The following is a 60,948-nucleotide window of genomic DNA, read 5'->3' as shown; positions in this document are numbered from 1 at the left end:
TTTCAGCGCCGGCTTGTATAAATTTCTAGTTCCGCCACTGCTAGTATCCGTATACTTTGAGATTTAATTTTTTAAATCTTGTTTCGTTTGAAATGTATTTTGGTGGTTTAAATATGTTATTCGAATTAGGTTGTCAAGTTTTAACCTTTAATTCGTCATGGGTTGTTAGAATATTTTTGGTTAATGATCCTTGTACTTCAACATCATCATTTGGTATTTGTTTTTGTTCTGAGTGATTTTGAAAAAGAAAATAATATGTGTCCATAGTGACGTCACATATTGATTCTTAGGTTATCTACGCCGGTAGCCGGACGGTGGAAACACAATGATTTTCCGGTGAGGTGGGGGAAAAGAATCCTTGTGTATTTATGTAGAAAACATCTTTTACTACTAGTAGTATTTTTGTTTTACAAACATGCTTAGTCAACTCGTAGTGTTGTGTATTTATCCAAAAGTAGACAGATGTCAATCACCTTGTGCATGTAGATGTTACTCCCTCCGTCCACGATTAAGAATCTTATTTCTAAATGGCGCGAGTTTTAAGAAATGTTAAGAAAAATGGATGTAAGAAAATTAATGGAATATGGATCCCACTTGTATATACATTTAAATGATATGTGTGTGGAATGAGTTAGTTGAATGTGAGGTCTCTTTATCATTTATGATAATTATAAACCGGAACTCTTATTCATAGACAGATAAAAATAAAAAGACTCTTATTCGTGGACGGAGGGAGTAACAATTTGAAGGGAGAGAATACGTGATCTTGATTTTTGTTAATCGTGGACGGAGGGAGGGAGTAGTATTTTTGTTTTACAAACATGCTTAGTCAACTCGTAGTGTTGTGTATTTATCCAAAAGTAGACGGATGTCAATCACCTTGTGCATGTAGATGTTACTCCCTCCGTCCATGATTAAGAGCCTCATTTCTAAATGACGTGGGTTTTAAAAAATGTTTAGAAAAGTGGGTGTAAGAAAATTAGTGGAATAGGGGTCCCATTTGTATATACATTTAAATGATATGTGAGTGGAATGAATTAGTTGAATGTGAAGTCTCTTTATCATTTATGATAATTGTAAACCGGAACTCTTATTCGTGGACATATAAAAATAAAAAAATGAGACTCTTATTCATAGACGGAGGGAGTAACAATTTGAAGGGAGAGAATACGTGATCCTATTTTTTCGGGGACGTTAATAGTAATCTTTATCTTTCATACTATGTTGTTAAAAGTGGTCGGTCATACATTGATACATATATATCCAATATTCTTCTCACTCCATCTATATCCAATATTTTACTCATTCTCCGTGAAATATTGTTCACATTTAACTCACGCAAAATTTAAGAATTTAAAAAGTTAATGGAATGTGAATTCCACATTTATATATCAGTTTAAAATTTGAGTATAAGTTAGTGGAAAGTAAGTTTTATTTACTAAAAATTAAAAAAAAAGTGAAAAATATTGTGCAGATGGATCGAAATAGCAAAAGCATACAACATTTTATAGACAAAGGCAGTATAATTTTTAATATTCTTTCCGTTTCTTAAAAGAGAAACTTTAAAAATTGCACGAGTTTAAATTAACGTAAAATTGGTAAAATAAAAAAAGTCAGAGAAAAAAATAAGTAAAGTAAAAGAAATTAATAAAAAAAGTAGTGGATTTATGTTAGTGAATTGTATGGCTCATTTTAAGTGGAAAGTTTATATTTTTGAAAAACAGACTAAAATAGGATCGAAAGTATTTTTAGTTTTAGAAAACGAAAGAAATTTAAAATAATACATTGATTTTTAATTCATAATCATTATTTGGGAGAGGTGACCAAGTTGTTCAGGACACAAAATTGGTTACAACCCCTTTCTTTTCTGCACATTCTCTCTTAATACAGTCATTTTATTGAAAATATAGAGCAATAGCAATGCAAACCTTTATTTCACCACTTAAATTTTCATTGACATATATTTTCTATTCCCAATAGCAATGAATAGGAAAAAGACCGGAAATGAAAGTAGCCCCCACAAACTATGAGCTCTTTACAATAAATAATTGCTTCTGCGAAAGAATGATCCATAACTTATATCCAAGCAGCATATATACCTGTAGACGTATATCGATCCTGCCCATGCTACTACATTAGAACATTTAGATGCTACTTTTATACTATCAACATGATTAATGATCAAAGGGATATATCCCACCGTTAAATTCTTCAAATCATTGTCCCACATCGGCTTGATGATGATCCTAGCTTTTCTATATAAGTGTGGATAACCCTCCCCTTATGAAGCCTTTTAAGGGGTGAGTGGCTCATTTCTAATATGGTATCAGAGCTGGACCCAAGTCGATGATGGTTTATCTCTTTATCTCTTCTCTTGCCTACCCACGTGATGGAAGTCCGATGTGTCATTCCGGCCCACACGTGAGGGGGTGTGTTAAATTCTTCAAATCATTGTTCCACATCGGTTTGGTGATGATCCTAGCTTCTCTATATAAGTTTGGATAATCATCCCCCTTATGAGCCCTTTTAAGAGGTGAGTGGCTCATTTCTAATACCCACATTTAATCCTTCCTTACTAAGTTTAAATATATATTTTAGCAATTCATAACAAGACCCCAATTATTAATTAATCTTCCACATTTCTCATACTAAATTAATTTCAATGCTACTTAAAATATTTAATTAATTCTCAATTTTGTTAATTTTTGAATTGTTTATGATTTCTGCATCTCGAGGGCCTTCCATATTTTTATACTCCTACTAGAGTATGTTCAATTACATCATATTTTTGAGTTGAAACTTGAAGTAAATATTTGTTTTTGAGTTGTGAGTTGTAATATAAGAGGTACTAAAATCATTTCAACTTGTTTCAAATATCAGTAGAGGAATTAATGATTCCATTGCAACAAAATTTGGCAACACTAATAATACCACTATAAGCATGATGAAATCCAAGAGAAAAAACTTTGGTGATAGAGGGAAACTTATCCTCATCACAACAATTAAATTATTTCAAACTACCTAACCAATTTTGGAAACTGAGATAGATTAGCATGCCGACGAAATTATTACGCTCGTGCAAGGCAACATAACGAGGTCAAGCGACAGACGCCATGTGTCGGATCAAGTCCACAACGCGGTTGCTGCATATCCAACGCAACGTTACTAATTTACACTCCCAATTTATGATCAAGGTGAAGTTGAAGTTGTTTGTTTACCTGTAGCCCCATTCGTTGTCGTACCAAGAGACAACCTTAACGAAGTTCCCATTCAGCGCAATTCCAGCCTTGGCATCGAAGATGCTAGACCTGTTCAACACCAAGCAAATGTATGAGCAATGCAAGGAAACCAACATTATCATCATGTATAGTTATTTGTGTAGAGAACTCTGACTTACCTGCTGTCACTAATGAAGTCGGTTGAAACGACATCGTCTTCTGTGTATCCCAAAATCCCCTTCATTTTACCCTCAGATTCTTGCCTGCATAAAATGGTTGAGAAATGGCAAGGTAAAGAGTATTGAGAGAGAGGAGTGACATGTAGTATACTTGATAACAGCCTTGATCTCATCATACGAGGCTGCCTTTTCGAGCCTAGCAGTGAGATCAACGACTGAGACATCAACGGTTGGGACACGGAAAGCCATTCCAGTAAGCTTTCCATTTAGTGCAGGAAGTACTTTCCCAACAGCCTGTGAATTCATTCATTACACATTCATTTTCACAATGCATTTACTTACTTGAACAAACATGTTTTTAAAAGCTACCTTAGCAGCTCCAGTGCTGCTAGGAATGATGTTAAACGAAGCCGCTCTTCCACCTCTCCAATCCTTCATTGAAGGACCATCCACCGTCTTCTGTGTCGCTGAACAAAACAACGACACACGCTTAATTTATCGACCAAAATCACGAGATAATTGTAATTAGACATACCGGTCATGGAGTGCACAGTCGTCATCAGCCCCTCAACAATACCAAACTTGTCATTAATAACCTAAAACAACACAACTAAAAATCAGTAAATCGCGATTCGCTTCCTTGAAATGAAACAGTAACAGAGAGGGAAGAACGAACCTTGGCCAACGGGGCTAGACAGTTGGTAGTGCAACTAGCATTCGAAACGATATTGATGTCCTTCTTATATTCCTTCTCATTCACACCAACAACAAACATGGGGGCATCCGCGCTCGGGGCAGAGATTATAACCTTTTTCGCACCTCCCTAAATCATCACGAAGCCAACCCTCTCTCAAACTTACGCTAAACAACACGAACAAGCGAATAAAAATCATACTAGTATGCACACACCTTGAGATGTGCTGATGCCTTGTTTGTGTCAGTGAAAACTCCAGTCGACTCGACCACATAATCAGCTCCGGCCTGGCCCCATGGGATTTCCTCGGGGTTCCTATTCATACACCATCAACCAACTGAATTGTATGTAACTAGACGAGCTAGCAACGATGTGGATAAACGAATACCTCATGCCAAATACAGTCACCGGCCTGTCTCCAAAGAGCAAGGTCGTGGAATCCTTAACCTTCAGGTCGTGCTTCTTCCACGGACCGTGAACACTGTCGTATTTGAACATATACGTCTGTCACATTACATACATCAATTTCTTAGTTACAGCAACAGAGGATGATCAGCTCAATAAAATTAAAAAAAAATGACAATTATTCGATTCGAGCAAAAACAATGCAGAGAATTAAAACTACCATGTAATCAGTAGTGATGAATGGATCATTAACAGCAACAAGCTCAACATCATCACTCAACAGGGCAACTCTGGCGACCAGACGCCCGATTCTTCCGAATCCTACGCTCAATCATTTTTCGGTAAATTCATATAATTATGCATAATATCATCAAAATACATAGGGAAAAAAAGCAAAAAAAATGAAGGAACAATTACCATTAATCCCGATCTTGATCTTCGCCATGATGAAGAAAAACAGAGAGAAAAAGAGATTGGAATAGAGATTGTGTAGCAGAGTTTGAGTAGTGTGTGTATATATAGGAGTAGAAGAAATGTGGATTCAATGTGGAGCTTAGACATTAAACACGTGCTAATTATTTACTTGGATAACCGTTTTTCGCGGCAACTTTGTGATTTTAGTTTTACACGGTCTTAACCAATAATTAATGAATCACATATCATTTAATACTATGTGTTACAGATAATAAAAACTGTAGTTTTGTATTTTGTATGAATAATTCGAGAATGATGTGTTACCGATAATAAAAATAATTTCAATTTACGTATATAGGATAGGAGGAGAGTGTTATATTGCTAACTCAATACCTAATTGCTAACTACAACTAAATAATAGCCATTAGATATTCAAATTAAGGGCCTAGATCATCAACCAAGAAATATCAATACGATCAACAAAAAACGTCAATAAAGCCATATGATTAATTCCATAAAATATCAATAGGGGTATTAATGTCAATTAACTACATGTTTAGTTATAACTAATTTTTTAAAGAAATCCCAAAACTTTAAATTCATATAACATATATCAAATTAAAGATAATTTTATAAGGATTCCAACGATATCATATATGCATATGTTCCGACGTCAAAATTTGAAAAAAAAATCGAAATTTTTTCAATTTTTTCGTAAAGCAGAAATGTCAACATACTATATAAAATATATCAATATAATACATGTAGAATGTCAATATAAGCAATGGGTTAACATTCTTAAAGCATCGTGTTGACATTCTTAAAGCATTGTGTTGATATTTCCGAAACACTATATTGACATTTTCATCTAAAATCCTAATTTGACGTTTTTTATTATCTTTTTTGATTTTATTAATAAAAATGAAAATTACACGTGGCAAATTGTAGACCACACGTTTTCTAAAATCCTATGGTCTTAAATTAGTTGTAGTTAGCAATTAAATGATGAGTTAACAATTGATCACTCCTCTAGGATAGGATTTGTAAAAAAAAATTATCTAACGCCTAAATATAGCTCATGATATATACACAATTGAAAACCTATATCTGCATGTAGGAATATATTATGTCAAAAATAATTTCTCCGTTAAAATTCATCAGTTTTTCTAATTGTTGTTATATACGTATATGTGTGTGAAATAAGAAAGATTCCATTTAAGTATTACTTATCATTTCTATAATATATATAGCTAAATTAATATATGGTAAATATCCCTAAAATTCGCCGTCAAAATAAGCTGCCAAGATTACAATTTTATATGTAATCTTTTTATTTCCTAATCTCATTGGCTATATCAAATTTCAAATACAAGAAATACTATAAGCATCCTGCCTCTCTCTTCTCTTTATATTTTCTATTTTCTCGTCTCATTAACCAAAGGATGCAGATCATTGATAAGGTGCCAAATATATGTATATGATTATGATTGTAATCAATTAACCAAATTAATAATTTTTGTCTATTGCATTTTATCCTATGCATAAATTAGTTATTTATAACCTCCCAAAACTCACCTTTTAGGTCATCCGCAACGCTGTCTCTTATCCGTCTGTTAACCGTTTCATCTCTTCACTATTCATGAGCCCCACTGTACTTTTCAGCTCATCTCTTAACTAAGAGACAACACCCGCATCCCTCCATCTCTTAACCATCTCTTAACTATTCATTCAATTTCATTTTTTATTTTTAATTTCAACAAATTCAATTAATAAAAAACACGCTTCATTATAAATAAAATAAAATTACAATTTAAATACTTAAAAAAATAAAAAAGACATAATTAAAAAACTAGAAATTACAAATTGCACACTTAAACTCAAATAAAAAAAATGGAGGCAAAGAAGCAGAAGAAGGAGTTCTCTAGTGACGATCATCTAACGGTTGCCAAATTTTGCCCAAATGTGCTCCATTAGATCCTCCTGGAGTTGGGCGTGGGCGATAGAATCACGTGTCCTTGCCCGAATAGACAACCGCTCTTGCAAAGACGGATGCACTCCCGTTCGAGGCGGACTACTTGCGGTTGAGCTTCCCGGGGTTTCAGGGTCGAACCAATTTCCCGCCTCAAGTCCTTCGTCGGCGACAATCATGTTGTGCAAGATTATGCACGTATACATGAAGTCGACCATATTCTCATAAACCGCTGTCGAGCCGGGGCTTTGATAATGTTCCATCGAGCTTGGAGAACCCCGAACGCTCTCTCCACATCCTTGCGAGCAGACTCTTGCTTCTGCGTAAAAAGCGACTGCTTTTCGTCCACAGGCCTGTTGAACGTTTTCACGAAGGTTGGCCACTTCGGATAGATGCCGTCGACAAGATAGTACCCCATTTTATACTGGCGTTTGTTAGCGACGAAGTTGATGGCCGGCGCTTTACCATTCAGAACTTCAGCGAAGAGGTCGGAGTTGTTGAGCACGTTGACGTCGTTGTTCGAGCCGGGGACCCCGAAATACGCATGCCAAATCCATAGCCGGTAGTCGGCGACGGCCTCGAGTATAACGGAGGGGGTGGGTGCCTTTATGGCCGCTCGTGTATGACCCCCTCAACGCCACAGGGCAATTCTTCCATTGCCAATGCATGCAATCGACACTCTCGAGCATCCCGGGGAATCCGTGCACTTGTTCGTGAAGACGGAGCAGAAACTGACAATCTGCGGGGTTGGCTTCTTCAGAAATTCGGCGGTGAAGGCTGCCCGGACACTTTTGCAGAAATTCAACAAATAAAGTCGCCCAGTGGATTCTCCGACGTGCAGGTATTCGTCGAACGCATCCACCGTTTGTCCAGTAGCAAGCTGACGGATCGCCGCAGTACATTTCTGGAGCGTCGTGTGGCTAGGACGGCCAACAGCGTCGAACCCTTCTCTGAAGAACTCTTCCCGTGCCGCCAATGTACTCGCGATATGCAAAAATAGCGGGCGTGACATACGGAAACGGCGACGGAAGTAGATATCTCCCACACCGGGTTCGGACTGAAGTAATCACGTTCCAACCTTGCGGCGGCTTCCTCCCGGTTACGGTGGATGTATGTCCGGCGTCGCCTAGGAGGAGCGGCGCGGCGGCTTCCTCCTCCCTACGTCGATCTTCTTCTAGCGATTCTTCCATTATTCGACGCATTTGCTCAAATGGATCCATAATTGATTAAATTTGGGAGAAGAAAAAAATAAATGAATGATTTTATAGAAGTGATTGGAGAGGAAAGAAAGAGAGATGAGAGAATAGATGTGTGTTTGTGTGTAAAATGTAGAATGGAGAAGAGTATATATAGAATTAAAAAAAAAAAAAAAAGTTAAAACTATGACCGTTCAACGGTCATATTACCCCTTTTTTTATTTTTTATTTTTTTCGAAAAATCTGATTTTTTTTTTAAAAAAATTGAATTTTGACGTCATAAATCCGACGCCCACTCGCGGGTCGGCGAGTGGGCGTCACGCCAGCCGCCCGCGCGCGCCACGTGGCGTCGGGCGCGTGTCTCGCCAGCTCGAGGCTGGCCTCGCCGGGACGCGTCGGGTGTCGAGACATCTCGTCTCGTCGAAACGAGACGGGAGCCGCAACGCTGTCTCGATGCCGTCTCGTCTCGTCGAGACGAGACTGAGACTGCAACGCGGCAGCGTTGCGGATGCTCTTATATATGTATAGATAGATAGATAGATATATTTGCACGATCCATAATATAGATGGACAATAGTCACAATATATAACGCATGCGAAAGTCCATCTTTTTATAATTTTGAATTTAATTGGTACTACACATATACGCATATAGTTACATGTTCATGTTCGTAGTAATTTTAATTGTTTTTTATAATATTAAATATAATGACTATTTCCTGCAGCAATCATAGTATTATATTTTTTATGAGGTTTTGACATGATACAATGAATATTATTATTAGGAGTATTTTTATATTTTAACATAACAATTATTCATTTATGTAGTTAATGTGCAATACTAAAATTAAAAAAGAATTACATTATATAATTATTTATATAGACGATTTAATTTTTATCACTCAATGCTAATAAAGTTTAGTTATTATTTTTTATTTGGTGTAGAGTTATGTATATACTAACCCAAAATAATTCCATCTAAATCTTAAATGGGGTGCAATATTATTTTTAAATTTTAACACTAGCTTCTACTCTTCCACTCCTTCAAAACCAACTGACGCCATTCTCCTCTTCCACTCCTCTCTCTCTCTTTCAGCTCAATCAGCGGTTTTTTGCAGAAAAAACATTCTCCATCTAACAGCAGGTTCTGCCATTGATTAAATTTTGTTTTTTTTTTTGTTCTTTATATATCTATTCTATTTTATTCTTTATATATCCATCCTATTTTACAGAAGCTTCTAGCTTCTTAGCATATTTTAATCTCCTTTGTTGAATCTTTTAGTGTAGGTCCTTGCATGTACAAGATCTAGTTTGATTTATCCATTTCTCTCTCTTGTAATTTATAGGATTGAAGAAAATGGAGGAGATGTCAAAATTTCAGGAATCATGCAACACAAATACTACTTATACTCACAGTAATTGCTTACAATTTTCATTCAACCTGCCCTTTTGCATTTGTTGTCAAATTAGCAAAGGAATTATCAATGGAGATGCTATTTGCTTTTACAATTCTACCTTTTGCGTTTGTAGCTTATACAAGGCATCATTGGCGATGCAAGACAGAAACTCAAAATACAAATGGTAACTAACGCAAATTAATAATCTCCCATCTCTTCTATTTTGTTGCTAAAAAATTTTCCTTGTCTTGCTGATTATTTCTCACTTCAAAACGTATTACTTTACTTCTAATAAATGTCCCAATTTTTATGTTTTTAAGAAATTGTTTGACGTTACAAAAGAAAATGAGAAAAAAGTCTACTTTTAGATATTGGTTTTATAGTAACAAAATGTGAGTGAAATGAGTTAGTGGAATGTGCGATTCATTTACCTAAAAGTGAAATGGGACATTTATTAGCAAACAGATGAAAAAGGAAAAATGAGATATTTAATGTCGGATGGATGGAGTACTATCTTTAGGTTTCTGATGGTGTTGAAAAGTATTATAGTATTAGTTTCGTTATTTTTGTTGTTTTATCAGAACATGGAGGAGATGAAAAAGGCGAACCCGAGGATATGAGAGTTGTTATTGGCAGCTCGATTTTTGCAATTGGTCCGGTCTCGCTTAAACCAAACATCTTTAGGCCTGTTCCTGCACCTGCAACACCAGACATCGTTGCTAGATATGACAAAGCTTCTGCTACGGATGCTAATGAGTGCTCACATTTGAAAAAAAGAGCATGCCGCAGATCATTAAATCTTGGTACGAGTGAGAACGGGAACGAGGCTAAGGATATTGCGCGCCCTCAGAATAACATATTGATCAGTAGTATATACTAACTTTTTTACTCATTTTCCTTATAAAGTCAAACAATTTCTTTAAAACTCATGCCGAGTCAAACTGTGTCTTTAATTGGCAAACAGAGGGAGTCTTAGTTTTGTTGTTTTTATTGTTTTTTCAGAACATGGAGATGAAAAAGGCGAAGCTGAGGATGTACAAGTTGTTATTGCCAGCTCGATTTCTGCACTTGGTCCAGTCTCATTATCCACGACTCCTGGACCAAGCTACGGTGTTCCTGCACCCGCAACACCAGACAACGTTGCTAGACATGGAAAAGCTTCTGCGACGGATGTTAACGAGTGCTCACATTCGGAAAACAGAACATGCTACATATCTTTAAATCTTGATACGAGTAAAAATGAGTACAAGGCTAAGGATATTGGGCGTCCCCAGATTCTTCTCGCGTATAGGAGAAGACATGCAAAGGTTCAGGCCACTCAGAAGGAATCATTCGATAGACAAATTAAGTTGTTTATGTCACGCATGAATGATATCCAAGGTAACGGTTATCATATTTTTATATCTGGCTTCAGCTGATTTTTGTGTAATGAAAAAAACATTTCTTGATTTGCCTACAAATCTTCTAGGTGAAAGAAAATTTTCCGAGTGGAAAGGTTCGGTCATGGACTCTATAGTTGGAGCATATCTTGCACAAAACGTGAATGATGCGATTTCAAGGTCGACTACTACTCATTCCTTTTGTTTCATTTCATCGTTAAGTTTTTTTTTTCATGCCTCTTCTAAAAGTTGTATACTTTTTTGCAGCCCGGCCTTCATGTTGCTAGCTGCTAAATTTCCTACAAATGCATCTAGTGATGTGCATAAGGGGAAATGGGTTAAAAATGATAAACCTTTGAGGATGAGAACCAAAACAAAACATAACCCTGCACTTTTGAATGATATGAAAGATTGTCACTCCAAATATCAGAACAAGAAGAAGATGTACGAGGCATCAGACGCTGTAGACTGGGATTCGGTTAGAAGGGCCGGAGTCGGAGAGATATCTAAGGCCATTAAGATAAGAGGACAGAACAACAACTTGGCTGGAAGGATAAAGGTTTGTTGGGAGCTAAAAATCAAAATTCTCCTATCACAAGTGATGCTAAAATTAAAATACTCTACATGTAATTAAGAATTTACGTTTCTTGTGCAGGATTGCCTTGATAAGTTAGTTGATAACTTCGGGAGCACGAACATGGAGTGGATAAGAGACGCTCCGCCTCTAAAAGCAAAGTAAGTTTTGTAACAAAAGTATTAGAATTGCACAAATGTTAGGTGCATGGTCATTTTAATGGAAGCATTTCATCTTATAGTTTGAGTCTTCCGTTGTAGGGAATACTTGATGAACATATATGGGCTGGGATTGAAAAGTGTGGAGTGCATACGCTTGTTAACACTACGACATAAAGCATTCCCGGTAAGGTTCTATTTAAAGTATCATTTGCATGCCTTTCGCCATATATTATCATACAAAGAAAAACTACTTCTTTCTCGATTAGATTGACAGGAACGCTGGACGAGTGGTCTTACGCCTCGGATGGTTTCACCTGCTGAATGAGTATGAGATATTTAACTAACTAATTTTGAATATGTTCCCATTGTTTCTTTCATTCAATGTTGATTAGTTTTATTATTATTATTATCATTGTTTTGGTATCCGAAATTGGTTCCTCAAAGCAAAGGAAAAGAGAATCCGGAGATGAACGCGATACAGATGCATCTTTGGCCGCATCTATCTCATCTTGAGTGGTCGACACTGTACGTTCTTACAATCCGCTCGATAAGTCGACCCTAAAATGTTCTTTATTTCTAAGGAGCTCTTGTACCTCAACTGCAGGTATGAACTACACTGCCAGCTCATCACTTTTGGCAAGGTAGGACACAATATGTTTGTTTAGAATGAAAGTTTAGCAATTTGATTTTTTTAAAAATTGATCACTTTATTGCAAAACATTATTAGGTATTCTGTACAGGAACGAACCCTAATTGCTCCGAGTGCCCAATGCGAGAAGAATGCACGTACTTCGCATCCGTTCAAGCGAGGTTTCCTTATATATATACTTTATATCATGAAAATAAACAATCATTTGGTCTAAATGAACTGATCTCACTTGATTAAAGTGCATGTAGTGCTGAAGTAAAATCGAAAGGAAGCATAGAAATGGACATAGAAGATTATGGTCTCATGAGGCCTCAAACTAGGCTTCATGCCTCAGAAATGGAATCTATCCGAGTGGTCAAGAAAAGGAAGAACTCTTCGAGAACAGAGCATACATCAATCCAAGTGGTGAAGAAAAGGAAGAACTCTTTGAGAACAGAGCATCAAGTGTAAGTTTGATAAGTCATCTCATACCGAATTTCAATATGTCAATTTTTTTATGAATACGAGCTATTGTTACAAGTTTTTTGATTATCTCTCTTCAATCCGACTAGTATAAATTTTTTATTTCATGACTATTGATTACAGATATGTGCTTCCAAGTGGTCACTCTCTTTTGGCTGAGGTGAGTTCCTCTGAAATGTGGATGTTAACTTGAGTATATGCCATGACCAAAAATCCAAAGAGAGCTGTTCAGTTTTAGTTAATAGGAACCAATATTTACCCATTTCCATCTGCGTCCGGTCCCTCTGATTGGCACCAAACTGTAACGATGGTAAATTTAGTACTAGTATTTATTTATTCTAAACCACGAAAAGTCCTAAAGGATTATATATTCATTATATTTATATACTCCATATCTTTGATTGATCATGAATTTATCATGGTTTTATTCTTTTCTTGGATATTTTGGATAATATTTTTTATACACTTAGATAATATAGTTGGGTTAACCACGAAGTTTGTTTTGGTTTGAAAAAGACTTCGGTCGTTTTGGTTGAAAATTTTGAAAACTTTGGTTAGTCCGGTTTTAGGACTGGGGTTAGGTTGAAAACATACCAAAGGTGTTCACCTTATCGGTATTTAGAAAGACTGCTAACCACAATTTTTTGTTGTGCAGCTAGAGTCGATACAGCTTGGCCTTGGTGACGATCCATGTCTACTTGCCGTATGGACTCGAGGTAGATGGTTATAATCATAACTTATAATTTAGGTACCATTTTATCATAACTTAATTTATTCTCTGTGTCAGAAAATCTTGAAAAGGATGGGTGTATACCCGAGGAAGATGCAGTTTACGGGACACTTCTGGTTAGAGATATCGAAAAATTTTCAATTTTCAACAACTGCTCTACCATGAATTCTGTAGATGTATAATTTAATCGTGCAATGCAAACATGTACCTTCAGATACCTGCCCGGGCTGCAACTGGAGGAGCATTTCCACTTAATGGGACATTTTTCCAATCTAACGAGGTGATTTTGCTGTTCTTATTCATCGTAATCGAGCATACCTTCAACCTAGTCATTAGTGTCTTTTACCTAGTTGTTTTCTTCGCGAGCAGGTTTTTGCTGATGACGAAACTAGTGCAGTCCCAATTAAAGTTCCAAGGGCGTTGCTGTCGGATCTTTCAACCACGACGTTATACTGTGGAACCAATACATCATCGATATGCAAAGGTTAGAATACCTAATGTGTTGAAAGTGTATGTAGTATATGTAGGAAAGGTGTTTTGAATTTGTATTTTTACCTTATTTCTTGTGATGTTGTATTAAATGCAGGAATGAAATGTGATGAAGTACGCAAATGCTACAAAAGTGGTAAGAAATACTACTAACAAAATATAAGTCATTTGGAAGATAGTAAGGATAAAACACTAATTATAAATGATACCCTCTCCGTTCGCTAATAGTAGTCTCTTTTTGCCATTTTGGTCCATTTGCGAAAGAAGTCTCATTTTTATTCTATGAAATGATATGCTATTATAGTATTCCCTCTGTCCTCAAATAATAATTTTCTTTTTCTATTTTAGTCCGTTTTACAAAATTAGTCCATTTTCATTTTTGATATGCTTTTATCTCTTATGCAATGTCTTATTTGTTACTAATTGATGATACTCCAATCACTTTTTCTCTTTATCTTTCTCTTATTTTATCAACTTCACAATAAAACTCATGATGACCATTTGGATATATTAACTTCACTCAGGTTTTGTATGCTTTCGCGGGATCGATTTGAAAACGAGGGAACCGAAACCTCTCCCGCCAAAATTCCATAATCAAGCTCCTTCGAAGGCCGCGAAAACCGCGAAGCGTAGTAGCACAAATTAGACTTGGAATGGTAATAAATAACGTCTACTTATATTTCGTACTTATTTTGAACAAATTTAATTAGTACTCCTAGTAGTAAGTGATTTCTTTGCTTACTTGCTTTTGTGCTATTATATTAAAGCAATGACAAAGTATATAAATTGTGGACTCTTCTTAATCATAGAAAAGAGAAAGAAGTGGCATCTTTGCTCGGGAGAAGAAATGGCATCTTTGCTCGGGACATGGTTCCAGTCCAAGAGGTCATCAGAGGCATATGAATGGTTCCGGCCTAAGGGAGAGCTTAAATTTTGGCCAAAACATGTGTAGAAGGGGTACATTCCGCCTAAGTACTCCTTCACAACCTGGCAAGCCATCAATGGAAGACTATGGACACGAGATAGATTCACATGACTGGCGGATGTAGGTGGGGTCACGTGGGGTCGGCCGACCCCACCGCCGGCCCCAGCGACCCGCCGTAAAATACCCTCCAGCAGCCTCCGACCCCACGGCATCCAAACCCCTGCCCCGTCGGCCTACTCGCTGGTTCTTCTGATTTTCGCCGCTACTATTTCTTTGATTTAGAAATGGGCCTTTTTATTTGACTTAAAATACTTTTGGTTTTACAGTCCATAGATATACAAAAAGTAAATGTATGTCAGCATTTGTTCCATTATTTCAGTTCCAAACTAAGTTAATGCAATTACGCAAAATCAAATTTTAAGTGTAACGGAAGCCACTGTTTTAGGTTATAAGAAATCAAAGAATTGTGATATATGCATAACAATTATTATTATTTATTTTCTCTTACTTTATAGTAAGGTTCAAATTTAAAAATTCGTAATTTTGTAACTACTATATGTCATAATTTAAATAGATATGATAATTGTCTTTGATTTTTTTTCATTATAGATTAAAGTGATTTGTTTTAAAAAATTTAATGTATTAATTATGTTATTTCACTTATAGGTTGATGGAAAAAAAATCCAAAAAAATCTTGAGTTTCTACTAGTTCTTTTAATGTTGAATAAGAACTACAATAATTAGAAAATCATGTGGCAGTTGATAACAATCCAACAACATTGAAACCGATGTAAGAGAAATTAAGGTCGATCATGAATTATGAAAGTCTATTAATAATTTTGATGTGAACATTTGAGATCGTATTTGTAGAATATATGTATTACGAAATAATTTTGAGTTGTTTTCAAAATATGAATACTCGTAGAAGCCAAGTATCTCACACAACATAAAAATATTGATATTTATATTTTATGTAATTTTGTTAAACAAATAATTATTTAAAATCTAGACATTCTAGAGTTGGAGAACACCATGGAGTTCACGATTCACAGTTCTTTTGGTGTAATTCATTTTAGTATGTTTGGCTAGATCTCCTTCGTTGCTCCAAATATGTTGTAGGGTGACATGTTGGATACTTTGATGATTTTATGGTTTAATTTACGTGTGATTCTTGTTTATGAATTGTCTAATTATTCTACTAGTCTTGAGACGTCTAGATAGGTTGAATTTTGTAGCCATTATTCTATTGCCTCTTTAGCATAGATTTTGGTCATTACTTATATGCAAGGAACTCGAGATTTGATACTTGTTCTGAGAGAAATTCTCGAGTGGATCGATAGTTTTTATCTATTAAAATTGGTTTTGGTGTCCGTTGCGCTTCTGCATGGGCATTAAGTTAATATATGATTTAATTATCGTGTTTGACAATTGAAGAAACTAATCTAAAGCTTGCTACAAGAGCTAGTAGTGGTGGTAGGTTAGTGAGTAGAACTTGGGAGACAATACGTGTTTAGCTTATCCAAGATATACAATTCCCTTGATGTGTTCAAGGGATAGGGAGCGTAAAACAAACTTAATCCTCTTAAGCATAGTCTTGATCGTAGTATTCCATCGAAGTATCCCAACTCATATGCCCAAGACATATAGGAGCAATGCTTTCTTCTTATCCTATTTTCTAAAGTTTGTGTTTATCTTTGTGTGTTTCATCACCTCTTTTTCAAATTTTATTTTATCAATCTCAAATTAAATAACCTACACATCTATGTGGTTCGACACTGTTTACTACAACTACATCTGTGCTCTTGCAGAAAGATTGTAATTTTAGAGCTATTTGATATACTTGTGTGTTATTAGTTCATTGATATAAAAGCTCGAAAAATACACATCGTTGATTATGAACAACCACAAAACATTCCTTGCGTGGGTTGCTTTAAACTTCGTTATTCAAATATTGTCAGGATTGATCCTGATTCGAAATTCGGAAGGAATGCGAAGAGAGAATAAAATAGGAGAAAGATTAAAAATGTGTTACTTTTGCTAAAAATGTAGAGTCAATAATTTGTAATGGAACAACAAAAAAGGCAAATAAATCACTTGTAGTGGACTAGAGAGAGTACTAAATTATGATTATATGTGCTCTTCATAATTTTTATCTTAATTGGTGTCTGGTGTATTGAGGGGAAGGAGTGTGCTCAGTGGCATAAATATGTTGATCGTTCTTTACAAGTCATTTTTACCTTCATTAATTCTTGATATGATTTATGACCTTACATTTAAGAAACAACAAATTTTAGAAGTGTGCATGACATGTGTGTTTGGTTTCTTATTACCACTTTTCTAGCTAGTGCCTTTTCTCTGTAAGAGAAATTGACTTATTAAAATTGAATGTCGTTAGAGAAAGATGGATTACTGTCTCAAATCTTTTGTATTTCTGTGCATGTTAGATATGGATTACGTAAAAGTCCGACATTTCTAGGGTATAATAAATACAGCGACTGTTAACTTGGCGAACTTAAAGCGACAAGAATGTAGACTAGGGTTTCATTTAAAGAGATTTGACCAAGTGTTTAATGAACTGTCAAGGCAATAAGTCAACGGCTCAATCACGAAAACAAGATTTAATAGAATCATAGGCTAAGCTCAAAAGTCAAGAGTTTATTGTAATTTCAACAAAACGCAATAATTCAGCATATTCCAATTCAAAGAAATAAGTTTGAATCAACCAAAGATAAATAAGTTTCAAAATATTCAGCGGAAACAATCCAAGAGAAAGCGGAGCCATGTATGAAGACACGACTACACTTAAAGTACCAAACATCCATTTTATTCGATTCGACTGTCTCAACACCACCGACCGCCCGTCGCCACTCAACCTGCACATAGGGAAAACACATGCAGGGCTGAGTATTTTAAACATACCTAGTGGACTCATGCCAAAACATTTTATAGTTATGCCACCCTTACCATAGTGAACTCGAGGTTTAGCATTTAATTTAAAAGATAGAATCAAGTATCACAAAATATTTCATGGACTGGCCAGTCAAACAATACCTCTCATTTTCTCATCAATCAATAATATCATGGTGCAACGAAGTGTGGCCACACTTTCGCCCACGAGACCGGCCGACTAGCAAGGACGGCTCCCGATCTCCCGTGTACACTAGCCTGATAGGGTTTGCGGCCCTACTCAGACTCAAATTCGTTTATATAGCCCTATAGCCTAATGGAGCACACTCGCAAACTAGGCATCAGGCACACACAATATCCAAAATAATCATAGGCATGACATAACAGTTTAATCCACCCTTATTGCTCCACTTTCATAAATTTGCAACATAAGAGAGAGTTTAGAATAAAGCCCACCTCGATTTCCTTCGATTTCAAGTTCGTACTTCTTCTTGTTATCACACCGAGAACGCGAGCTATCACCTTTAGTTCATGTATTTCAAATAAGTCTCAATCATGGATCAAAATCATGCATGTTCTCACGTTTCCCTTTTTCCCGTCGATTATTTTCAATATTTCATTCAAAATCAAAGTACGATTATCATATCGTTTTTATTCACACAACAACTCTAGATTTATCATCAAATCGTGTCACGCATGAGTGTTTCCCACACACAACACACGTGTGCACGCATACCGAGGCGTGCACACACACACGGTCACACACACACATACACGGTCACACACACACACATGCATCCAAAATCATCGATTAATTTTCCCCTTCACTCGATCTAAATGCATGTGGACTCAAGAACACCGATTGATCGGTAGAAGAAGAGAAGATCAAAATAAAAAATACCTTTTCAATAGAATAATCGGTAGGAAACAAGTAGGATCTTGATTCTTCAACAAATTCTCGAATTTCAGCTTCAATTCTTTACACAAGATGAAGAAATAATGGAGAAAGTAGAAGAAAAATTTGAGAGAGAGAGTGGGAGAGAGATCGGCGAGAGAGAGGGAGAGAGAGGGCGATTTCTGTGATGCTAAGGTTTTGACTCTCCCTATTATATTTATAGAGTGCAAGATATAATCCAATAATTAAATAAATCAAGATTTGGAGGAGATTTGATGGGTGATTGGCGTTATTTCTAGTGAGAAATAAGGGGGAATTCGAATTTCATGCTATCTAATTAGCATGTAATTTTATTTGGATATTTTACGGAGCAGAATAAAATATCACGGAGCAAGAATAAAAATAATAATTCTCCCCAATTAAATAGGAATAGGCGTGATTTTCAATTCCTACTCCAAGGAATTAATTAAAATCCTAATTTAAATAGGATATGACAAGATCTTCTTAGATTTGGCAAGATATGCTAGAATATTTGAATTTATTTATAGAAGAGAATAAACAAGGTATCAAATAATATAACAATAAAATCCCTTCTCCCATAAAATTAGGAGATTTCGAAAATCTCCATATTATGATAGGGGTTTCAAAAATCTCATCAAATAATTAAGGAATAATCGGACTTTGGATTTAATTTGGATAATTATCCCAAGCAATAATTAAATCCAAGAAAAATAGGATTTCCTTCCAATAAATAGGGGTGGTCGAAAATTCCACATAATTAAATAATGCTCATATTAAATTCTCACTCATCCCTTAGGAAAATAATTCGCCACAATATTATTTCACCCCACATCAAAATATTCACAAATTCGAATTTCACCTCCACTTCACATTTCCCAACGACTTTGACCATTCCATGGTCACGTCATAATTTCCACGATATTGACTATTCAATAGCCACGTCACATATTCAACAAGTTTGACTATTCAACTCAAACTCAACTCAATATCGCAATTAGGTCACAAAGAATATTGCAATAAATCACTCATCATTTAATTACACATATATCATAGCATTAAAAACATTTAATGCAAAAATTTTCACATCTCAAAAATTAGGGTTCGAAAAAAGTGGGACGTTACATATTACTTAGTACTTACTTTACTTTTAAATCTACTAATGTGGATTTCTTGCTGTAGTTTGATGATTTGGTATTAAGAAAAATCATTTAAGTGGATGATTATACTTATGTACTTATTGTGCAAGAATTGATCAATTCTTTCTAGTTTTTGTGGGTTGGTAGTTCCAACAGGATTTATTTCAATGTGATTCTATGATCCATGTTTTTGGATTTTGTGTGGAACAGGTAAACTTTCTTGATAATTTTAATTGATGATAGGTTTTTCATACTAGTGATTTGGTTCAATTCATGTGTAATGGGTTGGTTAGGGGTGGTTCTCAATTGTTAATAGAGATAATAACTACTCCATTCGTTTCTTAAAAATAGAGACATTTGAAATGACATGGATTTAATGCAAAATTTGGCAAAGTAAGAGAGAGGGAGAGGAAAATTAGTAAAGTAAGAGAGAGAGAAAAAATTAATGGAACTAATGTTAGTGGATTATGAGGCCCACTTTATTAGGGAGGTGTATAAGGGTGTAAAGATTTCCAAAAAAAGAAAGTTTGAAAGTTGCTATTTTTAAGTAACGGACTAAAAAGGAAAGAATTGTTATTTTTAAGAAACGGTGGGAGTATTTAAATTATAAAGTTTGGTCAAATTCTTGTTCGTTCTATAAAGTTTGAAATTGGAATGTTAAATCACGAAGTTTCAATTTTCCTCAATTGTCTCATCTAGGCACAAATCAACATCATTTAGTGATATTAAAAACAACAATAGAAATAAGAAAATAAAGGATTATAAAAGAGAAAATATTTATTTTAATGAAACGCATCGTTTTGAATGAGACATTTGGAAAAAGACGACATTTTTTGTGCATGAATGGGACATTTGGAAAAAATTGAAACTTCGTGATTTAATATTTCAAATTCAAACTTTATGGAACAGATCAAAATTTGACCAAATTTTATGATTTAAATGGCTATTAACTTTTGTTAATAATATAGCTATTTATTTTCACTTGTACCATAAATCACAATTTCAAATTATTCTTCTAAAGTTGATTTTTTAGCTTGGCTTGCAAATGCAAAAATATGATAAGTAGAAACCAAGGTTTTGACTTTCTCAAATTGACTAAAGATTAATAATGCAGTCATCACATATCCCATATTCTTGATTTATCCAACTTAGCTACATTTCCAAGTCTAATCATTTTATCTCGTTATAACTTATAGGTCTCATGATTTATACTATTTGAATTATCAAGCAACTGAATTTATAAAATTTAAATTAAAATATGTGCTCCAAATATCTTGATTTGAAAATTGACAAATGACAACCATCTACGATGATGCCAAATAATTTATTTTAAATATAGCTTAAAAATTCATCTATTTATATTCTAATGTAGAAGTGTGCGGTTTTATTCCGACCGGCATTCTGGGCCATGTTATCGAGTTATCCAATCTGGTTGGTCCAGATTTTTGTTGAACCAAATCGGTAATTAATTGTCGGTCTGAAACTGGCGGAAATGCTTAGATCTGAAATGAGGATTGACTACTGCTAACAATATTCTAAAATTAAGTTATACTGTAATAGTTTGTGTAATTGCGATGTAAAGTTCACTTAGATATTTAGGTTTGCAAAATGACACGATGTTCTTAGAGTTGTTTGCTTCAAATTTTTCTAGGACGTTGTACATGTTTTCACAATGGTGATGTGTCATTCTTGTTTGGATCAGCCGCAATCAATTTCGCACACCGATTACATTTGACTTTTGTTGTTCTTCTGGGGCGTTCCCTCTTTAAAGATGATTAAGGGTTTTGGGTTTAAGGTATTTTGTCCACACGTTAGATTTCATTCTGATATTTTCTGTTTTCTTGGTATTTTTTTCTTTATGTTTATGTAGGTTATACTTCCTCCGTTCCAACTGAGTAAGTCATATTCCTTTTTAAGATGTCCCAACTAAGTTGAGTCATTTCCTCTTTTGACAAAAAAAAAACATCAATTCAGTTTTACTTTATCCATCATCTACTTTACTCTCTCTTTACCATTCCTACTTTATTCCCCTCTCCTACTCTTCAACACAATTTCTTAATCTCTGTGCGCAAAAGTTTTGACTCAACTTAGTTGGGACGAAGAGAGTAATTCTTTATATTTACTGTCTTTAACATATTTTCATCTTGATCAAATTCTAAAATATTGCTAGCGTGTGTTTCATTACGAGATTCAAATATCTTACACAATTTATACAAAAAAGGTTAATACTAGTTACACATACACACTATACTCAAACAACACCATATAAATACAAACACACAATAACACACATACACACAACAACAATAACACACACGACATCACACATACACACACAACACACCTATACGCACACACCCAGTGGCGTATCCAGGATTTTGGATTCGGGGGTACGAAAAAATATCTGAACAATCTTTTTCATTGTCTTAAATACAAATGTCTTGTATAGACGCGAATATAACGACTAAACAAGAAATATTATATAGTTTAGAAATAAATTTTTTGGACATAAAATATTTGAGTAACGTTTTAATCACTTTTTATAAGATAATAGTACTAATTTTTAGAAGTGAACCTTGTGAAAATAAATAATTTAAGCAAAATATCTATATTTTTTATTTTGTAGATATTTTATTAGTTATAAATGTTTCATATAGATATGAATATAATTGCTACACCATTGTTAAAATAGTTTATAAGTAATTTTTTTATTAGTTGAGAATTTAATAAAGAAGTATATAAACTTATTATTTCTATTGTTTTAGCAAAAAAAATTACATCTATTCTTTCAATTGTTTGAAAAAAACTAAACAAAAAAAAGAAGTAAATCCATTATTTTAAAGAAGTAAAAGGCTATAGAACTTTTAATTATTTGTATAAAATAAAACATGACAAAAGTAAACAAATTGTATTAACGAAACAAAACAGAAAAAAATTTGAAATAAGTAAAATGATATAGAAACTTTAATTGTTAGAATAAAAGAATTGAGAAGAAAATGGTATAAAATCAAAACATAAAAGAATTGAGAAAAAAAAAAGGTATACAAATCAAAGAATGAAGAATCAAAACATAAAAAAAAGATGAGTTCAGCAGCTAAGAGGATTCGACCTCAGACCCTAAGCTTTGAAAATGGAGAGCACAACCACTTGGCCTAAGAAATATTTTGATGAAAGTATCTCAATACATGGTATTAGTATTCTAATTTGGGGGTACAGTTGTACCCCTTTTTCCAAGGTGGATACGCCACTGCACACACCCCTCTACACACACAACACACTTAGGGGGTGTTCGGTTGCCAAGATTAAATCTCATAATTAAATATGTATTATGTTTGGTTCATAAGATTGAACCATACAACTTAATCCTAGATGGATAGTCTCATGATAATTAATCATAGCTTCCCTCTCCAACTAAAATAATCCCACAACTTAATCCTAGATGGATAGTCTCATGATTATTGTCATGAAAACTGAACGCCACCTTAATACACACACAAGGCATGCCTATGCAAACACTATGGGTGTAATACTCCGAACCTTATAAGTCTAGAAATTAGGGATTAGATAGTTAATTAGTGGTTTTATATATTTGCATATGCTTTTATTAGTTTTATGCTATAGAGATATAGGAAATGGAAATATGAAAAATTAGAATTAAGAAAAAGAATGAGATAAAGATGGAAATTAGAATTAGAAAATAAAGAAGAGAGAAAGAAAAAGAATATAATTTGGTGAGTAAGTAGGCACATGAGACGTGTCTTGTTTAGGAAAATAGAGGGAAAAGAAAAAAAAAAGAATTAAGAATTAGAAAATAGATCAAAAATCCATCCTTCTTCTTCTCTCTCTCGACGCATGCTCCCTCCTTCACTGTAAAATTTCAACAGCTCTCTACTCTCTCCGATCAGCCACCGTTATATCTCCAATCACTCCACCGGGAAGCATGTAGTACCCACCACCAGTCCAAGCTCTCAATTCCCCCTAGTTTTTCTTAATTTTGGAGCTCAAGTTGAAAATCCACCTCCACTTAGCTTTGCAAATTAGTTGAAATTAGAGGTTAGACTCCTCCATAAACTCCTTAATCTTGTTTCTAAGCATAGTAGTGATGTTAATTTGATTTGATTCTTGTTGTGGGAGTCGAAATTAGGGTTCTTGAGTTTGGGGGTTTTGGTGCTTTGATGCTTTTGTGTAAATTGACTATGGAATTATGCAATTGGAAGTATGCTATGATATTTAAACATGAAAGTGATAGAAAAAGCTAAGTTTGAGGATGATTTGTGACCATATACTGTTTCCATGGGTTTTAAAGCCACCTTCTTGATGGTTTGATATTATATAATGTTGGGGCTGATCTTGTTGTGAAGTTTGATGTGGGTTATTGATACTTAAGTAAGCTGGAAATTATCAAAAAGGATTGGGTGAAAGGGGTTTAGATATTGGTTGTTATCAAAAGGTTTAGAATTGAAGTTTTAGCTTCAAGATGTCAAAATTTTGAGTTTAATTTCAAGTTAAAGTTGCTGTTCCATATTTTTAAAATTAATTAAGTTTGTTTTATGGAGAAAAAATGGAATGATGAGGCTTATATTTTTGGGGCAGCTGGGTATAGCTTTCATTTTCCGAAACTATTGAATAGCATTATTGAATTACTTTGCTTCTTTTTGCTATGAATGAAGTTAGAAATCTTTTAACTTGCATACATATTATATTTGGCTTATTTTGTGATAAAGGGAAGAGTATGGAAAGTGAAATAGATAGATGTGATGATTTGGCTTTATTTGTGTTTATTTATAAACTGTGTATGTGATTGTTTGAAAAATTAGGTGAACCGAGTGCAAGCACAAGCGATAGGGGAAAGGGGCACATCCATGGTTGACTAAACAAGTAATAGAGTTTTTGTTGACGTGTACAGGTAGTGTACGCGTGTTCTAGAATTTAATTTCTTTAACTTTGATAAATATTACTACTTGTTTGTGTGGATTGTATACTTCAAGGTAAAGTGACAGAAACAGTGATATTGAAAGATGAGATACTAAAATTGTGGTTTGATATTTCTTATGAGATGCAAGGTGATTTATATAGTTATATGTGTTGAATAATGTGAAAGTTGTTATGAAATAGTTGTGTTAAGCCCCATTGCTTGAGTGAATCACAGGGTATAGTTGGCATGCCATAGGACAGCAGTACTGCACACATGTTTGATCATTCGTCTTCTGGATAACCGAAGCGATGGTCTATATGATATGTTGATAGTTGACATGTACCCTATATGGGTAATATATGACAGTTGCCTTACGATAGGCCATATGGGAGATTACAGTGTCCGCTACGAACCTACATGATAGACGCCCTCATCGGGCTACTTATAGTGTCCGTGCACCCGTGTCCATCACAAAGCAAAACTTGGGGGCTGAATGTGATATCCGTTTTAGAACTAATTTTTGGTGCTTTAAATTCTTTAAATAATTATGCTTCTTACCGTATAAGTATGTTGATTAAAGAAGTGGCTGTTGTAGAGGTGTGGTTTAATCGCAAGCGCTGTGTGTGATTCTTTTAAATGATTCAAACTGTTATGAATGGTTATATTTGATGATATTTATTTTGAACTTGTATATTGATGCCGGTATAAATCGATTATGTGTTGTACGACATTACTGGTAATAAAATGTTTACATTGAGATAGCAATATAAATTGAAGTTTTAGAGGTTTTATTCTGGAATGCGATTACACTACGAGCTTGTCGAAGCTCAGTGTTCGGTTTGCAAGATTGTATCCGAGATTAAATTTGTAGTGTGTTTGGTTCATGAGATTCAACCCCACAACTCAATCCTAGATGGATAATCATGGGATAATTAGTCATAGCTAACCCCATATGACTAAAATAATCTCACAACTCAATCCTAGATTGTATCTTGATATTATTTTATCTTGGAAACCGAACACCACCTGAAATATTGTGTTAGGTGAGTTAAGTAAAGGAAGAATAAAGTGGAAAATGAAAAAGGTGGAGAGATGAAGAGAAAAAAAAGTAAGAGAGAGTAAAGTAGGTGTGGGAAAATGTGTTGACTTTTACTAAAAAGAGAAATGACTCTATTACTATGGAACGTACCAAAATGGCAAAATGACTCTATTACTATGGAACGGAGGGAGTACCTAATTAAAACCGGTCCATTTGCCAATTAACCGAGAACCGAATAACCAAATTAAGCAACCCTATTTTAATGTCATTTTTCATTTTTCTCCCTTCCATCTCATTCTTTTTATGAACTCTAATTCTACAAATGAAAATATTTAATTTGGTATAATACGATGTTGTTTGGTAGCCTAAAATATGACTTCGTCTTACCCCACGTCTGATAATGTCGTGTAAGTTACTCATCAAGTTATATATACTTTAGAATTTTGATCAGTTGCAAGATTAGAATAAATTAATGGCTCAATAATTTACATGAAGATTTTAAAGTTCATAAACAATAAAACCTTGGCACATTTTTTTATTTTAATACTCGCTCCGTCCCATAAAAATATAGACATTTGAGACCACACAAGAATTAATACAGAATTGGTAAAGAAAGAAATAAATAAAAAGAAAAAATAATTATAGAATTATAACTAGAGAATAGAGCCCACCTTATTTAATAAAAAATTACCAAAAGTAAAAAGAAATATTTTGTGGGACATTTCAAAATAATTTTTTCTTATTTTTATAGAATAGAGAGAGTATATTTATTAAAATTGATCTCTATCTATTTATAACGAAAATATCTCCTTCATGAAATTTATTTTCTTTTGCGAAATCACTTTTTATTTATTTATTCTTACTTTATAGTATTAAAATTGATTTTGTTAATAAAGTTGTATTGGTATAGAGGAGACAGAATACATATGAGAAAAGCAGAGAGAGAAAATCAAAATAGAAGAAACAATAATTCACCAAAACCACATCATCAAGAACAACCACCAGAGATAGATTCTTTCATTTCCCCTTTAAGCCCTTCTCTCTGCTCTTCTCTCTCGGGCCCAATTTTCAGGTTTCAATCACTGCTTCCAACTCACATCAAAATCAACCAGCTATCTGTGCATCAATTCTCGCACCCTAATCCCCCTTTGCACATGAATACTTTCTGTTCAAAATATAGCTACACGCACTGACTCTTTCTGTACTTTTTCTTCATTGTGATTCCCAATAAAGGAATCGTTGCTGGGTTTTCTAGATCGTGCGCAGATCTTTGTGTTTGTTGATCTGGAGTTTGTCTTCCTAGAATTGACATGAAGTTGAATTTGAGGTGAGAATCTTGCTTCAATTTCTTGTTTCCACGCTTGTGAAATTTGGGGGTTTCTGTTAAAGCTGATATCTTGTTATTTAGTTTTGTGCAAATTTTGACTTGTTTTTTTGCAATTAGGAGTTTTTATAAACTGTTTGATAGTGATATGCTGATTATATTTGGAGGTTTTACAGTTTGGTATTGTTTGTGTTATTCCGTTTTCCCAATTGTTTTTGCCCTAATTTTTGCTGCAGATAGGATTTGTACATCAAAGTATTACTCTTTGTGGGAAGAAGATTGCAAGTGTAAAGGGGACTGTATTCTGAACTCACAGTTGTCGATTTCGATATATGATCAGTAGTTGAGTGTGTGCCTTGTGCATTCTAGCAGTTGATTGGTAGCTGCTGGCTGCTTTCGAGTTTGCTTGGACAAGGTTTTTTGGTGACTTTAAGTGATGATTAAAAATTTCCTTAACAAGCTTCCAAAGAAACAGGTAAAATCAGCAGAGAGTCGTGATGGAGGGTCTTCGACTCTCTCTTCAAATGCTTCGACTACTTCCAGAATCAATTCTGCTTCAAGTGCCCGGTCAGGCATTGTAAACTCCTTGGAGAATAATTCGACACAGAACTCTGGTGGTAATCATGGGAACAAACTTCATGATCCGTTACACAGCAAAGCAAACGGGAGTAGTCCACCAGTGCCATATGAGGCTCTACCTGGTTTTAGAGATGTCCCGAGTGCGGAGAAGCAGAACTTGTTTATAAGGAAACTGAGCATGTGCTGTGTAGTATTTGACTTCACTGACCCCACGAAGCATTTGAAAGAGAAGGATGTCAAACGGCAGACTTTGGTGGAGCTTGTCGACTATGTCTCTTCAGCGAATGGGAAATTCAGTGATGTGGTCCTGCAAGAGATCGTGCGAGTGGTGTCTACAAATTTGTTCCGTACTCTCTCTACTCAGCCTCGTGAAAACAAAGTCTTGGAAGGTCTTGACGTGGAAGAAGAGGAGCCCCTAATGGATCCTGCGTGGCCCCATCTGCAAATCGTCTATGAGTTTCTCCTCAGGTTTGTTACATCCCCGGAGACTGATGCAAAGCTGGCAAAGCGCTATGTTGACCATTCTTTTATTCTGAGGCTATTGGATCTGTTTGATTCGGAAGATCCAAGAGAAAGGGAGTACTTAAAGACAGTACTGCATCGCATATATGGGAAGTTCATGGTGCATCGCCCGTTCATTAGGAAAACCATAAACAATATATTTTACCGATTTATCTTTGAAACAGAGAAGCATAATGGGATTGCAGAGCTGTTAGAAATTTTGGGAAGTATTATAAATGGATTTGCGTTGCCATTGAAAGAAGAGCACAAACTTTTTCTTGTCCGGGCACTCATTCCACTTCACAAACCAAAGTGCATACCGATGTATCACCAACAGCTAACTTATTCCATCACACAATTTGTAGAGAAAGACTGTAAGCTTGCAGATACTGTTATCCGAGGCTTGCTTAAATATTGGCCCATAACAAACAGTTCAAAGGAGGTCATGTTTTTGGGTGAGCTCGAGGAAGTGCTGGAAGCAACTCAGCCACCAGAGTTCCAGCGCTGTATGGTTCCTTTATTCCGCCAAATTGGTCGCTGCATGAGCAGTTCACATTTTCAGGTTGGTTATGTTATGAATTGCTTATGTGTTTTGTCTTTCATAAATTAACGAGAAACTGTCCTCCCCCCCCCATTTTTTTGCTCCATGCCTCCATCTAAACCGTGTTTTTTGCTTATGTAGTTGAATCCTGCCTGCTTTTCATTAACATCAACAATGTTAACATAGAATGAGTTGATTTGTGTTTTATTTTTTTGTTACATTACAGAAGCATCTTCATTGGTTTAGTTTCATTTAATACCTGAAATAAATACCGGCAAATGGTGATTTTGGAACTTAGTTAAAGTATGTTGGTAATGTTACACTGCGATATATGATAATACTCCCTCCGCCCCAAGGTAGTTGGGGCATTTCTCTTGGGCACGGGATTTAAGAAATTGACGTGTTAAAGGTTAAAGTAGAGATAATAAAGTATGAGAGAGAGAAAGAGTGAGAAAGAAGTGTATGCCAAAAAAGGAAATGACTCAACTACCTTAGGACAACCTAAAAAGGAATACGACTCAACTACCTTAGGACGGAGGGAGTATGATGTACTCCCATTGCTCATGAAATCATGTAGCAATTGGTTAAAATACTTGTATTATAAAACCGCCAATCCTTTGTTTAGTTTTTCTCTTCATCTGGTGATGGTCTGCTGCATGATATCATATTTATCACTGCCTTCATTATATACATACTTTATGTGATATGTAATTATTGTTATGGTGATTAAAAAGGCTTAAAACCACAAGGTTTAGATTTCCAAATAAGATGTTCTATCTACAATCAATATCTCTCTCTCTGGTGAAAGAATGCTTTCATTAAATTTTGTTGGACAACAAACATGGGTCTTGACAGCCAGCAAAAAGATTGGAAAGCCAGATAAATTTAAGATGTGGCAAAGTTGAAGACCCCGTTTTTATTCAGTCATTCTTTGTGATGATTTACTTGACCTTTGCACCATTTTTGGATCTTGATGTCTACTATAACACCATCTAGATTAATCTCAACTTTGTACTTGCTTAGATGTCGATGAATGAGCCATATCTAACTTTACATATGAAGTGATTTCTTGATTGATACAATGATTGCAAAAAATAAAAATAAAAAATCAATTTCTTCATCCTATTTGGTTTTTATCATCTTTTGATGTCCGTATTATGCTTGGTTAAGTCGGTTATCGATACTTAGTTTGCCCTGATTTCATTTGTGCTATTTACTGCATTGACTCATCCACTTAACCCCTTCTTGCTCATGTAGGTTGCAGAACGGGCTCTCTTTTTATGGAACAATGATCATATCGAGTACCTGATCAAGCAAAATCGCAGAGTTATACTGCCGATCATCTTCCCTGCATTGGAGAAGAATGCAAGGAATCACTGGAATCAGGCTGCGCACAGCTTGACATTAAACGTCAGAAAAATATTCTCTGACGTGGACCCTGAACTATTTGAGGAGTGCCTGCTAAAATTCCAGGAAGATGAAGGCCGGGACGAAGAAGCCAAGGTGAAGCGTGAAGCAACCTGGAAACGCCTGGAGGAGATTGCAATCTCTAAGGGCGCAAGCAATGAAACAGTGCCCATCCCTCACAAGGCCGTGCTCACCACCCGGCCGTCCAGCTAAGTAGCACAATGTTGTCACTGGTGATGATGCATTATGTTGTTGGAGGCGGAAACATGAAATTAAACTCTGCATATTTCTTGATTGCTTAATCTTTTGAAGAAGCTCTGCTGCTGGGTCGCATGGGACGAAAGCACGATATCATCGGCGGTTCCATGACCTCATCATTTCGATACGGGATCAGAGGGGACTGTACATACGTAAAATGGATGGCCAACTGCGGGTGGTTATAGGTGCTTTTGCCGCATGCGATGTGCAGGTACCTTATTTTCAGTGATAGAAGAAAGGTTTTTCCATCTCTTGCTCTTAGAAATGATGTTGAGATCAAAATCCAGACTTGTATTTTTATGTTGATGTGAACTATTCATTGTAAAAGTTATTAACAGTTGAAATAGTCTAGGATTTCTTTTTCTTGAGTGGCTTACTATTTTTACAATTCTTACTAAGACGTGTTGAAATTATTATATAGATATTTTGCTGCATTTGGAATCAACTATTCGACTTTTTGTAATTTATTGCATATTCTTGAAGTTAGATACCTACATAAAGTCAGAGCTCAAACCCTACAGTGATACATACAGATTCATACACAAGTTTGATTCTAAGCATCATCTAAATCTTCATCCATAAAGCCCACCTTTACCTTATAAAATGGAAGACAAACTTAGCTAGTACAATAATCTTAGAGCATCCATAATAAGGGACGTCCGCACGCCCTAGCCACCGGCTAGCGGGAAGGGCGTGGCAGACGCCTGCTATTGGGTGCGGTGAACGAGACGGACGTCCGGAAGACGGACGAGCATCCGCGGACACAATAGGCATTAGCCGATCGCTCTCAGATCGCTAGTCGCTTATTGTGCGGCGAGCGATCGGCGGCTAACGCCTTGCATTTATTTTATTTCAATTCAATATATATGGCTCGTTGCACTTCATTTCATTCACATCACTTGTTTTAATGAGTATCCAATTTTAATTCTGTATTTGTGAATTTATTTGCTTAACTAGGGCGTTGGCTAGCCTTATTACTGGGCTGTTGTTTGGTTAGCATATGGCTAGGCTATGGAAATAACATGATGATGTGGCAGAAGGAGTCTTTGGCTAGTCTATGGCTAGTCCGTGGCTTATTGTGGATGCTCTTATATTTGAGATTATTTGGATGCTTTTAAAGTGTTAAAGCATCTCAAAACTGTAAGATTTGACCAAAACAAGAATAGTCTTTCATTTGTTTCTCCATAAATGAGAAAGAGAAAGAGAGAGAAGAGAGAACTCATAATAAAGTAGAGTAGAGAGAAATTATAATAATTTGATAAATCATATTGAAGTGAGAGTAGGGATCAATAAATAATTTAGATGTACTAAAATACTAACACTTAGGCCATCCACAATGCTGGCATTGTAATAGTTCATTTCCTTCATTATTCATGGTCTTGTACCATTATTTTACTATATCTTAACTATTCATGTATATCTTAATTATTCATGAGTTCCACATTTTTATTTTCTACTCCTCATGTCCCAGCCTAAGTAAGACGTATTCTTTTTGGGATATGTCTCAAGCTAAGTGAGGTTTTTATTACAATAATCGACTCTCTTCTCTATCTTACTTACTTTCTCTTATATCTTCTCTATCTTACTTACTTCCTCTTATATCTTCTATTTTATTATCTCTTTTTTCTACTTTAATATTACTCTCACGTTTCTAAAAAATAGACAATATTTAAAACGACACGAGTTTTAATACACAATTGGTAAAGTAAGAGAAAAATAGAAAACAAAAGTGATTGGAGTATTGTTAGTGGACAATAGGACCCACCTCATTAAAGAAAAAAAAATTCTTCAAATAGAATTGGTCTATTTTTAAGGGACATCCCAAAATGACAAATGTGGTCTATATTTAAAGAACGGAGGGTATACAATTTAAATAATTACACACCACTATCTAAATTCTTGTGGCTAAATAGAAATACTCCACTTAAGCGGGGATGGAGGGAGCATTTATTTCACAACCCATTATACATTCACTTAACTATTTATGAGTACTATACTTTTATTTTCTATTCATTTCTTGTTTAAATTTATTTATTATGTATTTTAAGTAAATTGCAAAGTATTCAATTCAAATTATTTTTCAATTTAATTAAATACAAAATTCATATAAAACTAAAAAAATTAAAAAAGAAGAAATATATGCAACAAATGAAAGAAAACCTTTAGGTTTTAAAAATACAACATTTATTATTAAATTAAACATTGATTTTGTGTACTAAATCTAACAAATTTAAATAGAAAGTAATAAAGACTACTCTTTCTGTCCCTCTATAGTAGATGCATTTTATTTAGGCATAAGATTTAAAAAAATTGTGTTAAGTGAGTTCAGTGAAGAATGATTAAAGTGGAAAAAAATAAAATAGAGTGATGAAAATAGATTTTTTAATAATAAAAAAGTCTCGAACCTCTATGGTGGTGAGTAAAAATCCACAAGGCAACAACCCCATAACAAGATCCCAAAAACAACAAAAACAAATAATTAAAAACAAAGCAACTGCAAAAACCCAAGAGAAAAGGAGTTGCGCATCACTTCAGAAGATAACAAACAAATCCAATCAAACAAGTACCTTACTCTCGGGTTCAACTTCTGAGGTCGCTCAAGTCGTCGGTAAAGGTCTTCGTTGGGATGATTAAACTCTGACACCAACTTTTAATCCATGATCTAAGGCGCAAGATAAGTCTTTTTTTTTCGAGCTCCCAGTTCGGTTACAATCCTTGAAATTTGAAAAATGACCTTATTGCGAATATTCCAAATTGACAACGCAATGGCATAAAACATAAAGCTCTAAATTTTAATTGTAAAACTTGAGTAGAATAGTGTTCATCCAAGCGATGAAGCACACCATTGGTTCCTTGAGAATGTAAATAGAGATATTTCATCGTTTCAAACAACAATACCAAAGGCCACTAGAGACTCTACAACTAAAAATGATATGCTCCGGGGTCTCGGGCTCTTCTTTACATAAAACACTTATCATCTTCAATTCCTGGAGTATCAAATCTGTGAGGTCTAATCTTGGTGTTGAGTCTTCCATAAAGAACGGATCACAATTATACATGTAAGACTGCTCGTGGTGGGGAAACATTTTTCCAACTAGGGTACCCTTGTTTCGCCGTTGTGCTCACGTTGTCAAGATAGTCGAGGAACCTGCAAAACAAAGTTAGACGAAGAGAAAAAAGTTGATTTATTGACCAACCACACTCTTTTATCACTTTTGTTTTCTCTCAAAACTAAGCGATTCACAACTAGAAAAACATTCCCAACAAGACTCTCCTCCAAGTAAAATGATTTCTCCTCCTGTTCAAGATCCATCTCTAGTTTTCATTCTCCTATCTATTTAATGAGGTTGTTCTTCAGGGTTGACAATATGAAGAGTCTTGGAAAAAAAGTTTCAAGGCTCTCTTGCCCCGTTCATTATTATTTTTTTAAATAAACTTCGATATAAAGGGGGAAATTACAAATGATGTTAAGAGGGCTCGAACTCGGCACCTCATACAATAATGTCTACACTCCTTGCCGCTAGGACAAATGATCTTCCCCCGTTTATTTGTCATACCTGTTTGTGCCCTATTTTCCACTACTCTTATGAATTCATATTTTGGCCACCCTTTGGATTTCCTTGTTGAATCTCTTGAAATTTGCAATTTATCCCCAAATGCTTGTTTAGACTTTCTTGTTTATAATTAGAGGATCTCCTATATTAGATCCTATCCATTAAACTTATAATATTTCTTTGTAAAAAGGTCTCTAATTGTCTGTTCATCACCACCATTTAAATAGCAAAGACATTCTTTATGGAGATGTCCTCGTCCCCCATCCTCATTGTTCCTTTTGTTTTTGGATGATATCCTAAAATATGTGATGCGCATTTTAGAGATACAACAAATTAAGCACTGGTACTTCTCTAAAGTAAGAGAGATGAGAAACACGACCTAACTATAGTGGAACGAAGAGATATAAAAGACCCTCTGAAGCTATGGGAAATTCACTTCTCTAAAACCACAAAACATAATCTTTCATTGATTTACGGAACTGACTTTAGTACGAGTCATTGTGAAATCTAGTAGTATTAATTTATTTTCAAAATTAGTTTTTACTACAAGTATATATATAGCGTAGAAATAAAATTTGATTTTTATAATTAAAATATATGTATGTATTTAAAATTTTGAAAATGGCCAAAAACTTGATGCACTACAAGTATATTGTGTAGAAATAGTATAGCTCTTTTAATACTAGTATATCGAACATGAGGAATAAGATGCAAATTGTCTATTATATACTCCCTCCGTCTCACAATAGGAGTCACTGTTATTGTGCGCACGAGTTTTAAGAAATGTGAAGAAGAATGAGTTGAAAAAGTTAATGGAATATGAGATCCATTTTTTTATATTGATTTTATAATAAAATGTAGTGAAGTAAATTAGTGGAATGTAAGACAAAGTGTGACTCTTATTATAGGACGAAGGGAGTAGTAAGTATCATATACTATCAGAATATACATGTTTTTGGTTTATTAAATGAGATGTATACAATTTAAAATTAGAAAATAAAGAAAAGAAAATAATATTGATCAGACGAAGAATGGAATTCCAAGGATATTGATTTTACAATTTACGTTATCAATTACTCCCTCCGTTCCTAATAACTTGTTACCATTTAACTCGGCTCGTGTTTAAGAAATGTAATAGAAAGTGAGTTGAAAAAGTTACTGGCAATGTGGGTTCTGATTTTATATAGTACTTCATCTGTCCGCGAATAGGAGTCCCATTTTTTCATTTAAGTCTGTCCACGAATAGGAGTCCAGGTTCACTTTTACCATAAATAGTAATAAGGTCCCACTTTCCATTAACTCATTTCACTCACATTTCATTTAAAACTAATACTCCCTTCGTCCCATTAAATATGCAACATTTGGGAATCGGTCCTGGTTTTTATATAGTGTTGTTTTGTGAGTTAATGAAGAGAGAGTAAAGTAAGAGAGATGAAAAAGAGAGATATAGATGTTTCCATTTTAGGAAACGTTTCATTTTTAATGGGACAATCCAAAAAAGGAAAACGTTTCATTTTTATTGAGACAGAGAGTATATACAAGTGAGATTCATATTCCAATTTTTCCACTCACTTTTCTTTACATTTCTTAAAACTCGTGCCGTCAAGAAATGAGATCCTAATGGCGGACAGAGGGTGTATTAGTTTTACTCCATTCGTCTCTAAAGAGTATGCACTATTTCCTTTTTCGTTCGTCCCCAAAGAGTATGAACTTTCAATTTTGGAAACTATCTTCTCTCTAACGAGGTGAGACTCATTCTCCACTAACAATACTTAAAAAACTTTCTCTATCTATCTCTCTCTTACTTTACCATAATGCATTAAAAGTTGTGCCGAACCCAAAGTTCATACTCTTTTGGGATGGATGGAGTATAATAAAAAGTGAGTGAGAATGTGTTAGTAGAACTGTTGAAAACGTGTGATAAATAAGATGCTTTTGGCCTTTCATGTGGCTAAGTCCTTTGGCCTTTCATGTTCTTGTAACCTCCATTTGGTTTATGATGTCCCTTATTGCTAAGACCTTTGAGATGACCTTCCCTATCCTATAAATAGGTGGAGTTTGGAAGAGGGAAGGCACACCAACAAAAGCATTACATCTTCTCTCAAGTTCTACATCATAGTGTGCATCTTAGGAGCATTGCAATACGTCATTCCGTGAGCACTAGCCGGGGCGTAATTTGTCTTGCGGAAAAAGGGCTTCCCTCAACTCGACTTATAGTTGGTTTGTTTATTATTTCCGCTGTAATTTCCATTCCAGTTATATTTGTTATTTTTCTTTCGGTTGTAATAGTTAGAGTACCGCCTGTACACGGCTTGGGAATTTTCATTCCTTATTTTTAACAGTCGCAAGACAAATTAGTGTACTCTTCTAAGACAGGATTATGCCAATCGAAGTTGGAGGAATCATGAAATTTAAAGCTGGAATGAAGCAACGAACAATCGCAATGTTGATGTGCAATGAAATGGTTAATTCCTTGAGATCTATTCTCTTGAGAATTGTGTTTATCGTTTGTCATTTGACAAGCAAGGCCAATTTAGACTTGGTAGTAATAATTGGGATGCATGTGGTGTTGAATATACCAATGAACATATGGTTCAATATAATTGTGTATTTATTATTGGAGACAATATTGTGCAAATTATTTTGAACGTGTTGTTATAAACAACAAAGATCACGAGGTGATCACAATGGTCTCCAACGTGGACCATGGTAATAATCCAAATGAATGGTTTGTTGATACGGGTGCCACATGTCATGTGTGCTCCGAGAGAAGTGTATTTTCTACTTACAAATCTGTTGGATGTAGAAAAGTACGCATTGGAAACCAAGCCTCTTCTAAGGTGGTTGATGTGGGTAATGTGTTCCTAAAACTAGGATCTGGAAAGGTTCTTACCCTTAAGGATGTGCTGCATGTCCCAGACATCCGAAATAATTTGGTGTCAGACTCACTTCTAGTAAATCATGGATTTTCACTAGAATTTGAGTATGAAAAGGTTATATTGACTAAGCATGGAAATTTCATAGGTGAAGGCCACCTAGTGAATGGGCTTTTTGATCTGAATGTTACAGTCATTCACTGTGGAAAAGGAATAAACAATAAGGAAGATGACACATCCTCTTATTTTCTTGAGAGCTCTGATTTATGGTATAATAGATTGAGACATGTAAATCTAAATGCTATAAAAAGATTAGTCTTAATTTACTAAAAGTTGATAAGTTTAACTCACAAGAAAGATATGAAGTGTGTGTTGAAGCTAAAATGGCTAAGTTGTCGTTCCATTCAGTAGAGCGGAGCACAAAACCTCTTGAGTTGATCCATACAGACGTATGTGATTTGAAATTTGTGCAAACAGGAGGTGGTAACAAGTATTTCATCACGTTTATAGATGATTGCACAAGGTATTGTTACATTTACTTATTAAGAAGTAAAGATAAGACAATTGAAGCGTTTAAAGACTTCAAAAATGAAGCCGAAAATCAACTTAATTGTCGAATTAAGTGTGTTCGAAGTGATAGAGGTGGTGAATATGTGGCGTCGTTTGCAGAATTATGTCGTGCAAGTGGTATAATTCACCAAACCACGGCTCCATATTCCCCTCAGTCGAATGGTGTTGCTGAATGCAAAAAATCGAACACTTAAAGAAATGATGAATGCTCTGTTGATTAATTCAGGTTTACCCGAGGACATGTGGGGGGAGGCTGTGTTAACGGCAAATTATATCCTGAACAAGATTCCACTAAAAAATAGGGATGTGACTCCCTATGAGTTGTGGAAAGGTAAGAAACCTTCGTATTCATACCTCAAAGTGTGGGGGTGCTTAGCGAAGGTAGAAATGCCGCCTCCGAAGCAAGTTGCAATATGCCCTAAAACAGTTGATTGTATTTTTATTGGCCATGCACTTAATAGTAGTGCCTATCGTTTCCTAGTCCATAGGTCAGTTGTGTCTGGCGTGGCTGAAGGAACAACAATTGAGTCAAGGAATGCTATATTCTTTGAGAATGTTTACCCTTGCAAGAGGCAGGAGGATCGTTCTAGTGAAATAATGATGGATGAATCCACTAGTTCTAATCCTCCAAAAAGGACGAGGTCAAGTCCTGAGGATGTAGAACCAAGACGTGGTGACTATGTGAGGTCAGTGGATAACTTAGCGGATCCGTTAACGAAAAGTTTAAACCGATCAAATGCATAAATTGCTAAAAGAAATGGGACTGAAAACCACATTTTAAAAGATGATTATAGTGGTAACCCAACCATACGATTGGAGATCCCATGGGCTTGGTTCAATGGGAAAACGAAGCTATATGACTCTAGCTGTAACACTCGGAAGATTTATAATCTTCGCCCATTCTTTAGAAAGCATCGAGTGTTGTAACCTGCATGTGGTAAGAGGTTAAGTTTTGACTTTTAATGATTCTTGGAAACCTCGAGGAGGTGGGTATTGCAGGATACCTGGAAAAGAATCACCTATCTAAGTGAAGAAGTGTGGGCCGCTTCAACATGTGAATCACTTATGAATCCAAAGTGGTGTTCCATGGCCAGTAAAGGACACAAACGTGAGAACTGATGAGTTTGTAAATAGTATTGTGTCAATATTATTGTCTCGGTATACACCAAGGAGGAATGGTTCAAGGCATCACGTCCACCAGGCCGCCGGTATGCCCGATAGTGTTGACTATGGAAAGTTCAAAGCCCCAAGCTACTATTCCAAATGCAATATTGTTTCTCGAGAATTGAGCGAAGAGTCTGCATGCATGCATACACGTCTTGTGTTGGTTTGAGCTAGCAGTGCTCTAACCAATGTGGGGGATTGTTGAAAACGTGTGATAAATAAGAGGCTTTTGGCCTTTCATGTGGCTAAGTCCTTTGGCCTTTCATGTTCTTGTAACCTCCATTTGGTTTATGATGTCCCTTAATGCTAAGACCTTTGAGGTGGCCTCCCTTATCCTATAAATAGGTGGAGTTTGGAAGAGGGAAGATACACCAACAAAAACATTACATCTTCTCTCAAGCTCTACATCATAGTGTGCATCTTAGGAGCATTGCATAGCTCGATTCTCGGAACTCCATCAAGTTTGCCGGTGCCTAGCGGGTTTGAGGTGCTTCTACACGCTAGGAGGAAGTCGTTTTATCTTTGGGGGCAATACGCCATTCCGTGAGCACTAGCCGGGGCGTAATTTGTCTTGCGGAAAGAGGGCTTCCCTCGACTCGACTTATAGTTGGTTTGTTTATTATTTTCGTTGTAATTTCCATTCCAGTTATAGTTGTTATTTTCCTTTCGGTTGTAATAGTTAGAGTACCGCCTGTACACGGCTTGGGAATTTTCATCCCTTATTGCTAACAAGAATGTGGGTCTATTACCAAAAATAGTAAAAGTGAAAGGTGACAAATTTTTTTGGACATACGAAAATAGAAATAAGTGAAAAATTTTCAGGACGGAGGGAGTAACAGTTAGCATCATCTCAAGAAAACATGGGCACTGGGTGGTGAATGACACAATTATTCCCGTATCTTCAAAGCTCCCATAGAGAATGGATGAAGTTGTGTGTGGATTGTGAAACAAATTGGAAACTCGGAGATCTATAGAGAATGTACTTAGCTTAAGGTCGTCAATCAAAAGCAAGTAACTCCAAAGACCCGACGATGGCTTGTGCTTTTTCATGTGGATAAAAACTTTCGTCGAACAAAATTCAATTCCAATCAGCAAACTTCAAAGCTAGTTTTGACCCTTCAAACGATTACCTTTGTTTTTGGAGCCTCTAATACGATCTCTTCAACTTGAAGAAAGCATTGCGTGAAGATCTTACGCGTCTCAATAAATACTAAGGGTGTGAAATGATGGAAAATAGAATGATGTTAATTAAGATTTAAAACACGATTTGTCAGTAATTATCAACACACGTAGTCTGTTGGTAATAGTAAAAATTAAAATATTAAATTAACTCCAAAATTAAAAACATTGACACACGTACTTGTCTGTTGGTGATTTCACATTCGTTGTTAAACTCCACCTTTTGTAGTGCTTATGGAATTCTCCTTCATTATTCTGCATTTAAACTATTATAGCATCAAATCAACCTCAAATTCTGAAAATTGTGTTTTTATTCTTATTTCTAAGTACATAAACCAACCACATTCCAAATTTACAAAAGAACATAATTTCAAACTACGAAAGATGTTAAAAAAATGAGATTGTTTAGCTTCGTATCAATTATTTCAATCTTTTAAATTCCAAATAATGGAGTAATTTTTTAAAATTCAAAATAAAAGATAATCTATCTTTCACATCCCCTAATTTAATGGCAACCTAATCCTAAATCTTGAATCGAACATATAGTCGACAATGTACACACACACACATGTATATTTATTTGATATGTTGTTTGGTGTTGTAGTCGTGCTTAGAGTAAATGATGAGGGAATATAAAGTAAGTAATTGAAAGCATGTAATTTAAATGCATGAACCAAATTGTTGCACATCTCATCATTGTTCTACATCCAATGTTCCAACCATTTCTCTTCTCTAAATTAAAATTTTGTTTTAGATATGTAGCTAATATAACTCAGACAACATCAAACCTGATTCTATACGATGTTTCTTGATGTATTATCTATTATTCACGCTTCCGGCATACCATATTTACTACTCCAACCATCCCACCATAAGCGAGGTGCTTTATTTTTACACCCGTTTTGGAAAAATTATATAAAATAGTTAAAGTGTAGACACTACAAAAAAATATCTTTTAGAGATAAAAAAAATTAAGACACAATTACTAGCTAGCGTTTTGAAATTTAAAAAATAACAATAAATTAGGACGCAAAAGAAAACGTTTGAGGGTAAATTATCTTAATGTTTTACTTTTTAGGACGATTCTATTTGTGTCCCCTAATTTTAATTGAGACACTAACAATAATGACACTTTATGAAGCGTTGGTGGTATAATTAGACAAACAAACTAGCATCCTTGATAACATTAAAAAATGTCCATATCCGGTTTCTTTGTTGTAGTGAGATAATGTAAAGTATGGGAGAGAATATTGCATAGAATAGTCTTATTTACATTATGCTATCTCTTATAACTATACATTCTCTTCACTCTAACTATTTTATATCATTTTTTTTAATATGAGTGCAAAAATGTAGTTGCTCACTTATGGTAGGACGGATGGAGTACTATTTCTGTCCAACAAAATAAGTGTTAAATGACATAATTAGTAAAGTAAGAGAGAGAATGAGAAAAGATGGTTGAAGTAGTGTTAATGGATTGCATGGTATTAGTAATATTATTTAAATAATTTAAACATATTCAGTAATTGATCTCATTTTAGTGGAAGACCCAAAATAGTAAAATTAGTCAATTTTTTGGACAGAAATAGTATTTAATACTTATGCATTGATAAAATGAAATATGAGACGATAATGTACAACATTAAAGTGTAGCATTAATTTCGAACCTATGTTACATAAAAAAAATAAAAAAATAAAAACTTGCGATTGAGACAAGAGTATCCATTGCAAATATTCGAACTAGTATTAGATTTTGGAAGTAATTAAGAGTAGTCACCCATAACGACAAAACTCGCCAGCATTGATAGCACCAAAGGGAAAGAATCATTTAATTTATTTTTTCGCCCTAGTTTAAAAAAATAAAACACCTCTAAAAGTATACTTTTTGCTGCATAATGAGGATTTTGTCAAACCAAAGAATAATCTATTTATCCCCACTCTCAATCCTTTATCATTACAAAACAAAATGATGTATAATGATGATGCAATAAAGTATGAGATTGAAACACGACCGGAAGCAAGGTCATACATTATTGCGAAAATTATATGTGCACAAATGATTGTGCAATTTATAATATTCTCACACATCCCATGCTTTTTAGGCCTTCGCCGTTTTTATGTTTCTTTTAATTCAATCATGTACCTTAACACCTCCCCTTTAGACATCACTATTCATTATTTATGTCATGAAACCCTCCATGATCTGTCAGAAAGAATCTTGTTTCTAATATAAGCTCCCTTTGAGCAAACCTCTCATCATCTTCAATCTTTAGGTCCATATAAAGGTCCCTTTTCCCACTTCATTTTCGGTACTTTTGTAACTTTACTTGATATTTTCGGCGATCCCAAAATGGGAAGACAACCTTGTTGTGACAAGATCGGCCTCAAGAGAGGTCCGTGGACGATCGAGGAAGACCACAAGCTCATGACTTTCATTCTCAATAACGGCATTCAATGTTGGAGAACGGTGCCCAAGTTTGCAGGTTTGTTCGTTTTGATTCCATTATTACATTACCTCTGTTCATAAAAAATAGACAAAGGTGAAAATACCACAAATTTTAATGTGCAGTTCGTAAAATAAAAAAAAAACGAGGGAATGAAAAGGTAGTGGAAGTAAGGTAGTGGAAGTAGTGTTAGTGGATATGAGGTCCTCATTTAGAATGATGTGCAGGGTTCGTATTTGTTTATAGCTTTTCACATAATTTGTTGGACTCAAAATGGTAAATTAGTCTATATTATGGACGAAGGTAGTACAGTGTTATGATTCCTATGTAGTATACCAAATTTAACCGGACAGATGAATAATATTTTGAAAAATCAAATCTAAAAAATTGGCACTTTTTACATAATTGTGTGAAATTCATGTAGGTTTATTGAGATGTGGGAAGAGCTGCAGATTGAGGTGGATCAATTATTTGAGACCTGACTTAAAAAGAGGAGCATTTTCGGAAATTGAAGAGGATCGGATCATAGAGCTACATACTCGCCTTGGCAACAGGTCTTAGTTCTATTATTCAAGAATTAAAATGATTTTATTCTTTCCTTCAATCAACAAATTTTTGATCCAATAGTTTTACATATTTGGTCTCATCATTTTTAGATACGTGGATTAAAAAATGTTTGTTTTGTATTCAAAGTAGTATGTCCACTAAATTTGAATTACTTTTAATGCATAAAAAGTATAATTTTTTTAAATACGAGCTAGTTATAAATATAATTAATGTTAGTATTTTTGTATGTTTAGGTGGTCCAAAATCGCCTCACATTTTCCGGGAAGAACGGACAACGAGATCAAAAATCACTGGAACACCAAGATCAAGAAGAAGCTCAGGCTTCTAGGAACTAATCCCATAACACAACAACTGCTTGATAAAAAACAAGATAAAAATGAGTTGGAAATGTACCCCAACTCACAAAATGAGCATGAAAAGGTTAATGGGAAGTTCCAAGTGTTGGAAGAATCAAAAGGAGATCATGGAAATGAAGCAGTGGAGAAAGCAATGAGTTCCCAAAGGGAAATTAGTAGTGTTCAATTGATCAACAACTATGAGATTATGAGTAGAAATATGGAGATGGAGATGCTTATGACAAGCCTAGAAAATGCATCTCAAACTTGTTCTTCATTTTCATTTCAAGATTCATTTAGACCCCTCGGCAGTAGTAGCGTGGAACAATGGGTTCAGAGTATGATGTGTTGGGATGGGATCGATTACATTGATTAACAACTCTTTTTTCTCTTCCTAGCAACGTCTTAAATCTTGTTGTGTAGCTTGTTGAGTGTGATTTGTTTTAGTAATGGATATTGATCTTATTTTCACCCTGAAAAATATGAACCATTTTTGTTTTTAGTCCACTTTGAGTATAACTTTCTTATTTGGAAATTTAACTACACTACTACTAATGTGAATATCACTCTCTCTCTTACTTTATCAATTGTGCATTAAAACTCATGCACAATTAAAAGTTTATAGGAGAAATATTTTTCAGGGACGTTGGGAGTATAAACTTTAGACGAATTTTGGTATTTGCTATAAACTTTGAAAGCAGTTTTATAAATCACAAACTTAAGATTTGTGACAATGTTTTGTGGTGGGTCATTGTTCAAACGGGACATATTTATGAGTCATATTTTATCCTATTAGACATATATTATTCTATTCATAAAAAAAGGCATGTATCATTCAACGTCGAATTCAAGAATTAGGGCGTCAAAACAACATCCTTGCATAATTTCACATCAAGTTGGACAAATTGTACACTTTCAAATATTTATGATTTTTAAGCCTATTTTAAAAGTTTTGTGAGAAATAACAGAATTTACCTATAAAGTTTACGTGTTAAGATCAATAAAGGTGATTTAGGCATAGTGGCTATAATTTGACAAATAACAAGATTACCTATAAAGTTTATGATTTAAGATTCATGAAAAATATTCTCCAAGAAAATATTTGAGAAGATATTATACATTTATGTTTTATAATGCATCTTGTAGTACTATTTTTTTAAAAATAATTTACATTTCTATATGTTTTTTTCTTTGAAATTTATTATTTTTTAAAAAGAGTATATTTTTTTTTTGATAAGATAAATGGGTAATATAGGATTCGAGTGGGAGATATCAATAATAGGAGACGGGCCCGTGGTGTTGTGGACCCTTTGTTTATTTTATTTATATATATTCTAATTAAACTAAATGAATAGTTTATTTCAACTATGAAATTATTAAAAATAAAAAGTTATAAAATTAAAATTCTAATAAATCTTAAATTTACATAATTAAAATCTTAAAAGCTCCAAAGTTACATAATAAAAATCTAAGCATTACCAAAAAAATTACGTAACTACAAACTCTACTCTTTCTAGGGTCATGTCACCTTTTAGAGTACCTCCAATTGTTATATGCTCACATTACTTGTGTCGATGTAAAAGGTTTTTTGCAACGCTTATTACAAAGCAACTATATGTATAGGTTCAAAGCCCAAGTTGGAAACTAACTACAATTTTAGATTGCAATTTTAGAATTGGTAATCATAGTGATGTACTCCCTCTGTCCCACTTTTCCTTTTTAGTTTGTCCTAACTAAGATGACACATTTTCTTTTTTGGTAACTTTTTCTCTCCAATTAATACACTCAACCACTTTTCTCACTCATATTAAAATATTCATCTTTCTTTATCTCTCTACTTTAATACTTACACCCACCTTCTCTCTCTCTCAATTAAACACTTTAATCAATAACTCCTAAAACCCCGTGCCGGCTAAGCAATGTGTCATCTTAGCCGGGACGGAGGGAGTACTATTAAAATATTCTAAACACTCAAAATGATAATGTTAAAAGACTATGTAATACTACAATTTTAGATTGCAATTTGCAAATATTGAATAATTATGTGGAAAAAAATTCTAACAGTTGGCTCTAGACTCTCTTCCCTAAAAACCCGCTGTGAATTATTTCATATTATATCCAATCTCACATTCTCTCTCTCTGTAGAAAAACACTTTTTTTTTCGTTTTTCTCTTCCACCTAAGCTCCAAATCCTGCAATAATGACGTCGGTAAGTTTCTTCTTCTTCGCATATACATATTCATTTGCATGCTTTTTTGTTTTATTTTTGTGCCTACATTTGCATATGATCAAAGATGTAATCCGATTTGAATTTGGAAATCATTATTTGATTTTGATTTATCCGCCAACACATGATCCAATATAATTATGGGTGAAATGCATGCATGCGATTCATGTTTTTTTTTTATTATTATTTAAATTATGTTTGAAGTAATTATTTCAAAAATCTAGATCTCTTTCAATTTGTTGGGAATTTTACGTTCATTTCTTTCGTTTTGGATCATGGCAAAAACGCCAAAGAGAAGGGGTAGTTTGAGGTTGAATATGGAGTAGAAGAAACCGATGTAGATTTCAGTACCATTTGTCATAAATTAAATAGGTATATTGGTCCAGAAAACTATGAACTTTGATATTTAAAAAAAAAATAGAAGTGGTCTAAAATATGAAAACTTGTTTAACATGGGTAATTGTGAAATAATTGTGATATTTTAGACCACTTTTAAAGTTTGTAGAATATAGTAAAAAGTCATTATGTTGATTTAGTTGTGTCAAGTAGAAAAGAAGGGGGTCACGCATGTCAATCAGATATAGTGACTCGACCAACCGTAGGAAATAACACATGAAATCTCAAGTTTGTGATATTTAGGTCATTTTTTAAAGTTCATAAAAAATATCAGAATTTGATTAAGTTAGTGATTCTAGAGACCGATATCCTAGTTAAACACTCCCTCTGTCCATGATTAAATGTCTCATATCTGACCGGTATGAGTTTTAAGAAATTGTTAAACTTTATAAGGTAATGTAGGTAGAGAAAGTCAGTGGAATGTGTGACCTACTTTTATATATTGGTTTTATAATAAAATGTGAGTCAAATGAGTTATTGGAGTGTATGGTCCACTTACCAAATATAGTAAAAGTGAAATAGGACATTTATTATCCAACGGGCGGAAAAAAGAAATATAAATATTTAATGGCGGACGGAGGGAGTAAAGTAAAGGTAGGTAATTGTATTAATATAAAGGAATTCACAATCTACCTGATTCGTAGGTTAGAAGTTGAAACAACGTTAACATTGTGTGGATCGAGCTATTCAGAACCGTACCTCACTAATGTGTTTGTGTGTGTGTGTTTAAGGAATTTGGAAAATATATGCATTGTCAAAAAGTTATTAAGATACAAATGGATTATCTTAAAAGCTAATTTATGAAACAATCGATAAGCAGTAATATCATTGTGTTAAATTTTGTCTTTCTATTTATCTTTTCTATTCGAAGTCATTTTCACTACACTAAAAAACTCTGGTTACATGCCAATTTTGATTTGGTGTGTTAATTACAGCACGAGAAAGGACAATCATTGCCCAAATTTGGCGAGTGGGATGTGAATAATCCGGCTTCGGCAGATGGATTTACGGTTATCTTTGCAAAGGCGAGGGACGAGAAAGCCAAAGGCTCAGCGGGAGGATCCGAGCAGTCGGGCCGCACTGACAGTAGTGCCCACCATGACTTCCCGGATGCTCCCCGCAAGGTGCTTCAATATATTTTGTTAATTACTACTCCCTCCGTCTCACTTAAGATGACACACTTTCATTTTTAATTTGTTCTAACCAAGATGACACATTTCTATTTTTAGTAGCTTTCTCTCTCCAATTAATACACCCAACTAATTTTTTCTCTTTACAATTAAATATTCAATTCTCTTTCTCTCTCCATTTAATACTTCTACACACTCTTTCTCTTTCCAATTAACCACATTAACCAACCATTCCTAAAATCTCGTGTCGACTAAGAAATGTGTTATTTTAGCCGGGACGGAGGGATTAGTTATTATAAATTTGATCTATAAATAATTAGGACCATGATCAATACGAAACCAGTCTTAAACCTTAAATACTAATAATCTCTATTCAACATTATTTTCAATTGATACAATATCCCTATTGATGAATACAACATTCTTAATGAAGACCAACATCATTTTTCTCTTTCTATTTTCAGAATATGATTCCAATGAATGAGATTATAAGTATTTGATTACGTCTTTATCTATACGTGTGTACAATTAGTGTTCTTTGATTGATGCAGATGGCTTGGCTTTGTTGTTTCTGAGACGTGAATTGCATTTGGAGCTGTGGAAAATGAAATTGGAAATATGCAATTGATGAGAAATACACACACGTATATATATAATGTTCAAATTCTGTTTGAACGACTATTTTTAATTTCAATTTTTTTTTTACTTTGTTTTGTAAATGCATATATGTGTAACAATTACTCGATTCATCTGCAGATTTCCAAATTTATTCCCGATTATGGTTTCATTCTTTATTTGTTTATAACTTTGAATTATTTTCTAAATTTTGTTGAAAAGAATCTCCTTGTAAGAATGGAAATTAAAACACATTCAAAAATTAATTCTATAGAAAATAAGAAAAAGAAATAGACTGCAACCAAAGTTTTTACAAACTTTATTCACCCTTTGATGTATAAATTTCTTTCCTAATAAACGGTTTACTTCTTCTTGGAACATCAGCTAATTTACAGAACTCAGACAGATTCTTCCTCAACTCCACCTTCTTCTTCCTCTCCGGCGGCCGAGGGCCCAACGCAGCAACGTCCACTGTCGCTCCGTACACCTCTGTTGCCTGCACAACAGCGTCGTAGGCCTTGGCCGAGAGCTCTAGACCCTCGGTCCGAGCCCTCAGGTGCAGCTCATAAGCCACCCTAGGCTTCCCATCTCTAGCAAGAGCCTCGATCAGCATCTCGTAGGTGATCTCGTTGGGCGCGATCCCATGAGCCTTCATACGCTCAAACCACTCGTAGGCCAAGCCCCCATGGCCGTTCCGCCCACACGAGCTTATGATTGCGTTGAACGTGATGACCGTGGGATTCATACCGGTGGCAACCATTTCCCCAATGAGGTCTTCCAAGAGATCAAACTTCCCTTGGCCGGCATGGATCGAGGCCATGATTGTGTAGGCGTGCAAATTTGGCTCAAACCCGACCCTAACCATGTGGTCCCACACCTGATAGGCCTGCTCGTAGAGCTTCCCTTTCTCGAGCGCACTGAGCAGAGCTCCATACGAGATGATTGTCGGCTTCTCACCTTGCTCCACCATCCTCTTGAATATCTCAATCGCAGCTGAGGTTTCTGCAGCTTTCGAGCAAGCAACAAGAACCGAGTTCCACTCCCGACTGCGCGGTTTAAGCCCTTTCTCCTCCATCTTATTGAGCAACCTCACACCCCATCTCCATATCCCCTTCTTCCTAGCTGCAGAGAGCAGTATATTGAAATGAGAGACGATCAGCTCGTACGACATGTTATTCGGTTTAGGCCCTTTATCCAGCATATCCTCATAGATCTCTAGGGCAGCCCACCACTTCTTGGCCTTCCCCAATAGCCAAATGAGATGGTTGCAAACAGATAAGCTTATCTCGTTGTCTACTTCCCTTATCCGAGTATAGAGCTCCTTAGCCACGACACAGTGCTCCTCTCGTGTGCACGCCCAAACGAGGCGCTCGTGCTCTGCACGGCCATGCTGCAAGCCAGCCTCGTCTATCTCCCTTAGCAGCCTCAACACCTCACTGCTCCGATTCTCCCTCATCACAAGCCAACGTCGCATCACATGGTAGCATACGCGAATGGTGAAGCTTTCTAGCTTGGAGAACTCAAGATCCCAATCCTCACCATCACCATCTCTCCCAATTTCACCCTCTTTGTATCTATTTCGTGTCTCAACAAAAAACGCTAGGGATCCAAATCCATCTTCTAGTCTACGATAAGCAAACAACATGATAGAAAAGGATGCAGGTGATGGTGATATACCTTTACTTGGCATCTCTTTGAAAATTTGGAGGGCCTTACTTTCCCTCCCTTGCTCTGTGTAAATCCCCATCAAAGTGTTGTATGTCACAACACTCGGATGCACTCCTCTTACGACCATATCACTCATAATGTCCTCAACAAAATCGAACTTCCCACATTCCTTCAACGCTCCTAAAAGGCTGTTGTATATGTAGAGGTTCGGCTGGATCAGACCACCACTCTCTTCACTCTTTCTCTTAAGCCACTCAAAGAGAGCCATTGCCGATTCTAGCTTCTTCTCTTTCCCAAAAACTCGAATCACGGTGGAAAAGACCTGAAGGGGAAGGATCCTTTCCACCTTCAACACTTCCTCCACATCATCAGCAGTTCTAGCCGAGCTCAATCTACGTGCTAGTGCAACAACATCAACCCTTTGACTAGTCACATTCTTAACTTTCTCTCCATGATCAACATCACCGCAATTATTTTCAATTTGAAATTCATTGCCACTATCCATCCCCTCCTCAACTCTATGCTGCTCGGGACGAGCAGATTCCACCCTTTGACTACTCGCATTCATAACCCTCTCTACATCATCAGCCCCATCATCATCATCACCATCAAATTCATTGCCGCGATCCGTCTCCTTATCAACTCCATGACATTCCGAACTGTTCCCTCCAAGCGTGGCCTCATCCAACGCCAACGACACAGCAAATGCCGCACCAAGAGAGCCCTTCTTAAGCTTAGAAAAGCCACTAATCGTGCCTGTGGTTGTAGAGCCCAAATAAAGCAATTTGCATCTCAAATCATAGTTTTTGGCGGCTATACACACTCCATTTCTACAAGCCTTCAAATTTCTCGACAAACGCAATGAACCATAGCCATGAACATTGTAAAAATCCAATCTTTTCCTCCTCTCTCCCCATTTAACAGAACTACCGAACGAAACTACCTCCAAATCCAACTGGGGTATTACACAAGATTCACTAGTTGAGGGCCAAATCGTCAGAGCTTGCATATTTGAGCCCAAAATAACTCTAAAAACTAAAGCAAAACTTCAAGATTGAGCTATCCCACCAAAAATTGTGGCAGACTAGTCTAGGATTTTCAACCATCAAGATCAAACAACAGGAAGCCAGAAAAAATAAATGATGTGTTTATGATTAATTTCGGGATAAAATCATACCTTGATTTCAATGGATATGCAGAGGTTTTGGGGTTTGTTTAGTGCAGCTTAAGTTGCTGGCTTTGTCACAGCCATTCAATATCCGAATTCAAACGACGCCGTTTTCGAGGCCCACCTGTTTTGAACCAGGTCCATTTCAATTGGGCCTCACCGCCTAAGGGGCTTATTGCACAGTCATTAAATATGGCTACCTTTTTAGGTACATGCATACAAGTCCGAGTTGTCATGAATCCCACTCGACAACTACAAGTGGGCTTTATTTTTTACTTCCGTCCACCATTAAATATATCTTTTCACTTTTATTACTCCCTCCGTCTCAAGAAAGATGACCCCTCTTTTGGACGGCATGAGATTTTATGTAAATTTATTTTGTGTGTTGAGAGGAGAGAGTAAAGTAAGAGAGAGGGAATAAAATAGAGATAAATGTGTTTCCATTTTAAGTAATGAGTCATCTTAGTTGGGACAAACTAAAAAGGAAAGTGAGTCATCTTCAATGGGACGGAGGGAGTACTATATTTGAAAGTGGATCATACATTTCACCAACTCAATCCACTCACTTTTTATTATGAAACCAGTATATAAAAGTGAGGTTCATATTCCATTAATTTTTTCTACCACTCTACTTTAAAAAGTCAAACATTTGCTTAAAATTCGTGCCGGTCAGATAGAGACATTTAATCATGGACGAAGGGAGTACCATTTTAATTTTTTGAAAAAAATAATAATTATTATTTAATTTAAAACAAATCATTCCAAAATTCAAATTATACTCCCTTGGTCCTATAAGAAAAATAGAAACCTTAGAAACAGAATAGGTTTTTATGCAAAATTTATAACATTGGAGAGATAGAAAGAAAGAGTAATTGGAGTATTGTTAGTGGACCATGAGACCTACCTGATAAAAGAGAAAAACTTACCAAATATAGAAATTGGCTAAATTTGTGGAAAAGACAACAAATTTATTTTCAATTTTTTTTTATTTTTTCTCTCCGTGATACTCCCACCGCCCACCAATTAAGATTCGGCACGAGTTCTAAGAAATCTTTCGACTTTATAAAGAATATGAGTAAAAGAATTCATGGAAAGTGGGTTCCATTTCTATATATTAATTTTATATTAAAATGTGAGTGTAATAGTTAGTGGATTATGGGATCCACCTACTAAAAATGGAAAAAAAAAGTAAATATGTCTTTAAATGGTGGACAGTCCAAAATGGCAAAACATGTCAGATTTTGGAGAACAGAAAGAGTACTTCTTAAACTCATATATAAATATCTCATTCAATCCATAAAATTTTCCACACTTCAAGCCTCTATCTTTCACTCATCCAAAACATTTTCTTTAATTTAGAAAATATTGTACAATTTTGTTAAAATCTAAAATAGTAGAAGGACCATTTTTGTGTTTATGGAAGTAGGAGTACCATTCCATTTCATCATACCAAGCAGTGAATGACCATTTGTGTGTTTATGTGCTTCTTGGTATGACGAAATAGAATAAGGAGGGAATGAAATAAGTATGAGAATGGAATAACCGTTTCATTCCATTCTTTGCCGTATAAGTGCAATGAATACAAAAAGAATAAAATTGTTATTCCTTAATTGATTTCATTTATATGTTTGTCAACTATAAATAATATAAAAATAAAACTAAATGAAACTTAAGGTAATTCATATGTTGGTTCCATCAAATGAAATGAAATTACGAATAACTATTATGTTGATTTAAAAAAATTTTGATTCATTCAAAAATTAGCTAAAATAATTCTCATTTCTTTATCAAGTAGTTCACCTTCTCATTAGATATTTCTCCTTTATATGTAGGAGACTGTTTTTTTAAACTATTTGTTATTAAAAGGTATTACTACTACTATTTACTTTGAAAAGGAATGATTACATTGTTGAATATTCATTTAATTAATCATATTATCGTTTATGAATTGTGATTGTCTCTTATTTGGTTTATTAATAATTTTATTTATAATCATGAAAAATCTCATTTATGATTAAAAAAATAGTAGCACTCCCTCCGTCTTACAATAAGAATTATATTTGGTGTAGGCACGAGTTTTCAGAAATGTAAGATAATGAATTGAAAAAGTTAGTGGAATATAAAGTCCACCTTTTTATATTGGTTTAATAATAGAACGTGAGTGAAGTGAATTAGTGGAATGTGAGACCTACTTACCATTATGGTAAAAGTAAAATATGACTCATATAGTGGGACGGACCGAAATAACAAAATGTAATTCTTATTGTGGGGCAGAGGGAGTATTATTTACTTTAATAAAATTCTTATTATTTTTAAGAAAATCTAATTTAATTAAATGAAAGATCTTATTTCTTTTGAAATAAAATTTTATTAGTGTTGGCACATTTCCTTTTCATACTTGTTTTGAAAAAATATTAATAAATAATTAAAGTGGAGAGAAAGTAAAGTAAGAGAGGATAATATAGTGAAAGACTCTATCAATAAATACTATCCCCTCCATTTTATAGTAATGGAGGCAAAACTTTTCGGCACAGAGATTAAGAAAAATTGTGTTAGGTGAGTTAAGTAAAGAGAGAATAAAGTGGAAAATGAAAATGGTATAGAGATGAAGAGAGAAAAAAGTAAGAGAGAGTAAAGTAGGTGTGGAAAAATGTGTTGACTTTTACTAAAAAGGAAAATGACTCTATTACTATGGAACGGACGAAAATGAAAAAATGTCCATGTTACTATGGAATGGAGGGAGTATGTAAGTAGTGGAATACTCCCTCCGTCCCACAAAGATTGTCCCATTTTTCAATTTCCGTCCGTCCCACAAAGTTTGTCCTATTTCACCTTTACCATTTTGGTAGTGGACCCCGTATTCCACTAACACATTCCTACTCACATTTTATTATAAAACTAATACTTTAAAAGTACGACCCACATCCCACCGACTTTTTCAACTCACTTTTCATTACATTTCTTAAACGTGTCGGGTCAAAGTGGGACTATCTTTGTGGGACGGAGAGAGTATTTTTTAAATCATTTGAAATTCCAATATAACTCAATTATGTTCCATCATATCAAGTATGCCAAAGATCTTGAACTCCAGAATCCAGATATTACAATGCAGTTTAAGGGATTTTGTGAAAGAAAAAACATAAAAATTAATGCAGCTTAAGGGGATTTTTAAGCATAGTCACTAGGGATGTCCGTGTAATCCGTAATCCGTAGGCTGGCCCAAATAGCCCGCCAAAGTTATAGGATTAGGGTTGAAAATTTATAGCCCGATAAAATTAAAACTCGATTAGCCCGCACCCGATTACCCGCAACCCGTTAGAGCCAAACCCGAAAACCCGATGGGCTGGCTCGAAAACCCAATAAATTTCTATTATTCTATTTTTTACTCCTAATTCGATACTTCATTATTTAATTTTATAATATAGATAACTAAAAATAATAACTTTCAATTTTATATTAAATATAAATATTATATATTTAATTTATATCAATATAATAATTGATAATAAATAAATTAAAAACTTCAAATTCACTAAAAACATTATTTAAATTTCTAAAACATGCATTAAAATTTCACGAAATATATCGAATATTAGTATTTGTTCATGTTTATAATTGAATTTAAGCATATATTTTAAATTTATCATAATTAAATATTTTATATTTTATGAATATATTTTATAATTGATCAGGTTTATAATTGAGTTTAAGCATATATTTTACTATTAGTCACAAGTAAGGGAAAGAAAAACAATAAAAATTGGTTGAACAAGCTGTGCGTGGTAGGACAGCTAAGCGTGAGGTATCTGATCGAAAACAGATCTTTGATTCCAAATATGAGATCTTCACACTATATATTTTTAGGTTTGCGAATTGCATCCCAACAAAACACAAATCTTATGAAATCCCCATTAAATTACAGTACTTTGCTACTTATTCTTTAAAACATATTTGTTTAAAACTTAATTAAGACATTAACGCCAAATCTAATACATATTTCCAGATTCCCAAGTGATCTTAGCAAGATCATATAAGATTTTATTGATTGGACATTGCGATTTATTATACTTACATGTACCAACTAAGATAACACACGTTTATACCCCCTAGTCCCACAAATATACGTGCACTTTGCCACTTTCTGTTTCCGTCCGTCCACAAAAATATGTGCATTCTATTTTTGAAAAGTTATACTCTATCCGTCCCTCTGTAGTAGAGACATTTCTTTTCGGCATGAAATTTAAGAAAAATTGTTTTAAATGAGTTAAGTAAAATGAGAATAAAATAGAAAGGAAAAAGATAAAGAGATGAAAGTAAGATAGAGTAAAGTACTTTTTGCCAAAAAAAGGAAATGACTCAGCTACAGTGGAAAAACCCAAAAAAGAATACGACTCAGCTACAAAGGGACGAATGGAGTATCAATTTAATAATGTAGGTCTCACTGTCCACTAACATTATTTTAACTACCATTCTACTCTTCTCTCTTACTTTACCATACCATTCTCCTTCTCTCTCTTACTTTACCAATTTTATCTTAATTCTCGTACCATACCTATTGCCCATATTTTTATGGGACGAAGGGAGTATAAAATAAGATACTACTCCCTCCGTCTACGAAAATTTGTCCCAGTTTTCCATTTCCGTCCGTCCCCCAAAATTTGTCCCATTTCACTTTTACCATTTTTTGTAGTGGACCCCATATTCCACTAACTTATTCATACTCACATTTTATTATAAAACTAATATATAAAAGTAGGACCCACAATCCACTAACTTTTTCAACTCACTTTCCATTACATTTCTTAAAACCCGTGCCCGGTCAAACCGGGATAAATTTTCGTGGACGGAGGGAGTAACATATTTCTATTTTCAGAAACAATGAAGTAACATTCACACTCTAATTAATACATCCAACTACTTTTTCTGTCCAATTAATATATTCAATTTTTTTCTCTCTTTCCATTTAATATTGAGTTATTTGCCTCTAAATACACGAACTTTCAACTTTTTATGGTTTTTCCTCTAAACTTAATTTTTGAATATAAATGCATGAACTTTTTTTTTCTAATTTTTTCCCAAAATAAAAAATCAAAACTAATGTGGTAGTGTGACAATCAAAACTACGTCGTTTTGATTTAATTAAGTTTTAAAAAATAAAAAATAAATTCCATATCATCATCTTCTTCACTTTATCTCTCCCACACTCAAATACACACACTACATCCAATAGTGTGAAAAAAACAGAAAAATCATAGTTTCTGAAATCTAATCACGGGCCGAGTGGGCGGCGCTGCATACTCGTGAACGGTCCTCTGATCGCGGGGGCGGCCCCCTCTAGGCTAGCGGTCGGGTCGTGCCGGAAGCGGGAAGGAATCCTCTTCCTCATCCTGGAGCGGGCCAACTGCATTGCCTCGATGTGGCAGAGAAAGAAATACTACCGCCTCCAGTGGCAGATCCAGGATTCATAAACGGAGGGGGCGAAATATATATTAGTAAGATAGTTTAGGGCAAAAATGACATTTTTTTTTTATTTTTGGGGCGACTTCGGGGTAAACAGAGGGGGCGGACATGGTAGGTTTACGTCCGGATAAGAGGAAATTAGTCGCACGGCCCTAGATCCGCTAGTGACCGCCTCAACCTCCACCTCCCTAAGCACATGGCGTATTTTTGTCACATTGGCACATCAGTTTTGATTTTTTATTTTGGGAAAAAATCAGAAAAAACTAAAGTTCATGCATTTTCTATTCAAAAATGAAAGTTTAGGGGAAAAATTAGAAAAAAGTTAAAAGTTCATGTATTTGTAGGGAAATAACCCTTTAATATATACTCCTACTTTTTCTATCTCCATTTTGCGTCTAATTTCTCTCTTTACAAAAATATACTCCCTCCAACCCAAAAAAATAAAGACATTTGGGACGGCACGAGAATTAATGCATAATTGGTAAAGTAACAGAGATGAGGAAAAATGTGGTTAAAGTAGTGTGAGTGGATAGTGAGACCTACATTATTACTAGTGTTTAATGGTGGACCTTAGTGGTATAAGTTGTAAATAAATTGATATATATGATTAATGAGTTTGGTAGAAATTTCCATAAATGCAAATGTGATATTTTTATGGGCGGACGAACAAAGAAAGTATCCTAATTTTTATGGGACGAAGGGAGTATTAACTAATAACTTTTAAATTTATGTGACGACTAAGAAATGTGTCACTTTAGATGGGACAGAGTACATAAAGATCCAAAATTCAAGGATTAAATTTAGATTTAATTTTATTGTGCTCACATGCCATTACATCCTTAATAAAATCGATATTATAAATAATTATATTTAGAAGAAATTAAAAATAGAATATAAAAACATACATGGTGGAGACAAGAAATTAAACGGTAACAAATTCGTAAAGGAAATATAATTAATACTACATCATTTATTTATATAGAAAATTTGTTATTTGTTTTAGTTTGGATTAATTATAAACTTTCGTTAATTTTTAAATAAGCACATATAAGTTTCATTGAGAAAAAAGAAAAAAATGTGAATGAATGATTCAAACGAAATGATGCGATACAAATAAAAAAATGAAAAATAAGGAAAAATCTTATTTTTGTCCAGCCCCACACGCTAGACCGATTTCTAATGGGGTTCGCAATTTTTCGATCCTAACCCTATAATTTAAGTGGACTAGTCGGATCAACTCATCGGATTTGGATTGAACTTACATCTCTTGGCATCACTATTGAAAGCCCAAGCATGGAAGACATTCAACAAATTGAACTAGAATAGGTTGTAGTTGAGGTGTCGCGACCGTGCGGATCGACCTCAACATTTGGTGATTATGTCTACTCTATCCCTGGCCTTTTATTTTTGCATTTAATAAAAAATCAAGTATACTTTATAAGCGTCAAATTTAGGTCTTTATTTGCTAATTAAGAGATCGCTTGTTCCACCATGATTTATTGACAAAACATAGCATGTAGGAGTAGTATATAGTATGTTTTAATTTCCCGACAATGCAACTCCATTTTTCAGACATGAAATTATGCAACCTTGCCTTAAATACATGCATATGTTACTCCCATTATACGACAAATTTCATTTCCAAATTTTGCGCTTTTATACACATTTTATTTTTCTTGGCTTAATAAACTGGTTATTATTTTCATTCTAAAAGTTATATTCAGTTTGGGTACGAGAAAATGTTCCAATAGCTAATTTATTTGCAGAAACTAATATGTCAATTTATTTCGTGTAAAGTAATAAAAAAAGTTAAAATAAACAAATAATAAGTCAAAACTGGATGAAGCTAGTGTACAAATAAACTTGAAGAAGAGAAGAAGCTGCAAATATATTACTAGTATTTACTAATCACGAATTTTAATTATTATCTTCATGAACTGTAAAGGATAATCAACGCTTCCTCTATTTGAAAAGAATTAAATTTTATTTCCGAAATTAATGGAAATAAATTAAGTTATCCATTAATTATTGCTTTAAAGACATTTATCCGCTGATTACAATAGACCACCGACTAATCTATAATTTTAAGCAATTTAATAAAATATTATTTAATTCAACAGATTAAAATATACTCCTCCACAATGTTTTTATAAAAGAATTAGTTAAGAACATACAGTATTGCGCCTCTTCTTCACATGGCACCTGAAAACCAGCCAGCCGTCCCAACTTAAATAAATATAAAAGGATTATTACCTAACTATAATAAATAACTAAATAAAATAAATAATTCAGAAGTAAACTAAGGTAACGACAAAAAGAAATTGTACACATTCTTAGGCAAACATATATTCCCATGTGTCTTAGCTCCCCATAAAATCAGCAAAATAAAAATTTCCCATCTCGAGCCCATGTGTCAAAATCTTATAGCTCACCATATTATTGATTATTAACATAATTAAACGTTATTAGAGGCTAATATGTTAAAGTATGTATTATTGTATTTTAATGAAGAATTTTTGTCCATATTCATTGCTCATGCCTAGTATATAAACGAAGTCTTAGCTCTTACTTTCCATAACTCTTAACAATTGTTGTGAGGGATACATAACTATAAAGAAGAGAGGAAATATGATCAAGTTAAGGTCAAAGAGATTCTGTAGGAGTAGCTCTAAGTTGAGTGGCGGCAGCGGCAGCAGCAACGACAGTGGTGGAATCTCCGGTGAGATCAAATGGGAGCTAAGGCCGGGAGGCATGCTCGTCCAAAAGCGAGAATGCAAAGAAAATAGTGATGAAATAATTACGATTAAGGTCTCAACAGTGTCGTACTGGCATGACGTATCAATCCAAGCAACCTCTACATTTGGTAACGACCATCTCTTTATTAATGAGTTTTACATATTCTCCAACTTTGATGCAATTAACAATAACTAATGACATAAACATTGATTCTCTTATTGCAATACTCTTTTGGTTTAATCTTTGAATTTCTTCTTGATCTTTCAATAGGGGAATTGAAGAATTTATTATCACTATTGACAAAATTGGAGCCCCAAGAACAAAGGCTATTGTTCAAAGGCAAAGAAAGAGAAGATGGTGAGCATTTGCACATGATAGGGGTCAAACACAATGACAAAATTCTAATGTTGGAGGATCCGGCTATGAAAGAGAGGAAGCTACTTGGGTCGACCCGTACCCGGATCATCGCTTCTCCTTATCACACTATTACTGCTAATTAATCCTAACTAATCACATTTGTAGCTCAACAGGCTTAACACTTAACAGGTTTGGCCTAACTCACTAATTATTCAATAATTACATGTAATTGGTGAGAAAATGTCTTTCTTTATTTCCTTTTTAGTAAATATTTCTATTTTTGTATTCAGGTGGTCGTATTGTACCGTTACGATATTAAAAAAAAAAGTGTCCAAAACTGCGTTGTATTTAACCAAGTGTTAATAAATTATTATATTCCTTTTTTTGGGAATTTTTAATTATATTGTAGCGTGTCCAGAACGGTCAAGCTTATGCATGTGCAAGAGAAAATGTTGATTTAAGGAAAAGAGTTAACTTCTTCTAGTCCCTAATATTTTGAGTTATGACACCACAGACCTCTAACAAAAAAAAAAAAAAAAAAAAAAAAAATCAAAGAATCCTGACATTTAATAGTTCAGACTAATACACCCCAGCCCCAGCTCTATAAGGGTGTTTTTTCACTCCATTATATTGTGACATATGATTTCTGTCATGAACTTCTTATGCAATTTTCTAATAAGTTATGGTACATCATACGTAATTAAAAATTTGTCATTGTTTACACTTTCTATTTTTTTTATATATACAGATTTATTATTATCTGCATTAATTAATATGAAAATAATAAAATGAGATCCTTTCCTCCTTATAAAACTCATTTTCTAGTATTTTTCCGTGCTCCTATTTTCCCTAATTTTTCTTTGTTTTTATCTTAATTTACGGATCAATTTTATTTATTATGAAAATATCCTAAATTTGTGGTATTAATATATAAATTTACATTCTCTTAGTTTCATTTATTAATAAAAAAATTATCCAATGACTAAATAGCTAATATCACATGTTTGAATATTTTTAAAATATTACTCATGTTTCAATTTTATCATGAATGACAAGAAACTATGCAAATTTATATCTAAAGATTGAATGTTCATATAATGTTAAAAAATTTTAGTTTGAGCCAAATTAAAATTCTCAGTAAAATACCAATCATAAAAATCGTCTTAAATTAGGCTTAGAATAACAAATTAGTTACATGATATATAATGAAATAATATTTCAAATGTCAGTGTTTTCAAGAAAATAATTACTGTGTCATTTAATTAAAAGTGAAATATTTCGTTGTATTATTGATTCAGATTTTATTGTATAAATAATTCACTTTTCCATATTTATTGTTGTTTCTCAATGAATTTCCTACGTGATATAACTAGTATTGTTACCATTAACTAGAAATAGAGGGATATGTGAAGTTTTTTTCTTTGCAAATAATTGACAAAACTTTAATCACGTATGAAGTACCAGAACTTATTAGAAAATCACATATGAAGTTGATGACATAATTTATACGTCAGCGAATTAGGGATTGCCAAAAATGCTCTTCAAATCATTTGGGCATTTTCGTCCAAAAAGTGGCTAAACTGCATGCGTAATTATACTAAACGTTAGTGTCCTCAGATGCTATTTTTATATATTGTTAGGGGTGTGTGGTGTCACGACCCAAAATATTAGAGACTAATGAGAGAGTTTACTCTAAGAGTGAAGTATGAACATGACGACTTGCCTAGAATAGTTTGGTTCTCAATATAAAATGATTGTGGCTCCATATTCTTCTTCAAAATACCTTCAGTTTCAAGAATTACTCAGCGGCATGAACATGCCAAGATATAGAGTTAATTAAACAAGAGATAATATTGGTGTCTAATATCACGAAACTTTGAAAAATTTGTTTTTTCCATGAATTTAGAACTTGACATATAATATCACAAATTTAAATAGTTGTTCAATTTTTTCACTGGTACCAATCCAACTACATTAAAATGAGATGGATAATCATATCTGGTTTCTACGGACTTTGTAATCACATCATTATCAATATTCAGTGGTAACCATATCTTATGTGATGTAACAACAAATAAAATGTAGCCAAATTTTGTTGGTGGTGGGAAAAATTCAACATCTATTTAAAGTTTGTAGGA

At 34.5% G+C, this 60,948-nt stretch overlaps 5 protein-coding genes and 3 long non-coding RNA genes across 9 annotated transcripts; 6 read left to right on the top strand and 2 right to left on the bottom strand.

Annotated features, from left to right (window-relative positions):
* Positions 1 to 2,846: 2,846 nt before the first annotated feature.
* LOC125201523 (glyceraldehyde-3-phosphate dehydrogenase, cytosolic-like) lies at positions 2,847 to 4,988 on the bottom strand. Its single transcript, XM_048099677.1, has 11 exons — positions 4,914 to 4,988; positions 4,717 to 4,817; positions 4,480 to 4,595; positions 4,307 to 4,406; positions 4,074 to 4,220; positions 3,933 to 3,993; positions 3,767 to 3,864; positions 3,549 to 3,691; positions 3,398 to 3,481; positions 3,219 to 3,308; positions 2,847 to 3,143 (listed from the first exon to the last, which is right to left on the bottom strand). Exons 1-11 carry the CDS (start codon positions 4,939 to 4,941, stop codon positions 3,098 to 3,100), a joined length of 1,014 nt encoding a protein of 337 aa, XP_047955634.1. The 5' UTR covers positions 4,942 to 4,988; the 3' UTR covers positions 2,847 to 3,097.
* Positions 4,989 to 13,852: 8,864 nt separating this feature from the next.
* Positions 13,853 to 15,267, top strand: LOC125203151. Its single transcript, XR_007173304.1, has 4 exons — positions 13,853 to 13,911; positions 14,014 to 14,052; positions 14,441 to 14,572; positions 14,726 to 15,267. It is a non-coding gene; the product is annotated as an uncharacterized LOC125203151 (long non-coding RNA).
* An 8,217-nt stretch (positions 15,268 to 23,484) lies between these two features.
* LOC125209218 lies at positions 23,485 to 24,875 on the top strand. Its single transcript, XR_007174315.1, has 2 exons — positions 23,485 to 23,853; positions 24,618 to 24,875. It is a non-coding gene; the product is annotated as an uncharacterized LOC125209218 (long non-coding RNA).
* Positions 24,876 to 26,691: 1,816 nt separating this feature from the next.
* Positions 26,692 to 30,732, top strand: LOC125200806 (serine/threonine protein phosphatase 2A 57 kDa regulatory subunit B' theta isoform-like). 2 transcript variants are annotated; one of them, XM_048098579.1, is made up of 4 exons: positions 26,699 to 26,826; positions 26,988 to 27,081; positions 27,315 to 28,720; positions 29,957 to 30,732. In XM_048098579.1, exons 3-4 carry the CDS (start codon positions 27,515 to 27,517, stop codon positions 30,317 to 30,319), a joined length of 1,569 nt encoding a protein of 522 aa, XP_047954536.1. In that variant the 5' UTR covers positions 26,699 to 26,826; positions 26,988 to 27,081; positions 27,315 to 27,514; the 3' UTR covers positions 30,320 to 30,732. The 2 variants fall into 2 exon arrangements, with proteins under 2 accessions (XP_047954535.1, XP_047954536.1); XM_048098578.1 differs by having other exon boundaries at positions 26,692 to 27,081.
* An 11,131-nt stretch (positions 30,733 to 41,863) lies between these two features.
* Positions 41,864 to 43,558, top strand: LOC125202109 (myb-related protein 315-like). The gene is made up of 3 exons (XM_048100453.1): positions 41,864 to 42,190; positions 42,576 to 42,705; positions 42,952 to 43,558. The coding sequence occupies exons 1-3, from the start codon at positions 42,058 to 42,060 to the stop codon at positions 43,427 to 43,429; spliced, it is 741 nt and encodes a 246-aa protein (XP_047956410.1). The 5' UTR covers positions 41,864 to 42,057; the 3' UTR covers positions 43,430 to 43,558.
* A 1,626-nt stretch (positions 43,559 to 45,184) lies between these two features.
* On the top strand, positions 45,185 to 47,575 carry LOC125207015. Its single transcript, XR_007173919.1, has 3 exons — positions 45,185 to 45,262; positions 46,612 to 46,800; positions 47,358 to 47,575. It is a non-coding gene; the product is annotated as an uncharacterized LOC125207015 (long non-coding RNA).
* A 90-nt stretch (positions 47,576 to 47,665) lies between these two features.
* On the bottom strand, positions 47,666 to 50,297 carry LOC125201598 (protein LOW PHOTOSYNTHETIC EFFICIENCY 1, chloroplastic-like). The gene has a single exon (XM_048099771.1). The coding sequence runs from the start codon at positions 50,096 to 50,098 to the stop codon at positions 47,741 to 47,743; it is 2,358 nt and encodes a 785-aa protein (XP_047955728.1). The 5' UTR covers positions 50,099 to 50,297; the 3' UTR covers positions 47,666 to 47,740.
* An 8,026-nt stretch (positions 50,298 to 58,323) lies between these two features.
* LOC125200871 (BAG family molecular chaperone regulator 3-like) lies at positions 58,324 to 59,160 on the top strand. Its single transcript, XM_048098683.1, has 2 exons — positions 58,324 to 58,580; positions 58,724 to 59,160. Exons 1-2 carry the CDS (start codon positions 58,346 to 58,348, stop codon positions 58,951 to 58,953), a joined length of 465 nt encoding a protein of 154 aa, XP_047954640.1. The 5' UTR covers positions 58,324 to 58,345; the 3' UTR covers positions 58,954 to 59,160.
* The last annotated feature ends 1,788 nt before the right edge of the window (positions 59,161 to 60,948 follow it).

The sequence above is a fragment of the Salvia hispanica genome, chromosome 1 (genome assembly GCF_023119035.1).
Source record: "Salvia hispanica cultivar TCC Black 2014 chromosome 1, UniMelb_Shisp_WGS_1.0, whole genome shotgun sequence".
NCBI classification, from domain to species: Eukaryota; Viridiplantae; Streptophyta; class Magnoliopsida; order Lamiales; family Lamiaceae; genus Salvia; species Salvia hispanica.
Note: the sequence above shows the minus strand (reverse complement) of the source record. Positions and strands in the feature narration are given on the sequence as shown.

Coding starts and splice junctions, on each gene's coding strand:
- LOC125201523 (XM_048099677.1), bottom strand. CDS start 4,941: ATGGCGAAGATCAAGATCGGGATTAATG. Junction 4,596..4,716: donor TCATCACTACTGATTACATG/GTAGTTTTAATT, acceptor GTAATGTGACAG/ACGTATATGTTCAAATACGA. Junction 3,309..3,397: donor GACTTCATTAGTGACAGCAG/GTAAGTCAGAGT, acceptor GGTGTTGAACAG/GTCTAGCATCTTCGATGCCA.
- LOC125200806 (XM_048098578.1), top strand. CDS start 27,515: ATGATTAAAAATTTCCTTAACAAGCTTCCAAAGAAACAGGTAAAATCA. Junction 28,721..29,956: donor TGAGCAGTTCACATTTTCAG/GTTGGTTATGTT, acceptor TTGCTCATGTAG/GTTGCAGAACGGGCTCTCTT.
- LOC125202109 (XM_048100453.1), top strand. CDS start 42,058: ATGGGAAGACAACCTTGTTGTGACAAGATCGGCCTCAAGAGAGGTCCG. Junction 42,191..42,575: donor AACGGTGCCCAAGTTTGCAG/GTTTGTTCGTTT, acceptor AAATTCATGTAG/GTTTATTGAGATGTGGGAAG. Junction 42,706..42,951: donor CATACTCGCCTTGGCAACAG/GTCTTAGTTCTA, acceptor TTGTATGTTTAG/GTGGTCCAAAATCGCCTCAC.
- LOC125201598 (XM_048099771.1), bottom strand. CDS start 50,098: ATGCAAGCTCTGACGATTTGGCCCTCAACTAGTGAATCTTGTGTAATA.
- LOC125200871 (XM_048098683.1), top strand. CDS start 58,346: ATGATCAAGTTAAGGTCAAAGAGATTCTGTAGGAGTAGCTCTAAGTTG. Junction 58,581..58,723: donor CCAAGCAACCTCTACATTTG/GTAACGACCATC, acceptor ATCTTTCAATAG/GGGAATTGAAGAATTTATTA.